Source organism: Cannabis sativa, chromosome X (genome assembly GCF_029168945.1).
Source record: "Cannabis sativa cultivar Pink pepper isolate KNU-18-1 chromosome X, ASM2916894v1, whole genome shotgun sequence".
NCBI lineage: Eukaryota > Viridiplantae > Streptophyta > Magnoliopsida > Rosales > Cannabaceae > Cannabis > Cannabis sativa.
The window spans coordinates 46,026,944-46,087,891 of NC_083610.1; the positions used below are offsets into that span (position 1 = coordinate 46,026,944).

The following is a 60,948-nucleotide window of genomic DNA, read 5'->3' on the forward strand; positions in this document are numbered from 1 at the left end:
ATGTGTATTGATTATCGGGAACTAAACAAGCTGACGATTAAGAACAAGTACCCGTTGCCTAGGATCGATGATCTGTTCGATCAGCTTCAGGGAAAGACAGTGTTTTCGAAGATTGATTTACGGTCTGGTTATCATCAACTCAGAATTCGGGAGGAGGACATACCGAAGACTGCTTTTAGAACCAGATATGGGCACTATGAGTTTCTGGTAATGTCATTCGGATTGACTAATGCTCCTGCGGCCTTTATGGATCTCATGAATAGGGTGTTCAAGGATTTCCTCGATAACTGCGTTATAGTGTTTATCGATGACATTCTTGTATACTCTCAGTCAGAAGAGGAGCACGAGCATCATCTTCGAATGGTGTTACAGCGACTTAGGGATCACAAGCTGTATGCCAAGTTCAAAAAGTGTGAATTCTGGTTGTCTGAAGTGTCCTTTCTGGGACATATTGTTGGGAAGAATGGAATTATGGTCGATCCAAACAAGGTGGAATCAGTGAAGAATTGGCCGAGGCCTAAGTCTGTGACGGAAATTCGAAGTTTTCTCGGGTTAGCAGGGTATTATCGACGTTTCGTCGAAGGATTTTCTAAACTTTCTATGCCCCTAACCGAATTGACTAAGAAAAATCAGAGATTTGTGTGGTCAGATAAGTGTGAAACAAGTTTTCAGGAGCTGAAGCAACGTTTGATAACAGCTCCGGTGTTAGTTTTGCCTTCAGATCAAGAAAAATTTGTGGTTTATTGTGATGCCTCCAGACAGGGTCTGGGATGTGTTCTGATGCAAGCTGACAGAGTCATAGCCTATGCCTCTCGTCAACTGAAGGATTATGAGCAGCGTTACCCAACTCATGATTTAGAGCTCGCTGCTGTGGTTTTTGCTTTAAAGATATGGCGACATTATCTTTACGGTGAAAAGTGTGAAATTTATACTGATCATAAAAGTCTTAAATACTTTTTCACCCAAAAAGATTTGAATATGAGGCAGAGAAGGTGGCTGGAGTTAGTTAAAGATTACGATTGTGAAATACTGTATCACCCCGGGAAGGCCAATGTTGTGGCCGATGCGCTGAGCAGAAAAGGTCCCGGTCAAGTGTGTACTACGGTTATGATAGCTCCTCAACTAGCCTCGGAAATGGTTAGTGGAGGAATTGAGTTCGTGGTCGGGAAATTACATAATGTAACCCTCCAATCTGATCTGTTGGAGAGAATCAGAAAGACACAACTAGAAGATCCCGAGCTGGTTAAAGTTCGAGATGAAGTAGTGGCTGGTCGGCCTAGAGGTTTTTCAGTCTCGAGCAGTGGAATGTTGTTATATAAAGCTCGAGTTTGTGTTCCTAGTGTGGATGAGCTTAAGAAAGAGATACTTGATGAAGCTCACACCACGCCTTATTCGTTGCATCCGGGAACCACCAAGATATATCAGGATTTGAAACCCTACTTCAGGTGGTATGGGATGAAAAGAGATGTGGTGGACTACGTGTCCAAGTGTTTAACCTGCCAGCAGATTAAGGCTGAACATCAGAGGCCGGCAGGGTTATTGCAACCTTTAGTCCTTCCAGAATGGAAGTGGGAGGACATCGCAATGGACTTTATAACTGGTTTGCCTAGAACTACGGGAATGTATGATTCTGTATGGGTCATTGTGGACAGATTCACAAAATCGGCTCACTTTCTACCAGTGAAAGTTACCTATTCAGTGGATCAGTATGCTGAATTGTATGTGAAGGAGATAGTTCGTCTCCATGGAGCCCCTAAATCTATTGTATCAGATAGGGATCCAAAGTTCACATCGAAGTTTTGGGTGAGTCTTCAGAAGGCTATGGGTACCAAGTTAAAGTTTAGTACAGCCTTTCACCCTCAGACTGATGGTCAGTCAAAAAGAACTATCCAGATTTTAGAAGACCTACTGCGAGCCTGTGTCATGGACTTTGAGGGTTCATGGAGTAAGTACTTGCATTTAATTGAATTCTCCTACAACAACAGCTATCAAAGTACAATAGGGATGGCTCCCTATGAGATGTTATATGGTAGAAAATGTCGTTCTCCTATTCATTGGGACGAGACAGGAGAAAGGAAGTACCTGGGTCCAGAGTTAGTGCAGAGGACCAATGAAGCTATTGATAAGATCAAGGCTCGAATGCTTGCTTCTCAAAGCAGGCAGAAAAGTTATGCTGATCCAAAGCGCAGAGATGTTACATTTCAGGCAGGGGAACATGTTTTCCTGCGAGTTTGACCAATGAAGGGTATTAGGCGCTTCGGGAAGAAGGGTAAGTTAAGCCCTAGGTTCATTGGGCCATTTCAGATACTTGAGAAGGTCGGGGAGGTAGCGTATCGGCTAGCCTTACCACCAGCATTATCGGCTGTTCATGACGTATTTCACATTTCTATGTTAAGGAAATACGTGTCAGACCCGACTCATGTCTTGAGTTATGAAGCCCTTGAACTTCAACCAGACTTATCCTATGAAGAGCAACCTGTTCAGATTTTGGATAGAAAAGAAAAAGTTCTTCGGAACAAGACTATTGTACTGGTTAAGGTGCTCTGGAGGAACAGTAAGGTGGAAGAAGCCACCTGGGAGTTGGAGTCGGATATGAGGACTCAGCATCCAGAGCTATTCAGGTTAGATTTCGGGGACGAAATCCTATTAACGGGGGGATAATTGTAATGACCGCTTTAGTATATTGATTAGTAAAGGCAATTAGCACTAATTTGTATTATTTTATTATTATTTGTGAATTAATTTAATTGTGGACCCCAATATTTAGAAATAAATATTAGAGTTATAATTTCTCAATTCCGGAGATTTTATTAAACTCTAGGGGTATTATCTAGCTTATATGTGTAATATGTTATTTTTGTAATTTTTGTTCGGCGACAACGGAAAATGCGATGGATGGCTAGATTGATCACATGGGTAAGTTTAGAACCTTATTTCATAGTGGGAAATATTTTAGAGAAAATTAATTAGCGGGATTGAGCGGGGTTATGGAATTTGACCATTTTACCCCTAGCTTTAAAAATACCTAAGTTGTAATCTTAAGGGCATTTTAGTCATTAGTAGATTGGTTAAATGAAGGTTAGGTGGCAGCCTTGGGTGATGACACCTATTCTTTTTTTTAACATAATTGAATGAAAAGGGGTTTTACTTTGAAAAGAAATTTAAAGTTAGAGAAAATCAATTTCTCCTTTCTCTCTCTTGGGTTCGGCTCTCACAAACCAGAAGGAAAACTCAATTTTCTTCATTATTTTCTGTGTTTTCAATCAAGGAATCAAGGAAAAATAACTAAGGTAACCCTAGCTCCTTTTCTTTTTAAGTTTATGATGTTGTATTTTGGTTTCAAGAAGTAATTTTGGGTTATAGGGGCTGTTAGGGTTTGAGGTTTGCTTAGTTCGAAATTTAGGGTTTGTTTGGCTTAATTTTAGTTCTTGGTAGCTGGTTTAGAGATTGATTGTTAGTTTTATGCAATTTTGAGCTTTGAGTTCAAAGCTTTGAACTTTAATGGAAAGTGGAGATTTGGTGTGTTTTTTTGTGAAATACTGGCTGGGTTTTATTGTTTATGCATTGTTTAGATGCTCTGGAAAGTTTGGTATCATTTGGTGGAAAATTGAGCAATGGAGGAGGTGTTTTGGGGAATACTGGTGCAAACCGGCTAGCCGGTTTGCAATGCCACAAAAACCGGCTAGCCAGTTTTGGCAGGATTCCCGAACACTTCGTTCTCTCAATTTTTGTCCATTTCAGTGCCTCGGTTGGGTGTTTCCCCATTTCCAGAGTTAGAATAACCCCTTTAGAGTATAGCAGAACCTAGGGTTTTGGTTTTGGGTTCCCCGGGATTAGGGTTGTAATCATGTGACTTACCCGGTTTCAATATGTGATTAGGGCATCCATCTAGCACGAGAATTCCGTTCAGGTCGGCCAACACACTTGAATTCGGAAAGCAGGTAAGAACTGTGTATAATGTATGATGTGATTATCTGAATGTATGTATGTGTTAATATGTATACATGCTCATTTGTTGTGATTCTTACACTACCAACACTTGTATGGTTGAGGTACAAAGTGCATTGGTAAGGTGTAGGATGTTTGAAAGTACATCACAGTGTTACCAGCACTTGTACGGGAAGGTACAAGGTGTCTGTGGTACAACACTAGATAGTACTCAAGGTGCGGTCATACCTTACCTACACTAATACGAAGGTATACTGAGTGCATGTGGTACATGGTACACGGTCGTATCCTAGTTAGAACGTTCATACTCATCTGTTAAGCTCTGTAAATAGGTGTATGGGCGCCTATTTACAGGTCGGAAATTATATGATATGTTACATGCATTTCTTACTGAGTCTGTTGACTCACAGTTTCTGCTTCCATGTGTAGGTAAAGGAAAGGCGAAGGCTGAACAGGAGTGAACCTGAGCTCGGGTGAGATTGTACATGTCAAGCAGCGCGACCTGGAGTGTTCGGTCTCGGGACATCTGGAAGTTGTATTTTGAAAGTCGCTGTGCGACCTGTTAATCTGTATATTTTGGAATGTATGCTTGAATAGTAAATTTTATAAAGTTTAAATAAAAACGGGATCCCGGCACTTGTAAATATTTTATTAAATTACAAAGTTTAGTATTAAATGCAAAAGTTTTAATTTGACACGTTTTTCGGGAAATTTCTTTGATTAGCAAAGATTGCACAATAATTGAAAAAGCACTGTAGCGTGCCTTAGCATTAGGGCGTTACACGAATAGTAAGCAAAGGGTGATTTCCTTCGAGCTTAACCAAACGAGATAAATGATTGAGTACTCATTTCACTTAGTTGAAATATCATTTATACAGGGTTAAGTGTTTTAAGGATAAAATACATTGTAGGGTGTTACGGTAATTTAGTCCCTTTACAGTGTAAATCATCCATATAGAGGATCATTGATCACATTAGGATTATAACAATGGATAACTAATAATGTGTCTATATGGTGGAACATATAGAGCATTCTATATACTGAGAGTGCAATTCTGAGTTCTATGTGTGGATTCAACGAAGAATTAATAAGTCAGTGAATTTAAGTGGTAAATTCTAGATCTGCTTATTGGAAGCTCGGATATATAGATCCATGGTCCCCTCACTAGTTGAGCTGATATTACTTGTAAGACTCATTTAATTGATTTTAATTAATCAATTAAAAATTCTCAAGATAGACTTGTCTATTTGAGAATTTATCACTTATTAAGGGCAAAACAGTAAATAGAGATTTTGAAGGGCATATTTATTAATTAGGAAACTTTAATTAGTTTCATTATTAATAAAATAAATGACAATATATTATTTGATAATTAATTTTAATTATTAAATAATTAGATTTGACATTTATGTGGTTGAACAAAGGAATTGGCAGTTTTTGACAAAACAGGAAACTATCAGTGTAGGAAAAAGGAAAGTTGGAAAAGTGGCAAGCCTTGTTTCCACAATGCCTAGGCCGGCCACTTAGCTTCCTTTTCTCTTTGATTTTTTCAATTCCAAATGTCAATCATAGCCCTGGGTGGTCTTCTATAAATAGAAGGCAAAGGCTTCAGAGTTGAACACAACTGTACAACCTTTTCACAACATTATTCTGAAAGAATTTTCTCTCAGAAAATTCTCTCTGAGCCGCCACCCTCTCTCTCTCTCTTCCTTCACTATTTCGAAAAGTATAAGTGCTAGAGTAGTGCTCACACACATCAAGTAATACCTCAATCATAGTGAGGAAGGCTGTGTAGAATTCAGAAATAACAAACAAGGACTATCGGGCTCAGATCTTGATTATACTCTGCTACAGAAAGGAATCACGGGTTAGAGATCTGAGTGGGAGGAGACATATATTCCGCTGCAATCACTGTAAGATTTCTTATACTCTTATGTGTTTAATTTCCTATCGTTTTAGAAGTTCATATTTAGGTTGTTAAATCAACATACTTGTGAGTAGATCTAAGTTCCTGGTAAAATAACTTCCAACAACTGGCACTAGAGCCATGGTAATTGATTTGCTTGCAAGAAATTTGGACTTAAAACAATTTGCTTGTTTTTTGGATGGTATCATGTTGCTTTGAGTGTCATATTGATGTTTGATTGTTGTTTGTGAATTCTGGGAAAAATGGTTACTGTTCTGATTCTGTAATTATTTTTGTTGGATAGTTTGGAAAATTCTAAGCAATTTACTTTTTTTATAGAACTCGATTTCGATTTAATTTGAATTAGTTATGAATTTTTGAAAATTGGAAAAATCGGGGTGACGAGCAACCTCATCACGCGCGCGGAATGGCTGCCTGCAGCCTTCCTGCGCCGTGATTTCTCGGCCATGCACCCCAGAAGCGCGCGCGGATGGACATGCATGGCATGCCATCCATACAGTTCATCTAATTTTTCAATTTTTTCGATTTTTCATGCTATTTCATGGAATTAAATTCTGATTTTTTGTGTAGTTTTGTATGTTGATTTTTGTTTTTCAAATTTCAAATCTAATTATCAGAAATAAATTAATTTTATTTTTTAAAATTAATTTTAGATATTAGTGTAATTTGATTTTGAAAATAGGAAAAATCAAGTTTTGCTTACCTCTTTTCTTATTTCCTTTAAAATTTGATTATTTTATTTTTTTTTAAGGTCAGATATTAATTTTTTTTTTGGTAACTTGACCTTAATTAAAATAAGATCAAAATAATCATGATAATTTTAAAAGAGGAAATAAGGTAATTTTGTTAACTTTTAAATTTTGTTATTTTTTTTAATTAACTTAAATTGTAAAACAAGAAAAGGGTATGTATTTACCATTTTCTATTTTATTATTTAATTTATTAAATAACATGAAATTTAAAAGGAAAGTTAGCAATTTAATTTTGAAATGACATTTAGGTTACCCAAAACCTAATTTTTCAAAATGGTAGGTTTAATTTTAATTTTATTTTCGAAATAAATGTTTAAAATTAAATAAATCCTACATCCAACTATCCAAATCTAACCTTGTTGCAGGAGTATGTGTTTTAGATTGTTTGTAAGTTTTCTAAAACCTATTATTGCTTGATCTAAATTGCCTTGGTTAACTTGATGATAGATCCTATGATCTAATTTTAACCAAAGGTTCAATTGATGATAGATCAAGTAAATAATTTGTAACAGGTAATTTTTACAAACTTCTTTCATCTGTGTATGACCTAGCAACATGATAGGATCCATCCAAATGTGTATGCCTGTGTGAGCCTATATGTTTAATTTCTATTATAGATACATATAGGTTGTTGTTGCTAAATAAAATATCATAACTGATAGATTTTATTTAGGCTCATTTAGTAGTAAGTCTATTCAATTAATAACAGTTATTCATTTTAAGGTTAAATTCCTCTCTTTTGGGCCTTGTGTGAGAGTTGGGAGCCTTAGAAGTGGGTACGGCATACTGGACCCAGCCCCCCTCACATGAACAACCCCAATTGTGAAGGCCCATTTGCCTGATTTGGATAACTGTGCTAGGTTAATTATATTAGTTTGACCTAATAAAAAAAATTGATTAGCAACATAATTAATTTGTAACACCCTAACTAACATAGGCGTATTACGTGATTTTTAAACATACTGTGCAGCTCGTTGCTAATCAACGCGGTTTATGGAAAAAGGTAATTAATTAAAATTTTGCTTTTTAATTAAACTTATAAAACAATATTACAAAAGACTCGGGATCCCGATTATAAAATTATTTACAAAAAGATTTAACTGTTTAACTGATACACAAAATAAAGGTCGTCTAACGACCAGTTACAAAAATCGCCTCGTCCCGATGATCGTACGCTCCAGGCCTAACCGCCCCGACATGTACAATCTTCACAAGCTCGCTCACGGCCCATCAGCTTTAGCCTTGCCTTTACCTACACATAAACGTAAAACTGTGAGTCGACAGACTCAGTAAGAAAAGCATAATAATACTCATACATAATTCTAACTGCCGTGTCCAACACGATATTGAGTCCCGCTACTGCCGTGTCCAACACAGTACTGAGCCACTACTGCCATGTCCAACATGGTACTGAGTTCTGAACGTTCATAGGGACGGTACTATTGACACGTAACAACCTGATCGGTCGAACCGGTCATACTCCGATTCTTGGTCATACTCCAGCCTGTACCGACGTGTTACTATATCCTCCTGATCGGTCGAACCGGTCATACTCCGGCTGCTGGTCATACTCCAGCCTGTAGCGACGGGATACGTCAATAGTACGGAACCACCAACCAAGTGTCAGCCTGATCGGTCAAACCGGTCATACTCCGGCTGCTGGTCATACTCCAGCATGTACCGACGTGACAGGGTTGGATGGTTCGAAGCCAACATACATAACTAATGTAATCTAATAGGCTTCCTACATGCACGCTAAACATGTAATCTACATATGCATACTGTTATACTAATCTTACCTGGATTCCGAATTCAGGTGTGCCGGTCAACCCGACCGGAACTTTAGCCGACGGCGGATTACAGGCTCCTAAACCATAAAAATCACAACACTATAAGTGACACGCTAAATCACTTCCCGGGGACTAAAACTAGGAACTAAAAGTTTCCCTATCGATAAAAAGCATGGCAATACCCCTTAAAACATAAAAACGAGGAAAAACACGGGTTCTGAAAATTCCCCAACCGGCAGATCAGTTGCCCAACCGGAATTCCGGTTCTGGGAATTACTGAACCCTCATCCGGAATTCCGGATGCACAACCGGAATTCCGGTTCCTCGCAGGCAGCAACAATCAAATTTTCATATCTTGCTCAAATCAACCCCAAATTGATTCAAACTTTCCAGACCTGTTCTATACCTTTCCTAGAACATATCCAAGGCATCAAAACAACCCAGAAACCTCAAACACGAAAAATGCCATTGGAGCTCAAGTTTTGAGTTCCAAACTCAAACTTGAGCAAAACCACCTAATCATGCATTCCACTAGCTTAAATCCACATAAACAAGCATATCTAACCCTCAGAAAACAACTAAGAACATCCAGCAACTTCAATAAAGAACAAATTAAACCATTTCTTTCAAAAATCATAACTTTTTGCATAGAAAACTCAAAGCTTCACACAACCTAGCTAAAATGCTTCAAAACGACTCAATTAACTTCAATTAAACATGCTTTAAACCTCGAAATCAACAACAAAACACAAAGAATAACAACGACCACAAAAAGCATGCATTTACTCAACTTTTCACCATTTTAATCAAGGAAATAAAGGAGGAAAATTAAGAAACACCTACCACAATCAAGAGTTCACAAAACTATGATGAATCTAGCCTGAAAATTGAAGAAAATACAGCCCTTGAATTACATGCACCCAGCCGAAAAGAGAGGAGGAAAAGAGAGGGGTTTTGAAAGCTTTTCTCAAATTTTCTAAGTGTTGAATTTTTGTGAAAAAGGAATATAAATCACATAACATATATTAAATCCATTTCAGCCAAATAACAATTAAATAAATATTTATTTTCAAATAAACAAGTCACTAAAAGACAAAACACTAATGGGGCAAAAAGACCATTTTGCCCTTCCACCATAAAACCACATAAATCATAACTAAAGGGGTATTTTTGGGAAATTCTAAATTCCCGGCCATTCCCGACATTCCCAATGTCTAATAAACCGTCCCAAACTAATAACATGCTAAGTTGTGATTTCTACTGAGCCAAACGCCGAGTTCCAAAATACCGGGCACCGGAAATGCAAAATATGAAAACTACTGAATAACATAACCATGCATTTCTGAATTCCATAAATAACAGTATAATAAATTATTTAAATAGCTATAAATAATTTCATAAATAATCATGATTAACTGCTAATTTCCAAATTAACTAAGCGGGCTTTACAACTATCCCCCCTTAAAAGGATTTCGTCCCTGAAATCTAACCTGAGTAACTCTGGATATTGAGCTCTCATATCTGACTCTAGCTCCCAGGTGGCTTCCTCCACCTTGCTGTTTCTCCAGAGAACCTTGACCAATGCTATGGTCTTATTCCGAAGGACTTTATCCTTTCTATCCAGGATTTGCACTGGCTGTTCCTCATAAGTCATCTCTAGCTGTAGCTCAAGACTCTCATAACTGAGTATATGAGAGGGATCTGAAACGTATTTTCTCAACATCGAGACATGGAATACGTTGTGAACTGCTGATAAGGCTGGAGGCAATGCTAACCGATATGCCACTTGACCTATCTTCTCGAGAATCTCGAAAGGTCCAGTAAATCTAGGGCATAACTTGCCTCTTTTCCCGAAATGTTTAATTCCCTTCATCGGAGATACCCGTAAAAACACATGGTCCCCTACTTGGAACTCAACATCTCGGCGTTTCGGATCTGCGTAACTCTTCTATCTGCTCTGTGAGGCAAGCATTCTTGGTCCGCTGTACTGACTCTGGACCTAGATATTTCCTCTCCCCTGTCTCATCCCAGTGGATAGGGGATCTACATTTCCTACCGTATAACAGTTCATAGGGAGCCATCCCTATCGTACTCTGATAACTGTTGTTGTACGAAAATTCTATCAACGGTAGATACTTATTCCATGAGCCTTCAAAATCCATAACACAGGCTCTCAACATGTCCTCCAATATCTGAATTGTCCTTTCGGACTGACCATCTGTCTGAGGATGGAATGCTGTACTAAATTTCAGCCTTGTACCCATTGCCCGTTGCAAACTTTGCCACAATTTGGAGGTGAACTTCGGATCCCTGTCCGAAACTATCGACTTCGGTACCCCGTGAAATCTCACTATCTCTCTGACATACAACTCTGCCAACTGATCCACTGTAAATGTTGTTCTAACCGGCAGAAAATGAGCAGATTTCGTAAATCGATCCACCACTACCCAGATGGAATCAAATAAACCCGTGGTCCTAGGTAACTCGACCACAAAATCCATCGTAATATCTTCCCATTTCCATTCTGGTAGGGTTAGAGGCTGCAACGACCCTGCTGGTCTCTGATGTTCAGCCTTAATCTGCTGACAAGTGAGGCATCTCGATACGAATTATACCAAATTCTTCTTCATACCGTTCCACCAGAAGTACGGTTTCAAATCTTGGTACATCTTAATGGTGTCGGGATGCAGAGAATACGGGGTAGAATGAGCCTCCTCAAAGATCTCATTCCTAAGTTCCACACTATTCGGAACACAAACCCTGGCTTTATACAAAAGCATCCCACTGTCTGACACTGAAAAGTCCTTGGCTTGACCAGCCAACACCTCATCTCGGACCTTTACTAACTCTGGATCTGTCCTCTGAGCGACTTTTATTCTTTCCAACAGATCAGATTGCAGCGTTAAGTTGTGAAGCTGACCTACCACAAACTCAATGCTGGATCTAACCATATCCTCTGCTAGCTGAGGTGAGATCTGAACCATACTAGCTACTTGCCCGGGACCCTTTCTGCTCAGGGCATCGGCCACTACATTGGCTTTTCCGGGATGATAGAGGATTTCACAATCGTAATCCTTCACTAATTCCAACCAACGCCTTTGTCTCATATTCAGATCCTTCTGAGTAAAGAAATACTTGAGACTTTTATGGTCGGTATAGATCTCACACTTTTCCCCGTAGAGATAATGCCGCCAAATCTTCAATGCGAAAACCACCGCGGCCAACTCTAGGTCATGAGTCGGGTATCGCTGTTCATAATCCTTTAACTGACGGGAGGCATAAGCGATGACCCGATCGGCTTGCATCAACACACACCCCAAACCTTGTTTGGATGCATCGCAATAAACTACGAACTTCTCGCTGTCTGAAGGCAAAGCTAGCACCGGAGCGGTAATTAACCTCTGTTTCAGCTCCTGAAAACTCGCTTCGCATTTGTCTGACCAAATAAATCGCTGATTCTTCTTTGTAAGCTCGGTTAGGGGCATTGAAATTTTAGAGAACCCTTCGACGAACCTACGGTAGTACCCAGCTAAACCTAAGAAGCTTCTGATCTCAGTCACTGTCTTCGGTCTCGGCCAATCCCTGACGGATTCAATCTTCCTGGGATCTACCTTGATCCCATCTTTGCTCACAATGTGCCCTAAGAAGGACACCTGAGATAACCAGAACTCACATTTCTTGAACTTGGCATAAAGCTTATGTTCTCGAAGCCGTTGCAGTACCATCTGAAGATGTAACTCATGCTCCTCTTCTAATTGAGAGTACACGAGGATGTCGTCGATAAACACAATCACACAGATATCGAGGAAATCCTTGAATACTCTATTCATCAGGTCCATGAATGCTGCAGGAGCATTGGTTAGTCCGAATGACATAACCAGAAATTCATAATGTCCATACCTAGTGCGGAAAGCCGTCTTTGGAATGTCCTCCTCTCAGATTCTCAACTGATGATAACCCGAACGGAGATCAATCTTAGAAAAGACCGTCTTCCCCTGAAGCTGATCGAACAAATCATCGATCCTAGGTAATGGATATTTATTCTTCACCGTTAGCTTGTTCAGTTCTCTGTAGTCGATGCACATCCTCATAGATCCATCCTTCTTCTGGACGAATAAAACCGGGGCTCCCCAGGGTGACACACTGGGCCGAATGAACCCTATGTCAAGCAACCCTTGGAGCTGAATCTTTAATTCCTTAAGTTCAGCTGGAGCCATTATGTATGGGGCTTTGGAAACCGGTTCCACCCCTGGTGCCAAGTCAATCACGAAATCAATCTCCCACTGAGGTGGTAACCCTGGAAGTTCTTCGGGAAAAACATCCAAAAATTCCCGAACCACCCTGATGTCCTCTGGCCGAATGGTATCTGGCCGAGTGGTGTCCACCACCACGGCCAGAAACCCTAAGCAACCGCCGTGCAACAATTCTCTAGCTGACATAGCCGAGATCACCGGGATTCGAGATCCCTGAACTGAACCAACAAACACAAATGGTTCCTCACTTTCCGGTTGGAAGACCACCATCTTCCTTTTACAATCAATGCTCGCCGAATATTTAGATAGGAAATCCATTCCTAAAATAATATCGAATTCGACTAAACTCATCTCTATCAAATCAGCACTTAACTCTCTACCATCTATCCTGATCGGCATAGACCTAATCCACCTATTGGAGATAACCAATTCTCCGCCAGGTAACAGGGTTCCAAACCCTGATTCGTATCTATCATACGGTCTACCCAATTTACTAAAGACTCTGGCGGCCACATAAGAATGTGTAGCCCCAGAATCAAACAAGATGCGAATATAGCGAGTTGTTAATAGAAAGGCGACTGTGACAAGCGATGGGCTGGCATCTGCATCAGCCCGAGTGATAGCGAACACCCTGGCTGGAGTGGGCATCGCTGGAGCTCTCGGTGCCTCTGATCGGAGCTGGGGACAGTCCCTCTTGAAGTGTCCGGGCATGCCACAATGAAAGCATCCCTGACCTTTGCACTCACCCCGATGGTGCCTCTTGCAGCTAGGGCACTCGGGATAGGAGAATCGGGTCTCAGTACCACCAGGACGACTCCCTCTGTTCTGGTTCCCCCGGAACCTCTTGTTCTGACTCGAGCCACCGGAAGCAGTGGGTGCTCTCTTCCTCTGGTCAATGGCCGAACCACTACTCCCCCTGCTAAAGCCTGATGCAGGAGGGGTAGGAGCCCCGCCACTCACCGGAGTACTGGCTGACTCTGACATGCACCCAACTGCGCCCTCAGCTCGCAGTGCCTTCTCCACCATCTGAGCATAGGTGGTGCTGTCGTCCGTGGTAATCATCAAGTCATGCCTGATCCTGGCATTCAACTCGTCCAGATACTTCTCCTTCTTGCTGAAGTCGGTCGGCACAATTCCCGAGGCTAACATTGCCAACCGATCAAACTGAGTAGTATACTCAGTGACGCTCATGTTCTCACGCTGGGTCAGGTGAGCGAACTCTTTCCTCTTGGCGCTTCTGACCGCCTCGTTGTAGTATTTTGCGTTAAAGAGTTCCTGGAACCTTTCCCAGGTCATGGTGGTGACGTCATGGATTTGAGACACCATGTCCCACCAGACCAGAGCATCCTCCTGAAACTGGAATGTGGCGCACACCACTCTGTCGTTACCGGTAACACCCATGAAATTCAGGATTTTGGTAATCACCGTCAGCCACTGCTCGGCTTTCATCACGTCCGGACCTCCAAGGAAAACCGGAGGTGCTTGCTTCCGAAACCGCTCATACAACGGTTCCAATCTATGGGCCGCCACCACAATCTCGGCCTGGGCAGCAGGGGCAGGTGCCACTGGAACTACGGGCACTAGAACTGCAGGAGCACCCTGCTGTCTCAACCTCTGAATCTCGAGGTCTTGATCTTCGATCCGGGCTTGCATCTCCGCAAACCGTAACTCCCAATTCTGGGCTCCCTGCTCGGCTGGGGGAGCCTGGGCAGCCTGTGGTGGGTTCTCATCACCCCGACCACGAGCCCTGCCTCGGGGACCTCTACCTCGGCCCCTAACAGGTGGGGGAAACTGAGCTCCCTGTCCTTGGTTCGACCCTACGGAGTTGCCCTGACTCCTGGTAGTCCGCCTAGCGTCCATCTGATTAGAACCGCCTGCGAAATAAAGAGTTGGCATATCAGGTCGTATTCAAGCAGAGCTTACTAATGCCGCTTAATTCGGAAATTAAAAACGAAACATGCGCCTATTCTACTATCAGGCTACTAACATGCTTCCTAACAGGATTTTCTTTTTCATAACTGAATAAAATAAACTACTAAAGCAATAAAGGCTTACTGAACCGTGAAACGAGCTAACTGCTGATGATGATTGTACATGTCGTGCCGATCTTCGGAAGACAACCTGGCGGCTCTGATACCAAATTGTAACACCCTAACTAACATAGGCGTATTACGTGATTTTTAAACATACTGTGCAGCTCGTTGCTAATCAACGAGGTTTATGGAAAAACGTGATTAATTAAAATTTTGCTTTTTAATTAAACTTATAAAACAATATTACAAAAGACTCGGGATCCCGATTATAAAATTATTTACAAAAAGATTTAACTGTTTAACTGATACACAAAATAAAGGTCGTCTAACGACCAGTTACAAAAATCAGCCTCGCTGTCCCGATGATCGTACGCTCCAGGCCTAACCGCCCCGACATGTACAATCTTCACAAGCTCGCTCACGGCCCATCAGCTTTAGCCTTGCCTTTACCTACACATAAACGTAAAACTGTGAGTCGACAGACTCAGTAAGAAAAGCATAATAATACTCATACATAATTCTAACTGCCGTGTCCAACACGATATTGAGTCCCGCTACTGCCGTGTCCAACACAGTACTGAGCCACTACTGCCATGTCCAACATGGTACTGAGTTCTGAACGTTCATAGGGACGGTACTATTGACACGTAACAACCTGATCGGTCGAACCGGTCATACTCCGCCGTTGGTCATACTCCACTGTACCGACGTGTTACTATATCCTCCCGATCGGTCGAACCGGTCATACTCGGCCGCCGGTCATACTCCACTGTAGCGACGGGATACGTCAATAGTACGGAACCACCAACCAAGTGTCGGCTGATCGGTCAAACCGGTCATACTCCGGCCGTCGGTCATACTCCGGCTGTACCGACGTGACAGGGTTGGATGGTTCGAAGCCAACATACATATCTAATGTAATCTAATAGGCTTCCTACATGCACGCTAAACATGTAATCTACATATGCATACTGTTATACTAATCTTACCTGGATTCCGAATTCAGGTGTGCCGGTCAACCTGACTGGAACTTTAGCTGAGCGGCGGATTACAGGCTCCTAAACCATAAAAATCACAACACTATAAGTGACACGCTAAATCACTTCCCGGGGACTAAAACTAGGAACTAAAAGTTTCCCTATCGATAAAAAGCATGGCAATACCCCTTAAAACATAAAAACGAGGAAAAACACGGGTTCTGAAAATTCCCCAACCGGCAGACCGGTTGCCCAACCGACTCCGGTTCGGGAATTATCGAACCCTCATCCGAATTCCGGTTGCACAACCGAATTCCGGTTCCTCGCAGCAAAGAACAATCAAATTTTCATATCTTGCTCAAATCAACCCCAAATTGATTCAAACTTTCCAGACCTGTTCTATACCTTTCCTAGAACATATCCAAGGCATCAAAACAACCCAGAAACCTCAAACACGAAAAATGCCATTGGAGCTCAAGTTTTGAGTTCCAAACTCAAACTTGAGCAAAACCACCTAATCATGCATTCCACTAGCTTAAATCCACATAAACAAGCATATCTAACCCTCAGAAAACAACTAAGAACATCCAGCAACTTCACAGCAACAAATTAAACCATTTCTTTCAAAAATCATAACTTTTTGCATAGAAAACTCAAAGCTTCACACAACCTAGCTAAAATGCTTCAAAACAGCTCAATTAACTGATACACAAAATAAAGGTCGTCTAACGACCAGTTACAAAAATCAGCCTCGTTGTCCCGATGATCGTACGCTCCAGGCCTAACCGCCCTAACATGTACAATCTTCACAAGCTCGCTCACGGCCCATCAGCTTTAGCCTTGCCTTTACCTACACATAAACGTAAAACTGTGAGTCGACAGACTCAGTAAGAAAAGCATAATAATACTCATACATAATTCTAACTGCCGTGTCCAACACGATACTGAGTACCGCTACTGCCGTGTCCAACACGGTACTGAGCCACTACTGCCATGTCCAACATGGTACTGAGTTCTGAACGTTCATAGGGATGGTACTATTGACACGTAACAACCTGATCGGTCGAACCGGTTATACTCCGGCTGCTGGTCATACTCCAGCCTGTACCGACGTGTTACTATATCCTCCTGATCGGTCGAACCGGTCATACTCCAGCCTGTACCGACGGGATACGTCAATAGTACGGAACCACCAACCAAGTGTCAGCCTGATCGGTCAAACCGGTCATACTCCGCCGTCGGTCATACTCCACTCGTACCGACGTGACGGGGTTGGATGGTTCGAAGCCAACATACATAACTAATGTAATCTAATAGGCTTCCTACATGCACGCTAAACATGTAATCTACATATGCATACTGTTATACTAATCTTACCTGGATTCCGAATTCAGGTGTGCCGGTCAACCTGACTGGAACTTTAGCTGAGCGGCGGATTACAGGCTCCTAAACCATAAAAATCACAACACTATAAGTGACACGCTAAATCACTTCCCGGGGACTAAAACTAGGAACTAAAATTTTTCCTATCGATAAAAAGCATGGCAATACCCCTTAAAACATAAAAACGAGGAAAAACACGGGTTCTGAAAATTCCCCAACCGGCAGACCGGTTGCCCAACCGGAATTCCGGTTCTGGGAATTACTGAACCCTCATCCGGAATTCCGGTTGCACAACCGGAATTCCGGTTCCTCGCAGGCAGCAACAATCAAATTTTCATATCTTGCTCAAATCAACCCCAAATTGATTCAAACTTTCCAGACCTGTTCTATACCTTCCCTAGAACATATCCAAGGCATCAAAACAACCCAGAAACCTCAAACACGAAAAATGCCATTGGAGCTCAAGCTTTGAGTTCCAAACTCAAACTTGAGCAAAACCACCTAATCATGCATTCCACTAGCTTAAATCCACATAAACAAGCATATCTAACCCTCAGAAAACAACTAAGAACATCCAGCAACTTCACAGCAACAAATTAAACCATTTCTTTCAAAAATCATAACTTTTTGCATAGAAAATTCAAAGCTTCACACAACCTAGCTAACATGCTTCAAAACAGCTCAATTAACTTCAATTAAACATGCTTTAAACCTCAGAAATCAACAACAAAACACAGCAATAACAACAGCCACAAAAAGCATGCATTTACTCAACTTTTCACCATTTTAATCAAGGAAATAAAGGAGGAAAATTAAGAAACACCTACCACAATCAAGAGTTCACAAAACTATGATGAATCTAGCCTGAAAATTGAAGAAAATCCAGCCCTTGAATTACATGCACCCAGCCGAAGAGAGAGGAGGAAAAGAGAGGGGTTTTGAAAGCTTTTCTCAAATTTTCTAAGTGTTGAATTTTTGTGAAAAAGGAATATAAATCACATAACATATATTAAATCCATTTCAGCCAAATAACAATTAAATAAATATTTATTTTCAAATAAACAAGTCACTAAAAGACAAAACACTAATGGGGCAAAAAGACCATTTTGCCCTTCCACCATAAAACCACATAAATCATACTAAAGGGGTATTTTTGGGAAATTCTAAATTCCCGGCCATTCCCGACATTCCCAATGTCTAATAAACCGTCCCAAACTAATAACATGCTAAGTTGTGATTTCTACTGAGCCAAACGCCGAGTTCCAAAATACCGGGCACCAGAAATGCAAAATATGAAAACTACTGAATAACATAACCATGCATTTATGAATTCCATAAATAACAGTATAATAAATTATTTAAATAGCTATAAATAATTTCATAAATAATCATGATTAACTGCTAATTTCCAAATTAACTAAGCGGGCTTTACATAATTTCATTCTTCCTTGAAATTAATTTAAGAAAAACATAGTTTGAATAGTTATATTCTGGAAAGCTATATGTATTTTTCTTGTTTTTAATTAAATATGGAATTATAACCATATAAATTCTTTCTGAATCTTAATTTTATAATTTCATTAAATATTCCTATTTAAGTTGAGATTTAGTTAAATCTATCAAATCAACTTAGATTTGAATATTTTTTGAATTTCCTATTATAAATTAAGTTGAGGAATTTTGGGAATTGGTTATTAAGATTCTTTAGATATTTTTTAAGTTGATATCTTCTAAATTAAGTGGTTACTACTTAATTGGTAATATTTAATTAAGTCATTGGTTGAAGAATATTTTAAGTTGGGTATTTAGATTTTTCTAAACAACTTAAATAAGATATTTTTCAAAATTATTCCATTTTTGAAATTTAATTAAAGTTTTTACTTTAATTTGTAATATTTCATTATTGAGATATGGAATATAAATGATTAAACAAAATACATTGTTAAATAATGAGCTTTAATCAAGAGAAATTCGATCTCCATTGTTGGTTTTACATAGCTATTGTTTTAGGGAGTAATCCTCCCTAATGGAGGAACGTTCATTAGCAAGTTAGCGCCGTTTAATCTCGAAAGATAAGTATTCTTATAAGTTTTTTTTTATATGGTTCATGACCACCCTAATGGTGGCGACTATATAAGACTTACAAGAATGCGAAACAATGGTAGAAGCTCATAAGATAGAATTGCCTTGACTCTCGCCTAAACGGGACAACGCTGAATTCCAATCTTGATCGAATAAAAGGTTGCTAGAATGTTTGACATTTTAGATGAATTGACAACTCTATTCAATGGATGATGCTTTGACTCTCGCCTAAACGGGACACTGTATCAGTTCGTTGGAAACCTTAGAAAATAAACTATGTTAGATTTAGTATTTTTATAACATATGTGATTATTTGTTTTCTGAACCTGTGTATGAATTTATAGAACCAAAAACCTTACTTCTGTTTATTGATATGTTGTAGTGCCAATATGAATAACCCTCATCCCGATCCACTCCTAGTTAGTATTTTTGCAAAAGAACTCAATAATGTGAAAATACATCCTGGTAGTTGCATTAACTCGCACCTATTGTTGATGAATCTGAAATTCCAAAAGGCAAATCTAATAGGAATTGATTTATCAAAGGAACAATGGGTAAGACTCATACTTTATAGTCTTCCTCAGGAGTATAATAGTTTTGTTCTATATTACTTATTGAACAATCCTAACTCCTCCGACATGGACAAACTCGAGACTGAGTTAAGGGCCCATGAGCGGAATCTGATTGCAATGAGACCTCCTGGCATTGCAAGCTTTGATCAGAGGAAGAAGATTAAGCATGAGGGCTCTAACAAAGCTGCTTCTTCAAGTACAATTATCAGACATCACGTTCTATGTGCGAATTGTAATGGAAAGGGACATAAAGAAGAACAATGTCCCAGGCTTCTAGACAATTCAAACGAAGGTGATGCTTTTGTATTTGAATCATGTGTTTTAGAGAACGAAAAATGCTCCTGGATTGTTGATTCTGGATCTACTAACCATGTATGTTCTTCATTGCAGCTACTTGAAACTTGGGAGAATCTTCACCCAGATAAGTTAAAGCTTAAAGTTGGAAATGGCGAGTTGGTATCAGTTAAAGCAAGAGGAACAGCCCGAATCAAGTTTAATTCTAAGAAGTTTTTACTTTTAGAGAATGTTTTATATATTCCCAATTTTAGTAGAAACTTGATTAGCGTTTCATGTTTACAGACACAATTTTATATATTGAATTTTTCGAGTTCAAATTTTTCAATTTCTCGTAATGGATTTCATATATGTGTTGCAAACATGGAACGAGGGCTTTATGTTTTAAGACCTGATACTCAAATCTCACTAAATACTGAACTTTTCAATGTAGCTAAACCTAGAAGCCTTAAGAGAAAAGAGATTGATAATGATGATCAAACTTATCTATGGCATTTACGTTTAGGTCATATAGGTTTTGATAGACTCAATAGGCTAACCAAAGACGGTCCATTGAAAAATGTCGTCTTAGGAGAACTGCCAGTCTGCGAGTCTTGCCTAGAAGGAAAAATGACCAAACGTTCTTTCTCTGCGAAGGGAGAGCGTGCCAAAGAACCCCTAGGGTTAGTACATTCAGATGTTTGCGGACCGCTGAATGTAAAAGCCAGAGGAGGTTATGAGTATTTCGTCACTTTCATTGACGATTTCTCTAGATATAGTTTTCTTTACCTAATGCAAAAGAAATCTGAAACGTTTGAAAAGTTTCAGGAATTTCATGCTTTGGCTCAAAACCAATTAGGTAAAACATTAAAGATCTTGCGAACTGATAGGGGTGGAGAATATATGGATATGCAGTTCAAAGATCATTTAATTGAACTTGGAATTGAATCCCAATATACTGCCCCAAGCACTCCACAGCAGAATGGAGTTGCAGAAAGAAGAAATCGCACTCTCTTAGAAATGGTTAGGTCTATGCTGAGTTATTCAACTCTGTCTATGTCCTTCTGGGGATATGCAATTCAAATGGCAAACGACATTTTAAATGTTGTTCCATCTAAAGCAATCCCTAAGACACCCGTCGAACTATTGAATGGTCATACACCTAGTTTACGCCATTATAGGATTTGGGAGTGCCCTGCTCACATCTTAAGAAAGAAAGAAGGCAAACTGGAATCGCGAACTGAAGTTTGCATGTTTGTCGAAAATTCTAAAGAGACTAGGGGTGGAGTATTCTATAGTCACAAGGATAACAAAGTGTTTGTTTCTACAAATGCTACATTCCTTGAAGATAACTATATGAAAGACAACAAACCGAAAAGTGAAATTGTATTAGAGGAAATGCTCACAGATACTGTTCCTTCAAATGTACCATCTTCTTCTACTCAAGAAGAGGAACATCCCACTCCCTCAGTTGTAGCAACTGAGAAAACTACTACTAAAGCTCCTGTTCAGAAGGTCACCGCTCCTCGTCGTAGTGGGAGGGTTTCTACAAAAGCATCTCGTTATGGCTTGGATGGTGAAATCAATATGGTCGTTGGTAACGGTATTGATGACGACCCATTAACCTATAAACAGGCAATGGCAAGTCCGCAACGGAAGCGATGGTCAGCCGGTATGGATTCAGAAATGGATTCCATGAAAAAGAACAAAGTCTGGGAATATGTAGAACCACCTGATGATTTTCGTCCAATTGGATGTAAATGGGTCTACAAGAAGAAAAGAGGTGCTGGAGGCGAAGTCGAAACTTTCAAAGCTAGATTGTTCGCCAAGGGTTATACCCAAAGAGAAGGTGTGGACTATGAGGAAACTTTTAGTCCGGTTGCCATGCTCAAATCCATCCGAATTCTTCTCTCCATAGCTGCCGCTTTAGATTATGAAATTTGGCAAATGGATGTCAAGACAGCCTTTCTTAATGGGCTTCTTGAAGAAACCATCTATATGGAGCAACCAGAAGGTTATGTTCTTCCTGGGCAGGAGAATAAAGTTTGCAAATTAAATAGGTCCATATATGGACTTAAGCAAGCTTCTCGCTCATGGAATAAAAGGTTTGATGAGATCATCAAAACCTACGGCTTTCATCAGAATGAAGATGAACCTTGTGTTTTCCAACTCAAGGAAAACCAAGTAGTAGTATTCCTGGTCCTTTATGTTGATGACATTTTAATCATTGGAAACAATGTCAAGAAAATGACTCACATCAAGGAATGGCTTGACACTCAATTCGACATGAAAGACTTGGGTGAGGCAGCCTATGTTCTTGGTATTCAGATTGTCAGAAACCGAAAGAACAGATCCCTTGCTCTCTCTCAAACAGCTTACATTGACAAAGTTCTAGAGAGATTTTCCATGACCAATACCAATGGGGAAAACATGCCCTCTAGACATGGTATCCGTCTATCTAAGGAACAGTGTCCTACTGATCCTCAAGAGATAGAAGACATGGCAAAAATTCCTTATGCTTCTGCAGTTGGAAGTCTAATGTATGCTATGCTATGCACTAGACCTGACATCTGCTATGCAGTTGGAATCGTGAGCAGTATCGATCAAATCCAGGACGGGTACATTGGAATGCTGTTAAGTATATTTTGAAATACTTAAAGAGTACAAGAGATTATGTATTAGTCTACAAGGGTGGTGCTTTAAATCCCTTAGGCTATACAGACTCAGATTTCCAGGGATGTCTTGAAGACAGGAAATCTACATCTGGGATGGTGTTTACTCTTGGGGGTGGAGCAGTGGTTTGGAGAAGTGCTAAACAAACTGCGATTTCGGATTCTACCATGGAGGCAGAATACATAGCTGCGGCTGAAGCAGCTAAAGAGGTTGTCTGGCTTAGGAAGTTCTTCACTAGTCTCGGTGTAGTTCCTGGAATGGAAAGGCCTCTAGTCCTGCGTTGTGATAACACTGGAGCTATAGCCAACAGTAAGGAACCTCGGAGCCACAAGAGAAGTAAGCATATAGAAAGAAAGTATCATATTATCAGAGAATATGTGGCAAGAGGGGATGTACTGGTGGAGAAAGTGGATACGCAGGATAACTTGGCTGATCCATTCACCAAAGTCTTGGCAGTAACTTCATTCGAAAAGCACCGTCAGAATTTAGGATTAATTGAAATGTACTGATTTGTTTTATATTAGTGCAAGTGGGAGTTTGTTGGGTTTTATGCCCTAAATAAAACTCTGTTTCAATGTAATCCAGATTATTCAATATCAATAAAGTAACAGAAGTAATTTTTCATTCACTTGTGTATGTTTTGGTTCACTTAATCAATTGCTTGTCTATTTGATTTATAAATTCATCCAAATCCCTTTTCACATACTTTATCATGTTTATTGTGTTGTCAACACAGTGGAAAATAAACATGACTATGTGAATAAAGTATTCCTAGATTTATCAGAACACTGGGTTTTACTGATATGATAATCTACAACAGAGTTTACTTACATTTGGAGAAATGTTATGTTCTTTCCAGAACATAGGTTAAAGTAAAGCTCAGGTTGGATGCATGGAGTATGCATTGGAATGGACCGATATTGAACTTTGAATTAGATTTTGAAACTTACCGTAAACATCTATTCAATTCAATATCATAAGTTGATCCTAGATCACATGATCGAAATCCTGATATGGTTAGGCTTAATTTCAAGAGTATTATTCGTGTTCTTTGATTTGTTAGTTAAGCCTAATCTTTAGTCTGGGCAATACATACATTTTGGGAACACGGTAGTGCGATTGAGTGGGAGCGCTAACATAAATATGGAATCTATAGCTTCTATCTGGCGAATAGTAAGCAAAGGGTGATTTCCTTCGAGCTTAACCAAACGAGATAAATGATTGAGTACTCATTTCACTTAGTTGAAATATCATTTATACAGGGTTAAGTGTTTTAAGGATAACATACATTGTAGGATGTTACAGTAATTTAGTCCCTTTACAGTGTAAATCATCCATATAGAGGATCATTGATCACATTAGGATTATAACAATGGATAACTAATAATGTGTCTATATGGTGGAACATATAGAGCATTCTATATACTGAGAGTGCAATTCTGAGTTCTATGTGTGGATTCAACGAAGAATTAATAAGTCAGTTAATTTAAGTGGTAAATTCTAGATCTGCTTATTGGAAGATCGGATATATAGATCCATGGTCCCCTCACTAGTTGAGATGATATTACTTGTAAGACTCATTTAATTGATTTTAATTAATCAATTAAAAATTCTCAAGATAGACTTGTCTATTTGAGAATTTATCACTTATTAAGGGCAAAACAGTAAATAGAGATTTTGAAGGGCATATTTATTAATTAGGAAACTTTAATTAGTTTCATTATTAATAAAATAAATGACAATATATTATTTGATAATTAATTTTAATTATTAAATAATTAGATTTGACATTTATGTGGTTGAACAAAGGAATTGGCAGTTTTTGACAAAACAGGAAACTATCAGTGTAGGAAAAAGGAAAGTTGGAAAAGTGGCAAGCCTTGTTTCCACAATGCCTAGGCCGGCCACTTAGCTTCATTTTCTCTTTGATTTTTTCAATTCCAAATGTCAATCATAGCCCTGGGTGGTCTTCTATAAATAGAAGGCAAAGGCTTCAGAGTTGAACACAACTGTACAACCTTTTCACAACATTATTCTGAAAGAATTTTCTCTCAGAAAATTCTCTCTGAGCCGCCACCCTCTCTCTCTCTCTCTTCCTTCACTGTTGCGAAAAGTATAAGTGCTAGAGTAGTGCCCACACACATCAAGTAATACCTCAATCATAGTGAGGAAGGCTGTGTAGAATTCAGAAACAACAAAGAAGGACTATCGGGCTCAGATCTTGATTATACTCTGCTACAGAAAGGAATCAAGGGTTAGAGATCTGAGTGGGAGGAGACATATATTCTGCTGCAATCACTGTAAGATTTCTGATACTCTTATGTGTTTAATTTCCTATCGTTTTAGAAGTTCATATTTAGGTTGTTAAATCAACATACTTGTGAGTAAATCTAAGTTCCTGGTAAAATAACTTCCAACAAGGACCTCACTTGCGTGAGTATACTACTTGATTGCGTGCACTTGCGTAGTAATTAATAATTTTCGCAACAAGTTTTTGGCGCCGTTGCCGGGGAATTGTTTAAAGATTAATATTACACAAAATTATACTAACTTCTACTTTGGTTTATTTCTCTTGCTAAATTTCTAACCTGTCTCTTGCAAAGCTACTTTTACCTATTTCATGTATCTTGAGTGCATGCGCCGCCAAGGGCAAGCAGTTGTATTACCCGTCGACCCTAAAATCGAGAAAACTTGTAGGAGGAACAAAAGGCAAGAGAGAGTTTCAGCCCCTGTTGAAACACCAGAAATCATGGCTGACAACGCTAATGTTGTGAATAATGCTGCAAACAACGGTAATAATGGTGGTGTCGTGGAAGATCAAGCTAATGGCCGTAGCTTGAGAGATTACATCCTCCCAACTCTTACGGGGGTGCAGTCATGTATCAGGCCACCGACAATGGATGCGAATAACTTTGAGATCAAACCTGCCATACTTCAAATGGTGCAGTCTTCAGTTCAGTTTGGTGGCCTCCCTTCTGAAGATCCTAATCTGCATCTCTCGAACTTCATGGAACTTTGTGAGACTTTTAAAGTCAATGGAGTTAGTGATGATGTCATTCGTTTGAGACTGTTTCCATTCTCAGAGCCAAGAGCTGGTTATTCTCCTTGCCACCAAATTCCATAGCAACATGGACAGACTTAGCAACTAAATTTCTGTCTAAGTTCTTTCCCCCAGCAAAGTCTGTTAAGCTGCGAGGAGAGATCAACAATTTCTGTCAACAAGAGAATGAGTCTCTCTATGAGTCTTCGGAGAGGTTCAAGGACTTAATCAGAAAGTGTCCTCATCATGGTATTGAGAAGTGGATGTTGGTTCATAATTTCTATAACGGGTTGGTTGGTAACACTAGAACCCTGATAGATGCAGCAGCTGGTGGAGCCTTTATGAGAAAGAGTGCTAATGAGGCTTATGATCTATTGGAGGAGATGGCTATAAACAATCAGCAGTGGCCAACTGAAAGGAGTCAAACTAAGAAGGTAGCTGGTGTGCTAGAGGTGGATGCCATTACAAAGCTGACAGCTTAGGTTGAGGCCCTAACAAAGCTGATTGCAGTGCAAGCCAAACAAGCTCAAGTGGTTTGTGAGATATGTGGAGGTCCCCATCACTTTTCTGAGTGTTAGGCAGATGTGGATGATTTGCCAATGGATCAAGCAAAAGCCATTGGAAACTATTCCCAAAACAATAATTATGGGCACAACCAACAGGGGTTCTACCAGTAGAGAAACCAGCCCCAACAAAGCCAACAACAGCTGCAACAACAAAGTTCTAGTGGAGGCTCCACTATCCAAGCTGATTTATTGCTCCAATTCATGATGGAAACTAGAGCCTCTATTAAAACTCTAGAAACTCAAATGGAACAATTGGCTACTCAAGTGGAAAAACAAGCTCAAGGAAATTCGCCTAGCACTAATGATGCAAAAGGAAAAGAACAATGTAAAGCAATTACCTTAAGGAGTGGAAAGAAATATGATGGGCCTGAGATGATACAACCAGTGGATGAAGAGATTAAAGATCAAACAGCACCAACTCAAGCATCATCAGATAAGAAGATTACTGATAGTCCAGCACCACCACAGCAGTCTCCACCAATCAGTATTGATCATCATGTGAAAATACCCTATCCTCAGAGACTCCGAAAGACCAATCTAGACAAGCAGTTCACAAAATTTCTAGAGGTCTTTAAAAGATTACACATCAACATTCCTTTTGCTGAAGCTTTGGAACAAATGCCCCGTTATGTGAAGTTCATGAAGGAGATTCTGTCAAAGAAGAGAAAAATGGAGGACTATAAAACAGTGGCATTAACTGAGGAGTGTAGCGCCATTTTGCAAAAGAAACTACCGCCCAAGCTTAAAGATCCGGGTAGTTTCAATATTCCATGCTCTATAGGGGGTTCGGTGGAAACTAAAGCTCTTTGTGATCTGGGAGCAAGCATTAATCTAATGCCCTTGTCTGTCTTCAAAAGGCTAGGATTGGGAAAAGCAAAGCCCACAACAGTGACTTTACAACTGGCAGATCGTTCTTTGACTCATCCTCATGGGATAATTGAAGATGTACTGGTGAAGGTTGGTAAGTTTATCTTCCCTGTTGATTTCCTAATTCTTGATATGGAGGAAGATTCAACTATTCCCATTATTTTGGGAAGACCATTCTTAGCCACGGGTCGAGCATTAATAGATGTTCAAAAGGGGGAGTTAAAGTTGCGAGTGCAAGATGAAGAGGTCAATTTTAATATTTTTACCCCAACTGACATTCCTACCTGTTGCAAGATTGAGATGGTGAAGGGTTCTTTTGTTAAAGCTAATAAGAAGAGAGCAAAGCCTAAAGAGAGACTTCGAACGATTCGACGTCGTTGGAAAAGATTGATGTGTGGTAGTTCTGAAGGTGAACATACTCTTGTGCAAAACTCTGAAATTCGCAACATTGGAGGTCAATTTTCTTCATTTGGTACAAGGACCCTATTGGATGCAAGAGGTGGACTTGATCCAATTTGAAGCAGTATTGAGGCCAAACCCCTTCTGATGGGGGTTCAGGTAAGTCCTTCTCACCTTGAGTATAATAGCATATTGGGGACAATGTCATATTTAGTTTGGGGGGAGAGACTTAAAATTATTAAAATTTTTAAATTCTGCACTTTAATTTCTGCATTTTAATTTTCTGTTTTAGTTTTTCAAGGAATGGCAATAAGCTTGACGATAGTTGTATACTGCTGATTAGTGTGATGTGTTCTGAAATTGTAAAATAACTGTGTGCTTGATTCTGTTAACTCTTTGGATTAGTTTGGATGCTTAGAAACCTGTGTTTATCTGGAAATATTCAATCTGTAAAAATTGTTATAATTGTTTTACTATGGTTTGTGGTAAGATTGACAGGATAGCTTAGAACTTGCATGTTTATTCTTTTGAGACGAAATCCTTGATAGTGTTCAATTGGAATATGATTTAGGCATTTGTTGGATAGTTTGAGCATTTCAAGCCTACCGTAATAATGTGTATCCCTAGTTAACCTTTTGAGCCTAAACCTGTTATGTTTTTCATCCATTGATTTAAAAAAACTGTAACCACACTATTAATTTTTCTTCACCATGTTATCCATGATATCATAAGCTACATGATTAGTTTGGGGAGGAGAAACATTGAGTGTGAGGAAATAGTGAGAGGGAGAAAAACTTGTGAGAATGAGAAGAGAAAAAAATTGTGTAATTCAATGTCACTAAAAAAATGAAATATATATATAAAAAAAAACAATAAAAAGTAAAAATATGTGTTGAAAAAAATAAATAAATAAATAAATATGATTTCAGTGATGTTGGAAAATAATAGAGATGTCTTCTATCAATCTTGGTAAATTTGGGAACATTATGGGGTTTTAGAAAAAGAAAAGTAAAAAGCTTGTGGGTTCTGTTTGTGTGCTTATGATATCTTGAGCAAAAATTGTCTTTAGCCTATCCCTGAATATCTGAGCCATATTACCTAAGCCTTGAAAAGACCTAATGATTCCAAAGAATACTGTCAACATTAGTGGAGAAAGGTAAGCATGCAAGCTTATGAGTTATCGGGCTGTGGAACTGTTGGAAAGAGTAAAACTTTCATAACAATGTTTCACATTTGAATAAATTTTTGCAGTTGTTCATAGTGTTATTAATTGAGCATTCGAGTTAATTGTTAGAGTTAGTAGGATCGAAATTCTAGTTTATACAAGGAAGTAAGCAGAGCATGAGTCAGCAGCGTAGTGATTATCTGATAGTGTAGTTAGTTTTTTTACCTTACTCGGGGGCGAGTAAGAATCTAGTTTGGGGGAATTTGTTAGGCTAAAATTAGTCTAAATTTCGAGTTGTATTTTCGGTTAGTTTTCACTCTTTGTTTCTAGTTTTAGGACTATTTTATGCTTGATTCTTTTGTTTCAGGTCCTTGGGTGTTTAAAGAAAGTATGTACAAGAATTGAGGACAAGTGGTGAAAGAATCGAGAAGAAAAACCAAGATTGGTGTCTCTGCCTGTTCCAGTCGCGACGGGGGCTTTGCCAATCGCAACGGGGAACCAGAGACGGGATTTTTGGGCAGTTTTGTAATTTCACGAATTTTAAGGATGAGACTTGGTTTAAATAGATGGAGTTCGTGGAAATTAGGGTTTATTCAGAATTGGAGCCCTAGAAACAAAGGAGGAGGCTAGAAGAGCAGCTTGTGGCGACCCGGATCAATTGCTTCAACTAGTTCTTTCTCTTCTCTTTAATTTTTCTATGCTATTTTCTGTTTCAATGTTAATTATGGATTTGATTATGGATGTCTTGAACTAAACTCCTATTTAGGGAGAATGATGAATGTTGTTTACGTTTTTCCTAGTTAATGAATAATTTCCATTCCTCCATCTTGATTGTGAACACTATTCATATTTGTGTTTAATTTCCATGTGCAAGATTGATCACCTTTTACATGTTTTATGATCTCAATTCGAAATCTGAAAAGTGAGAATTGAGAATGCTAAAATTGGATAGTCTAGGTTTTGATGTGAAACGAAAGTATTTACATAGCCTTTGTGACATTTAGATTATTGCTTAATGCTGATTTCATGTTAGTTTAATTAAGAGATTAATTAGAGAGCATGAGATTTAGAACCTAGAAGATCTGAAAAGAGCTAGGTTAATTTATAATCTGTCATTCACTTCAAGAGAAGGATAGCAATTAGACATTAACATTGGTAACTTAACAACAGGATTCGTCTCCCTATTCTCTCATCTTGATTAATATTCACTTGTTTCTTTAAGTTTCTTGAATTTCTTTCTTCCTTTTTCAATCATAAATACTTTTGATTTACCAAATAGAATTATAAGTATAGTTTAGTAGTAATTAATCCAATTCCCTGTGGTTGGACCTCACTTGCGTGAGTATACTACTTGATTGCGTGCACTTACGTAGTAATTAATAATTTTCGCAACATACGCAACTTAGTTAGTTACAATATGTATGTAATAAAAAAATGATATTTATAGATATAATATTAGTTTTAATGTAATGGTTAAACTAGATTACATATAGGATAGAGATCAATAATTCAATTAAAGAACATTTTTTTTAAGTTTATTTTTGCCATTGCCTTACCAAAAAACATTAGGTCTCCCTTACTTTAAATTCTGGGTCTGCAACTGATGGTAGGCACATGAATTTTATCTCTACGATAGAGATATTTTTACAGCCATAAATTAAAACTATAAAGGTGATAAATGAATGAGTATACAATAATAATGAATATTTAGGGTGTATTAAATTATTCTTAATTTTTATTTTTTTAATAATATTTTGGAATTGATGGTGTAAATTAATGTGCTCTTGCTTTTTTTATTTATTTTTCTCTTCTCACGAATTAATTCCTCTTCTTTTTCACCACCTTCTTCTATACTATCTCAATATTTTTTTTATTTTTCTAATTTTACATCTCATTCGTGAGTAATAAATTTTTTTTAATTATTGTTTTGTAAAAATGGAGTTTAAGATATACTTAAATTATATTATTTTTTATTTTTGAGAGTATAATTTATATTGTTGAATTGTGTTCATAAACACAGAAAAAAAATCACAATAAGAAATAAAATATATAGTCTAAGCAATTTTTAATTGGTAGAAAAATTATTGGGTATCAAAATCATAAGCTAAGCAACTTTAATTCATAGATCTTAAGGAGAAGGCTAAAACAAATGGATTTGAAAAATTCATAAAAACTCATACCTTTTTTGTTGATTTAAACATAACATCACTATTTGAATTTCAGAACACTAATTTTTTTACTCAAACAACTCTTCAACTGACAACTCAAATTATATATATATATATAGATTTATATAATATATTTAAATTTAAAAATTGTTTGATAACAAAGTGATATAATTTCTTCTAATGATTGTTCTATATGGCAAATTAAATCTTTGTTTGGTTTCTATCTAGGTTTATAAGTTTTTGTAGAAATTTTAGCTCGGATACATAGAAATTAACTTCTGTAATTTAACTTTAAGATCACACATAAACAAATAAAAATTAAATCGAAATAAACAAATCAAGAACAAAAAATCAGCAAATACATTAAACTAGAAAAATAAAAACAGATGAATCTAGATGCTTGTCAGACACAATCAACACACGAGAATTATACTTGTTCTGATCCTAAGTTCAATGTGAACTTGGTCATACTCAAGTTTAAAAGCAATGCTACCAATCTTAATTGATAATGAGAATAAGAGATATCAATCTCAGGAGCTACAAGAAAATAATCACACTAAATCACCCATGGTGTAATGCCTCAACATTCATTAACTCACTAACCCGAGCCAACATAATCAATCCAAGCCCTCTCCCTCTCAAATATCTCTCTCTCTCTCTATTTGTCACTCTTAATTTCTCTCCCTATTGTGTTGTGTCTTTTTGTTGTTGACTTTATACTTATGTTTCATATCTTGTGAATGAGATGAGTAGTTCTCTTTATATAGGGTAAAGGAGCCAATAATACTTACGGTCTTTTTTGACAATTAAATTAGTTAAAGACTAACTAACTAACCGAATCTTACTTGGGAACTTAAAGAATAATACCACAATTTCAAAACCCAAGATAATTTTCTCATTTTTTTCCATTATTAATGTTTTATATGAGGTGTGGTTCCATGAATATAAATAAAGATTGCAACAATTAAACCGATTGACATCTGAATAGTAAGAGCATGAAGAGAGAGAAAGACATAATCAAAAAAGAGGAAGAGAGAAAGACATAATGATGACTATTTCAACACCAAATCTTTTCTCAATTCTAACCCTAACACTAAAAATTACACCAAATATTATATTCTTTATTATTCTATTATTTTATTAAAATAATAAAAATATTTTAATATTTAAATCCAATAAATTATATTAGTAAATATTACATTTTTTAATTTACAATTATTGAAATTTATTTTTTTTATATATATATATATATTTTTAAGTCTTATGGTATTTTTGACAAGTGTTGCTCAAGTTTTGCTGTATTTGTGATAGCTTAATTATTAGTAATAATTCAAATCGCAAAAACTGTATCGCATCACACCATTTTTTGCGGTGCGGTTTTCGCGATTTTTTAGTTTCGCGGTGCGGGTGCAGTTTGAGAAATTGGAAAAACCGCATGTATGGATTGGTTTAAAAAAATGGTCAAAAATCGCACTACTCGCACTACAAACACCCTAATATATTTTTAGCACACTTAAAAATATAAAAATACAAACAAATACATTTATAAAAGTTTTGATTAATATTTATTTATAATTATTTAGCTTTTTTTTTTAAATATTATATAATTATTAAAAAGTAAAAAAAGTAAAAAAAAAAGATTTAGTGTTGTCTACAGTGCCCACTTAAAGGGAAATTTGATTTTCTATACTAAAATAAACTTAATATTTTATTCTTAAACCAATACATTTCAAACTAAAAAAAACATGACACTTTTATCTAAAACCTAAAAATACCCCTCTGATAACTCAACCCCATCTCTCTCTCTCTCTCTCTCTCTCTCTCTCTCTCTCTCTCTCTCTCTCTCTCTCTCTCTCTCTCTCTCTCTCTCTCTCTCTCTCTCTCTCTCTCTCTCTCTCTCTCTCTCTCTCTCTCTCTCTCTCTTTGCTCTTCTAAAACCTAAACCGAACCACAACCCAAACCCCCCCTCACCACCGTCCACAACCAAAAGCCCCCCTCACCACCGTCCACAACGCCGGCCCCTCACCACCGTCCACAACGCCGGCCCCGTCCCAAACCAAAACCGATCTCCCACCGCCGGTCCCCTTATTTTTGTCATTTTTTTGTGTGATATATGTTTTGGAGTATTAATAGGTATTGATTTTAGGGTTATAATGTATAATGTATGTATTTATGTGTGCACCGTCAGTTTTGTTAGATTTAGGTTCGATTTTAGGTTCAGATTTGAGATTTGGGAAAATTGCAGTTTGGGGAAGACGATGGCCCGATGGGGTCCGATGGGCACCCCGATGGAGGGTCCGATGCTTGCGAGTTGGGGAAAAAAATTGGGTTGGGGTCCGATGGAGGGGTCCGACGGGGCCGATGGGGGTCCGATGCTTGCAAGCTGGGGGGGTCCGATGGGGTCCGACGGGTCCGATGGGGGGTCTGATGCATATGCGGGTTGAAAAAAAATGGGGCTGAGTTATGAGAGGAGTATTTTTGGGTTTTAGATAAAAGTGTCATATATTTTTAGTTTGAAATGTATTGGTTTAAGAATAAAATATGAAGGTTTTTTAAGTATAAAAAATCAAATTTCCCCACTTAAATAGGACACTGTAGATAAACTCAAAATTAATGTTGTAAATGCCGTGGGGTTGGACTTACTTTTAGTGTAATATCACCCTATTATTGAGTTTTTATAGGCCCATTGGAGATGGCCTAAATAAATAAGCTTAATTATAAAAGCTTTGTTTAATGACACTTTCTAAAGGAAATGTGGTAATTGGTGACATGTTGCTCAGTTTTTTTAATTTTTAAAAAAGGAGGTGTCAGAATTTTAGAGACTTAAATTTAACAGATATACAAAACACCGTATTAAATAATATATACCCTTAAAAGTCATATAAATCAACAGTTTAAAAAATATTTATATAACATAGGAACAAAACTAATATTACTACTATATATGTGTTTAAATAAATCAGGACCCCACAAATAAACAATAGGTAAATATATTTGAGATTTTTTCTATTATAGACTAAAAATAGATGAAATTTACATTTATGACCCCAAAAAAGGAAATAAACAAAAATGGAAATTAAAAAATTGTTAATTACAAAAATGCCGGCTGAGAAAACGGAAAGGGAAACTCCATCTTCTTCGTGACCAGCCGATCCTTCTTCGTGACCCAGCCGTCCAAGCCCAACAACCCAATCTCAACCATTTTTCTTCCAAAAACCAGCAAAATCAAATTCAATTCAAAATGTAGAACTCCTAGGAAACCAGCTGAATCCCGAAAATCCAAAATCAAAAACGAAAAGGAAAAAAAAAAACCAGGAAACCTCCATTGATGTACAAAAAAAAACTCAAAAACAACAATCATTGAACAAAGAAATCGCGATCAGAGGAGAAGAACCGAGTAGAAGGAGAGCTGGAAATCAAAGAAACTCACCCATGATTGAATCAGAAGGAGAATTGAAGGTAAACAAATTTTTTAATGAACGTGAAAAAAAATTTTAGTGTAGATGAATAGAAATTTGATATTAATTGATGAAAACCGGATTAAATTGAAATAATAATGAAATATTGATGAATCTGAGAAAAAAACAACAACGGTTTGCATGAAAATAAACATTAAGGCATATAAATAGTTGCTACAGTGTTTTATTCTGAAACTGTTGTTTACAAGTTGTTTTACAGTGGAATAATAGTTGTTTGGGATCTACAAACTGGAAAATATGAATCTACTGTTATTAATTAGTGATCAGTTTTGAAATAGTTGTTTGATAGTTGATTTAACCTATATAAATAGTCGGTCAGATGAAAGTGTTAGATGCATAAGTTATTGTTGGAAAGAGTTGTATGTTTATTGGTTGTTTTGACAGATTAAAATAGTTGTTTGCAACTACAAAAACTGAACCAAGTAAATAATTTACATTATTTCAGGAAACGGAACCATTACAAATATTAGTGCAGAGCAATGGGCATTGGGATGACAACAGAAACTATGTTGATTATGAATCAAGTGGAGAATTAATTTCGACCAAGTGCACTTTTGAGGAACTAATGAGAATAATGATGGAAGAACTCCAATGCAACCATGAATCAACACAACTACAACTGAAATATCAACTGAAGGAAGGAGGCCAACCACTACAAATCAAGGATGACAAAAGTCTGTTGTTCTACATAAAGCTATTAACGAAGGAGGTTGATTTCACAAGGTACCCATTGTGTGTGAACAAAACCAGTATGTAACAACCAAAATATTTAGATTATTTTCTATTACAATAGTCTAGATATCTCGATGTGGAAATAGTAAATTCTTAGATTATGTTATTGTTATATAGTAAATGTCAAAAACTATTACTAAATCAATTATAGTTTCATAGTTATGTCAGCTTGGTATTTTTGCAAAAACTTCTAATAATTTTGTTACAGCCCAATAATCTCGTATGGTTAAGGTTTTACAAAGAGTAGTAGTCAGGTTATCTTACACAAATATATGTTTTTATCTAAGAGGATTGAGGAGTGGTTAAATTATCTTTAGACTTATAAGTGGATATTATACATTTAGGTATTAAATAATATTGATCAAGTGGCACTCAAAAGATAGTTGATGATTTATTTGGATATGTGGCATTATTAGATGATAGATGACAACTAAAACTAGAAATAAGTGGAGCACGTGGAGAGGAGTTGATTGAATATTTTGATGTAGTCTTCAAATGTGGCACTTGAATGTTTACTTCATGCATGAGGTTCAAATTTTCAAATAATAAACCTAGTCCAATTGGAATACTTACGTGGAAGCCTTTGAGAGTTAATCTCTCTAAAATTCAAAATTTGAAGACTAAGTTATAGTCATATTACGGCTCACTCAAGTGAATTAGTTCATTGTTAATGGTTTTGACCGAGTAGTATGGAGGGGTTGAGAGATTGTAGTTAATAGATGAATTATTTTATTAGTTAATATAAATTAACCACAGTTAGATTAAAGCCACGATATATGGTTAAGGGAATTGTTAATGTTGAACTTAAGGCCTATAAATAGAAGCCATCCCTCACATTTCTTCTCACACTTTAAAAAAGCCAAACTCTCTCATTATCACACTAATTCTCTGGTCCCTTGTGCCTTGTATACATAGTCACATATTACTCTACATCCCACATCTTATTCCATATAAGCACTATATATAGGCCATCCATACACCATCGTTATTTCCCATATCTTCCATAAACCATAATAGTGCCTACAAATTCTAAAATCATTATCATTTTGTTTCTAAATTTCAAGATCATCTCAAACTACTCGTGAGCTTACACAAGGCTTGGGCTCGGGTAGCTAGATCTTCTTTAAGAGCTAAGGTATATTGTCTTGTCATTTAAATTCTTGATTTAAGGTTAAGTTTAAATATTTATGTCACCATAATATATTCTAAAATAAAAATACATGAAAACTAGGTTTTCATAAGAAGATTATTGGTTCTCAAATATCTCTCTCATTGCAATCAAGGTTAAGACTCCACATTCGAGGTAAGGAAATTAAGTAGAAAAACATAAGTTTTCTGTATGTAATAACATTCATAAGAAGAGTGGGAATAGTAAAAGGGAAGTTAACTAAGGTCTTCTGCCTGACTCTTTATTGTTTGTTATTTATTGTACTGTATAATATATATTTAAATAATGTGTTTATAAGATTCATGTTATTTATGTATGTTTACAGTATTAGAGCATGGCCATTGCTAAAGGTATATATTTAAATAATATGTTTATAAGATTCATGTTATTTAAGTATGTATGTAAATAGTGTGTTTATAAGATTCACATTATTTAGTTATGATTATTATGTTATTTAAATAATGTATAGTAGTTTTGCATTATTTAAATTAGGCAGATTATAATTTATGTGACATGATTTGACCGAAAAGATAATGGTTAAATACTTGACTGTTGGGTCTATATGGTAGATAGGGGGCCATTTAGTAGTGGGTACGATTTTACTGAACCCAGCCCTCCGCCATTTAGTCCAATAGCTCGAGTTTATTTGCCAAAATTGGACTCGGGCGTAATCATTATTATGTGATTTAGCTTAGAACCTAATTATTAGTGACTAGTGATATGATTAAGTTTATGTTTTGCTATCTGCCTAAATGTGTACATGTGCATTTTAATTAAGTTTTGTTTTTATTTATGTGACTACCTGACACACATTTCCTTACTGAGTTTAGTAACTCACCCTTATTAAATTACCATGTGCAGACCAAAGTAACTAAAAGTCTAGAATGCCGGTGGCGAGTGGAACTTTGGACGCTTGTGTGTGTGAGCTCGCTGAGGGCCATATAACTGCGGGCGGTCTAGGGCGCTCTGTTTATTTATTTATGTTATTAAACTTATGTCGCAATTATTTTAGTTATTAATAATTATGTTTTTTTTTTTACGAAAACTGGCCAGTTGTGAACGTTTTCAAGTATTAAATAAAAATGCGACATTTTAATTTTCCGCATTTAACGCTTGTAAATAAAATTAGTATTTTTAGAAAAGTACGGGCGTTACAGTTTGGTATCAGAGCCACAGTTATATCGGTCCCGAACGTTCTCACGAGTTACACACATCAGCCAAAAAGTTTCCGCTTGCCACCAAGTAAGTCCATTATATATACTTGCATTTTATGTGTATTTTTTTTTCTTTTGTAATTTCTAAATTGGCATTTTACTAAAGAAAAAAAAAAACCTTAGTACCAATATCCAAGTTTAGGTACTACCCATATGAAATAATTTTTTTTAATACATATAAATATATTTCAAGTTAGTTTAAAATAAAATTTTGGGTAAAATTTTAGAACTTGATGTTAGATAGCACCATATGACTCTTGAAAAAAAAAAAAAATGTGTGTCTTATTATTTTATGTGATTATTTATTTTATCTTTGAATAAATAGAAATTATTTGTGAACTAGTTATGTAAGTATGGACATTTTTTTGAAAATAGTGATATCTTATTTAAGTTTATCGTCTTTTAGAAATACTTAGAAACAAACAAGGAACATTAGGAAATAATGTCTCCAAGAAGATCAGTTCGAATCAACGGCAATAGAAACATCCACGTGGATGCAGCTCCAGCACCCGCAAGGGGCGGAGGCCGAGGTGATGGTCGACGCGGAGGCCGACGTGGAGGCCAAAGCGGTAGGGGAGGTAGACAAGGAGCATCGGTAGCACCGGTAGATGAAGTAGCGCTTGAACAACAACAACCTCCCAATGCTCAAGCTGAGATACTCCGAGAAAACGCTCGTATACGTGAGGAGCTAACTCAAGAAATTTCAAGGCTACGAGCTCAGAATGAGGAGTTACGCCGGAATCAAAATCCACCCGTTAGAAACCTAGCTCTTCAACCAGCTGCAATGAATCCAGAACCAATACAACGTTTTGAACCTGTGTACGAGCGATTCAGGAAACAACAACCACCAATATTCAATGGGAGCTCGGACTCACTTGAAGCTGAGGAATGGTTGCGCTCAGTGGAGTCCATATTGGAATATATGGACCTCAATGATAGGGAAAGAGTATCCCGTGTCTTTGCCTTGACCTACTTAAAAAGGATGCACGGATCTGGTGGGAAGTAGTAAGACAGAGTCGCAACATAACAACTATGACCTGGTTGGACTTTGTTGATGTGTTCAACAGAAAGTACTACAGTGCCGCCATACTGGCTGCAAAAGAAGATGACTTTATGAATCTGAGGCAGAACAATCTCACTGTCACGGAGTATGCTAGGCAATTTGACCGTCTGGCAAAGTTTGCACAAGAGATCGTACCAACCGAGGCCCTTCGGGTCAAAAGGTTTTTGAAGGGGATGAACCCCATGATAAAAAAAGATGTGAAAATCATGGTGGGGACCAACACAGTTTATGCTGAGGTGTTAGAGAAAGCTCTCGAAGCTGAGTTGCTCGAAAATGATATAAAGAAGGAGAATGCTGCTAAGTGGGAAGCCCGAAGAAACAATGGAGGAAATCAAGAGAATAAGAGAAAACGCGAGGGAAATCACGGTAATGATCGTGATAAAAAGGGGAAAGCAGTGGTCCAAAATAACAACAATGGGGTGAAAAGGTCCTATGTAGAATTCCCAATTTGCCCCACATGCAATAGGAAACATCTTGGGGAGTGTAAGATGAAGTCAGGGGTGTGCTACAATTGCGGGCAGCCAGGCCATCTGAAGAAAAATTGCCCAAAGGGACAAAAGAAGGAGAACCAAGCCGCTCCCGCTCGAGTGTTTGCTCTCACCAGAGGAGAAGCGGCCACAAGCAACACTGTTGTCTCAGGTCAGGTTTCTATTTACGGATTGCCTTGTAATGTTCTCTTTGATTCTGGAGCTACTCATTCTTATATAGCTACTAGGTTGATTGATAGTATAGATAAGCCATGTGACCTACTTAGATGTGGTATTGTGACGGAATTACCCTCGGGAGAAACCATGCTATCAACAAGAAGAATGCGAGATGTACCTATCATAATCGAAAGCAAAGAACTCATGGGCGACCTAATAGAGCTGGGAATAAAGGAATATGATGTTATACTTGGGATGGATTGGCTATCTAGTCACGGTGCGACAATCAATTGCCGAAAGAAACTGATCGTTTTTGAAACAAAGGCTGGGGATCGGTTTATATTCAAGGGCGACAAGCTAGCCCTTAGGACTCCATTGATCTCTTCCCTGAAAGCTAGTCAGCTAATGAAGGCGGGATGCATGGCATTCTTGGCCAGCGTAGTGGATCGAGCAATAGAGACGCAACTAAATGTGGAGAACGTGCACATAGTCTGTGAATTTCCAGAGGTCTTTCCAGAAGATCTACCGGGACTACCTCCAGACAGAGAGGTGGAGTTCATCATCGAATTAGCCCCTGGGACTAATCCAATTTCAAAGGCTCCATACAGAATGGCACCTAATGAGTTAAAAGAGCTTAAAATACAACTACAGGAGCTCTTAGACAAAGGGTTCATTAGACCGAGTTACTCACCTTGGGGTGCGCCTGTACTCTTTGTCAAAAAGAAAGACGGAAGTATGAGGATGTGCGTAGACTACCGTGAGCTCAACAAGGTGACCATCAAGAATAAGTATCCTTTGCCAAGGATTGACGATCTCTTTGATCAATTGCAAGGCTCGGCTGTGTTCTCAAAGATAGATCTAAGATCTGGGTATCACCAGCTGAAGGTCCGGAAGGAAGACATACCCAAGACAGCATTCAGAACACGGTATGGACACTATGAGTTTTTGGTAATGTCTTTCGGACTAACTAACGCCCCAGCAGCCTTCATGGATATGATGAATAGGGTGTTCAAGGAGTACCTAGATAAGTTTGTTGTTGTATTCATTGATGACATTCTTATCTACTCCAAAACTGTGGAGGAACATGAGGAACACCTGAGGATGACTCTAAACCGACTTAAGGAGAACCAACTATACGCCAAATTCAAGAAATGTGAATTTTGGTTAGAGAAGGTGGCATTCCTAGGCCATATAGTTTCCAAAGATGGAGTCGAGGTGGATCCTACAAAGATTGAAGCGGTCAAGAGTTGGCCAACACCTAAGACTGCAAGTGAAGTAAGAAGCTTCTTGGGTCTAGCTGGTTACTATAGACGCTTTGTTGAAGGATTTTCCAAGATCGCAACTCCTCTAACCAACTTGACTCGAAAGACGCAGAAGTTTGTCTGGTCAGAAAAGTGTGAGGGTAGCTTCCAAACACTTAAGGACAAACTAATAACAGCCCCTGTATTATGTGTTCCCAATAACAAGGATAAGTTTGTGGTGTACTGCGATGCATCAAAACAAGGGCTGGGATGCGTGCTGATGCAGAATGACAAAGTAGTAGCATATGCCTCAAGACAACTTAAGGAGTATGAACAAAGGTACCCAACACACGATCTGGAGTTGGCAGCAGTAGTTTTTGCGCTAAAAATATGGAGACACTATCTCTACGGGGAGAAATGTGAAATTTATACCGACCACAAGAGTCTGAAGTACTTCTTTACGCAAAAGGAACTCAACATGAGGCAGAGGCGATGGCTAGAGCTTGTTAAGGACTATGATTGTGAAATCCACTACCATCCGGGGAAGGCCAACGTAGTAGCAGACGCGCTAAGTAGACGCAGTTATGCCAGCTTGGCAATACTGGAACAAATGGAAATGCCACTACAACAAGAACTCCAAAGAAGTGGTATAGAGATCATTACACAAAAGCTAGCTAACCTAACCATTGTCTCGACGCTGCTACAAGAACTTAAAGATGCACAGATTGTTGATGAGTTCTTACAGAAGAAAAGAGCAGGCATGCCGCAGAAGGAGGCAGAGGATTTCTCCGAAGGTACAGACGGCATGCTAAGGTATAAGGGAAGAGTGTGTGTAGCCAACGACATAGAGCTTAAAAGAAAGATCATGATGGAAGCACACACTACACCCTACTCAATGCATCCAGGGTCAACCAAAATGTACAATGACTTAAAAACCTTGTATTGGTGGCCAGGGATGAAGAAGGATGTAGCTGAATTCGTAGCTAGATGCCTCACTTGTCAACAAGTTAAGGCTGAACATCAGAGACCAGCAGGGATGCTGCAACCCTTGGAAATCCCAGAATGGAAGTGGGAAGATATAGCCATGGATTTTGTGACAGGACTACCCCGAACAACCAAGCAACACGACTCAGTTTGGGTAATTATAGACAGACTCACCAAGTCAGCACACTTTGTTCCAGTAAAGTCTACTTACAACGCAGAGCAGTATGCTGACCTGTACGTGCAAGAGATATTGAGGCTGCATGGAGTTCCAAAGACGATAGTCTCTGATAGAGGTTCAGTATTCACCTCCAAGTTCTGGGAGAGTCTACATAAGGCAATGGGGACGCGATTGAAATTAAGTACAGCATTTCATCCCCAAACAGATGGACAATCTGAACGCACCATCCAAATACTCGAGGATATGCTTCGAGCGTGTATATTAGACTTCACTGGCTCATGGAGCAAGTATTTACCCCTAATGGAGTTCTCCTACAATAATAGTTATCAAGCCACAATCGGAATGGCACCATACGAGATGTTGTATGGACGAAAATGTAGGTCACCGCTTCATTGGGATGAAGTTGGAGAAAGACGCTATTTAGGCCCAGAAGCAGTAAGAGAAGCTTCAGAAGCAGTTGAAAAGATACGACAAAGGATGCTCACCGCCCAAAGTAGACAGAAAAGTTATGCAGATCTGAAAAGACGGGAGGTTGAGTTTTCTGTAGGGGACTTAGTGTTCTTGAAGGTATCACCTATGAAGGGGATTATGCGTTTCGGAAAAAGGGGAAAGTTAAGCCCAAGATTTATAGGTCCTTTTGAGATACTGGACAGAGTTGGTCAGGTAGCTTACCGTTTGGCCCTACCGCCAACATTAGCAGAAACGCATAATGTTTTCCACATTTCCATGTTACGTAAGTATGTACCTGATCCGACACATGTGCTTAAATACGAGAACTTGAACTTGCAGCAGGACATGAGTTATATGACACGCCCTGTGCGCGTGATAGAAAAAGGAACAAAAGTCTTACGGAATAAGACTATACCCTTAGTTAAAATCATGTGGAGTGATAGTTCTGATAGAGAAGCGACATGGGAGTTGGAGAAGGACATGCGGAATCAGTACCCCGAGTTATTCTCAAGTAAGTAAATTTCGAGGACGAAATTCCTTTAAGGAGGGTAGATTGTAACAACCAAAATATTTAGATTATTTTCTATTACAATAGTCTAGATATCTCGATGTGGAAATAGTAAATTCTTAGATTATGTTATTGTTATATAGTAAATGTCAAAAACTATTACTAAATCAATTATAGTTTCATAGTTATGTCAGCTTGGTATTTTTGCAAAAACTTCTAATAATTTTGTTACAGCCCAATAATCTCGTATGGTTAAGGTTTTACAAAGAGTAGTAGTCAGGTTATCTTACACAAATATATGTTTTTATCTAAGAGGATTGAGGAGTGGTTAAATTATCTTTAGACTTATAAGTGGATATTATACATTTAGGTATTAAATAATATTGATCAAGTGGCACTCAAAAGATAGTTGATGATTTATTTGGATATGTGGCATTATTAGATGATAGATGACAACTAAAACTAGAAATAAGTGGAGCACGTGGAGAGGAGTTGATTGAATATTTTGATGTAGTCTTCAAATGTGGCACTTGAATGTTTACTTCATGCATGAGGTTCAAATTTTCAAATAATAAACCTAGTCCAATTGGAATACTTACGTGGAAGCCTTTGAGAGTTAATCTCTCTAAAATTCAAAATTTGAAGACTAAGTTATAGTCATATTACGGCTCACTCAAGTGAATTAGTTCATTGTTAATGGTTTTGACCGAGTAGTATGGAGGGGTTGAGAGATTGTAGTTAATAGATGAATTATTTTATTAGTTAATATAAATTAACCACAGTTAGATTAAAGCCACGATATATGGTTAAGGGAATTGTTAATGTTGAACTTAAGGCCTATAAATAGAAGCCATCCCTCACATTTCTTCTCACACTTTAAAAAAAGCCAAACTCTCTCATTATCACACTAATTCTCTGGTCCCTTGTGCCTTGTATACATAGTCACATATTACTCTACATCCCACATCTTATTCCATATAAGCACTATATATAGGCCATCCATACACCATCGTTATTTCCCATATCTTCCATAAACCATAATAGTGCCTACAAATTCTAAAATCATTATCATTTTGTTTCTAAATTTCAAGATCATCTCAAACTACTCGTGAGCTTACACAAGGCTTGGGCTCGGGTAGCTAGATCTTCTTTAAGAGCTAAGGTATATTGTCTTGTCATTTAAATTCTTGATTTAAGGTTAAGTTTAAATATTTATGTCACCATAATATATTCTAAAATAAAAATACATGAAAACTAGGTTTTCATAAGAAGATTATTGGTTCTCAAATATCTCTCTCATTGCAATCAAGGTTAAGACTCCACATTCGAGGTAAGGAAATTAAGTAGAAAAACATAAGTTTTCTGTATGTAATAACATTCATAAGAAGAGTGGGAATAGTAAAAGGGAAGTTAACTAAGGTCTTCTGCCTGACTCTTTATTGTTTGTTATTTATTGTACTGTATAATATATATTTAAATAATGTGTTTATAAGATTCATGTTATTTATGTATGTTTACAGTATTAGAGCATGGCCATTGCTAAAGGTATATATTTAAATAATATGTTTATAAGATTCATGTTATTTAAGTATGTATGTAAATAGTGTGTTTATAAGATTCACATTATTTAGTTATGATTATTATGTTATTTAAATAATGTATAGTAGTTTTGCATTATTTAAATTAGGCAGATTATAATTTATGTGACATGATTTGACCGAAAAGATAATGGTTAAATACTTGACTGTTGGGTCTATATGGTAGATAGGGGGCCATTTAGTAGTGGGTACGATTTTACTGAACCCAAATTTCTCCGCCATTTAGTCCAATAGCTCGAGTTTATTTGCCAAAATTGGACTCGGGCGTAATCATTATTATGTGATTTAGCTTAGAACCTAATTATTAGTGACTAGTGATATGATTAAGTTTATGTTTTGCTATCTGCCTAAATGTGTACATGTGCATTTTAATTAAGTTTTGTTTTTATTTATGTGACTACCTGACACACATTTCCTTACTGAGTTTAGTAACTCACCCTTATTAAATTACCATGTGCAGACCAAAGTAACTAAAAGTCTAGAATGCCGGTGGCGAGTGGAACTTTGGACGCTTGTGTGTGTGAGCTCGCTGAGGGCCATATAACTGCGGGCGGTCTAGGGCGCTCTGTTTATTTATTTATGTTATTAAACTTATGTCGCAATTATTTTAGTTATTAATAATTATGTTTTTTTTTTTATTTTTACGAAAACTGGCCAGTTGTGAACGTTTTCAAGTATTAAATAAAAATGCGACATTTTAATTTTCCGCATTTAACGCTTGTAAATAAAATTAGTATTTTTAGAAAAGTACGGGCGTTACACAGTAACACGGCACCACCTAACCAAACAATGGTGTGGAACAATATGATCATGGAATCGTATGAGAACAACGCAGCACAGGAAGACTTGCAGCAACCTGGAAACAACACGGCAACAACTTCCAAGCAACAACTATCTGCGCAGACGATGGGATCTGGTGAAGTTGATGCATTTTTCCTAGAAACAAGAATAAAGTCATCAGAATCAACCATACAACAACCAGACAACAACAGAGAAAAAACTACAGCAGTAGATGAAGATTTCGACTTCACCGACTATGAAAAGCTTGTGGCTGCAGAAATGGTACAGCAACTAGAAAACAACCAGGAAGAAGAAGAGGAAGTGGACAACACAGAAATGATGATCATCAATGACAAACGACATGAAACAATAGAGAAGGGGCAAATTTACAAGGACAAAGAAACATTGATAAGTACACTATGCTACTTTGCAATCAAGAAGACATTTCAATACAAAGTAGTGAAATCTTGCACAAAAGAATACAACATAGTGTGTTTGGACACAAACTGCAAATGGAGTTTAAAGGCTACAAAAAATGGAAACACAGAAACATTCATAATAAGGAGCTACGAAGAAGAACACACATGTGCAGTTACAATAAGATTTGGAGATCAACGACAAGCTACATCAAAGTTGATAGCAGACTTTGTAAAACCAAAATTCTTGAACCTGAAAACAAAGTGCAGCCCTGCAGACATAAAGACAGAAATGAAAGACAAATACGGAATAAAGATGAATTACATGAAAGCATGGCGTAGTAAAGAGCGAGCACAAACCCAGCTACATGGAAATGCTAAAGAGTCGTACAATCTCTTGCCAAGATACCTGTACATGCTACAGAAAACAAATCCAGGTAAAAAAAAAAATTAAAAATTTTACTTTGAAAATATTTGTGAAAAAACAGTTGTTTTTGAGTTGTTATTTCGTTGAGTACATGTTGTTTGAAAAAATCCTGTTTGATTAAAATTCAGGAACATTAATAGACATAGAGAAAGATGATGATGACAGTTTCAAATATGCATTTGTTGCATTGAATGCTGCTATAAAAGGTTGGCCAAACTGCAAACCAATCATCGTGGTAGACGGTACATTCCTAAAGGCCGCGTATGGAGGCACGTTGCTCACTGCCAACACACAAGATGCAGAATCTAAAATTTTTCCACTAGCATACTGCATAGTTGATTCTGAGAACGATAAATCGTGGGAGTGGTTCTTAAAAAAAATAAGAGAAGCATTCGGGGTTCGAGAATGTCAATGCCTAATATCAGACAGACATGAAAGCATCATCAAAGCAACTAGGAAAGTGTTCCCTGAAATAACACATGGCTACTGCATCTTCCACCTCTTGTCGAACCTCAAAACAAAATTCAAGAAAAATGCAAAGCATTTCAGAGTGCCATTCTTTGCAGCTGCAAAAGCTTACACAGAAATGGAGTTTGAATTCCATATGAGGGAGCTAGACAACTTGGATAAGCGCATAAGACCGTACCTGGAGAAAATTGGCCATGAAAAATGGTCAAGGTATCATTCAGAAAACAACAGGTGAAAACTAATAAGAAGGATAAAATTAATGATATGTTCACCTATTTATAGCGTTGTATTTGCGTTGTTTTTGCGTTGCGTTTGAGTTTTTTTTCCAAAAGTAGAACTATGACAGAAACTGTCCAAATTGTAGGTACTCTACCATGACATCAAACATAGCTGAGGCACTGAACTCAGCAAATTTAGCAGCAAGGGAAACACCAGTGACAACATTAATGGAGTGCTTGAGGGCACAAATGCAAGAGTGGACATACAATAATAGAAAGGAGGCACAAAAATGCACAACAAGGCTGACACCATCATCTGAGAAAAAACTCATAGGGAACTATGTACAGTCATTGCGACTAACAGTAAGTTCAGATTATCGCTCGCATAAAGTAAAATAAAAACAGTTGTTTTTGAATAGTTTTTTGGTTGTTTTAAAGTTGGTTTAAAACATGCAGGTGAAACCAAAACAAACCGAACCTGTTTGAGGTGATAGATGAAGACAGAACAAGAATAGTAAACTTGAAGGAGAAGACGTGCACATGCAATAGATTTCAAAAAGATGAAATGCCATGTAACCATGCAGTCGCCGTCATGAAGGACTTGAACATAAACACATACAACTACTGTGCACAATACTACACATCAAAAGCATGGCTGCAAACATATGAAGAAACAGTATACCCAGTTGGAAACGTAAGAGAATGGGAACTTCCAGAATTTTTTGAAGAAATCATAGTGTTGCCTCCAAAGGAGAGAATCAAGTCTGGAAGGCCGAGGAAAAGAAGAATGGCAACAGCTTGGGAAACAAAGAAACAAAACAAGTGTGGCAAGTGTGGACAAAAGGGACATAACAAAAAGACCTGCAGAAGAATTACAGCATAGAAGTGGAAACAACTACACATCAACCAAAAAACAACTATATTAAAACATTTAGAAAACACATACTGCATATTACGATTGGTTGTTACATACATTTTTTTATTGTGATTTTTTATGTGGAGAGATATTGATAATAGGGAATTGGTATTATTATCATTAATATACAAAAGAACATCAAATATTATAGTTAAATAATTAAATGAGTGGAAGAAGGTTGAAATTAATAAGAAGGAAAAATAAACTACATAAAGTGATTACAAATGCAATTTAGTTGTTTGTCAGATGGTTGTAATAAGGTTGTTAATAGTATGCTGTCATGACTAAGAGTAAATATAAAGATTAAAAATCCAAAAATATGAACAAATTAAAAACCAATTCCAATTAAGAAAAAAACATGATAGAAACAACAACTTGTCTATGATTATGAACATAATCTGGTAATAGAAAAAACAAAAGCTACATAAAAAAAAAGTAGTATTTCCAACAACAACCAATAGATAACTAAGACAAATTCTTCTTTGGACCCTTTGGAGGAGCCTCATCTTCACTATCAATAAATTCCACTTCTTTCATGCGAGCATACTTATAGAACAACACAGCAAGCCTATCACGGTGTTTCTCAACATCAAATATGGGAGGAATCGGTTTCATATCAATAAAGTATTCGGCGAACGATGCAACGAAACAACCACAGTCACTGCAAAACAACCAAAAAACAACAGCAGAAAAACTTAAAAAAGGAAAATAACATTACAAATTTTAAAAACATTTGAAAATAAAAAATAAAAACAACTTACTTCGAGGTTTGTTGAGGCAAACCATCAACCTTAACAACTTCGAAAGGGTCTAAACAAACCGGTTTGTTTTCCTTTTTGAACTCATCAAACAAAGCAAAAAAGTGGGGCAACAACACCGCAAATGGCTGACAAGCTTTGATAGCAGCACTATCTTTCATAGCAGTCGACAAGGAGTTGTACATGTACACACGCCTTTCCTCAATATTCAATCGACCAAGAATCCAATGTGATTCAGTCTCCATATGGATGATAAAGAAAACATGATCGCACAAATGCCAAGGGGAACCACATAACATTTTTCTACCTCTTATATAATCAGCAATGGCATGTCAAGTGCGATTATCAAAGAAAGATTTTTTTTCTGTGCAATAAATTTTTCATACAAAGCATGAATGGTTTTGAAGAATAAGCAATCGGTGGTTGTGAACTTAACCTTTGGCTCCTTTGCATACTTTCCTTTTTTACGTAGATAGTAAAAAATGATGTCCAGATGCTGAACAATAAAAAATGAGAAATGTTTGAAAATCAGAAAATGAATTATATTTCAACAACTAAAAAACAACCAACAAACAACATGAAGAAAACTATAGACTGAAATTTTTGAAAAAAATCAAAAGAAAAAATAAATTAACTTACAGAATTAGTCAAACATTGGCCAGGATATGCAAGCTTGTGGAACCACATCTTGGTTGCAACATCTTCCACGCCAAAACGAAAAGGGGGAACAATCTTATCCTTACCCTTCAAGTAAACCTTCTCCTTATCATGCCTAACATTTTAAAAAAAAAAAATGAAACATAAATAGTAAAGTAAAAAACAAAAAATACAAAAACACAACAAAAATGCTGAAAATAAACACTTACGGATCTTTCTTCGATCGGCGTCCTTCACCAAGCCACAAGTCAAAATCAATCTCGTCTTTATGTTCTACATCTTCACCAATCTTATCATCGAGAGGACACAACCCAACCACATACTTAACAACTCCATAACCAGAACCATCTTTAGAACTAGAAATGGAAGAGTCATACTCCATAAATGGAGACGTCAGCGCTATGGGTTTCTTAGATTTCCTCTTGTCAACAAGAGGAGTTTCTTCAACGGGAATTGGGTCATCTTCAAGTTCAATGTTAGAATCAACATTGAGACCTGTTGCACCCATCTAATATATTTTTTCCACAAAAATGAAAGAAAATAGACAGTGTTAAACACAAAAAGTATGAAGAAACTAAAAAACAACCAAAAAAAAATATACCTCAAAACAAACAAGACGACGATCCGTAACCTCAACATTTTCAGAAACTGAAATCTGTTTACAAGGATCACCACCAATTCCATCTGAAGACATCTGTTTATATATGGTATTAAAAAGGAATTAGATCATGGTTAAAAAATAACAACCTTTACACAACCAAAAAACAACACAAAAGCAACATTACCATAAGCTCAACTGCTTTTACCCCGGACTGAACAGTAGCCTCAACATCTATTTGAGTAGGGCCGTCATTGAAATCAACGAAATTCTTGATACAGAAAATAAAGGAAAAAGAAAATGGAAAAAAGTGAAGTTATTTTTTGTGAAAGACTTCAACAACTAAAAAAAAACTACATAACAAAATAAAAACAACAAGTAAAATAAGAAGACCAACAATAAATTGCGAACAACATAATCTACAAACACAGCCATATAAATAACATAATAAATACAAATAAATAGTCTGAAAATAGTTGCAAATTTCTGAAAAATAAAACATAACAAGAGACATAACAATAACATAGAATTACAAGAGCACTACCTAAAACGGACTTACAACAAAATAAACCACACAAAGTAACTAAAACCTAGTTACATTGTCTACTTATCTACCTTCTCCTCACTATCAGTGGCATCATCATCACTGCCATTATCATTTTTTTCTTTTGAGTCAGAATCTTCATCGGCTTGACCATCCTTCTCTTCACCTTCACTACCCTCCCCTTCCTCATCACCCATAACATTCTCTTCTTCATTTTCATCAGTTTCTTCAGATTCATTTAAATCAAAATCTGCTTCATCACCACCTCCATCATCATCATTGGAAGAGTCACTGCCTTTTTCCTATATTGAAATTACAAATTAAATTAGTATAAAACAACTTAAAAAAAACCGAAAAACAACTATTGAAAAACTAAAATACCTTGGCATAGGAATCGGCAAAAACAGTAGAAAACTGTGTCTGCATTGAAGCCATCTGAGCACCAAAAGAAACAAACTGTGCAGACACAAACTCTTTCAACTCAACCAAATCAGATGAAATCTTCTGTTGGGAAGTATGCAACGAATCGATCTTGACCTCCAACCCATGAAATTTCTCAGAAAAGGCATCAAGCTTGACAGAAATGTCACTCTGAGCAACAGTTGGCTCTTCGGGAACAGGAAGACTCTTGTAAGAGTTGTAGTCGGTGTCGAACTTGAAACTGCTCAGTTTCAAAGCTTTGAACTCACCAGCCGTGGGCCTCATATTTGAAAGTTGCAGCTGATCAAAAAACACCAAAATTAAAATTTCAATTATGAAGATTAATAATAATGAAAAACAACACAAAAACAACTACTGAAAAACCAAATTACAACAAACAGATATACCTTATCTTTGGAAACATCAAAGATAGTAGTCTTCAAAACTTTGAAAGTAGGTTGACTATTGCATGTCCACTGAGTGATCCTTGGAATACGAGAGCTTTCCTTTTGGCAGTACTTACCTTTCATGTACTTACAACACTCGTAGAACCAAACTTGAAGAACATGAGGACAACCAATCAAAGTGTAAAAATACTCGGCCTCTTTCCCGAACTCCTTGCCTTCCTAACCCCCTCAACCCAACTATCAAGCTTACCCTTCAATGAGGAAATAGTCAATTCAAAAGAACTCCGGCCCCAAGCAAATTCATTGTACCTCCCACTATCTACAACATCTAAAATAGACTTGGGTACATTTTTATGCTTAGTGCCACTAAGCAAGAACCACTCCACGAAATACAAAACTGCCAACTTCACAGCATCCTCATCAGAATCACCCCACCTCTTGGTGGTAAAACATTCCCTAACAGATTCCTTAGTGATAGAGGACGAAGTTGGCCAATATCTTTCACAAAGACTATTAACCTCTTGCTTAAAATCTAAGACACTACAGTCACCTTCACAGTCTAACCCAGTAATCAATGCAAATTCCTCAATGCTAAACCTAAGCCTAACACCGCGTATCATTACCCACAACTCAGCATCATTAGGTTGCTGAACCTCCCGGAGCAACAACCCATGAAACACTTGGGGTTGAACTTTAAAATCGGGAAGGTTAAGGAAATGACCAAAACAGGTTTTTGAAAACATTTCAAGCTGTACATCTGAAAGACAAGACTTAATGTTCTCTATCACCTGGAAAGTAGCAGTGGAAAAGGCTTTAGCAATGAATAGATTCTTCTGGTCATAAATATAATCCCATTCCTGTATCAATATAAACAAAATAAATCAGGACAAAAACAAAAAAAACTAAAAAAAAAAATAGAAAACAAATAATAAAAATAATATTTTTTTTTAAAAAAAAAAGACACCTTAGGGGGATTTTTCTTTGGTAGGTCAAATCCTTCAACCTTCACTGAGGTCCTAGCATGGACCTGCAACAAAAAAGAAAAACAAAAGCAACAAATCTTAGATACAATAACAATGAATATATAAAAATGTAGTAACCAAATTACAGCCAATAAAAAACCTAAAAACAACGTTTATGAAACCCTTACAGTATGATAAATGTAAGAGATAAACAACTTTCAAAAAAATACAGTAACAACACTGTCACAACTTAAAAAAAAACAACTAAAATATTAACAACACTGTACAAACTCGTTGTTATGAAATTTCGAAAATGGTAGTCGATAATAGTAGTGTGACAAACAACCGAGAAAAAACTGACAATAAACATATACAAAACTAAAGAATAAACAACACTGAAAGATCTTGTTGCAATTGAAATTAGTAAAATGCTTCTCAATACCAATAGTGTGTAAAACAACCGAAAACAAATTCACAATAAACATATAACCAACCAATGGGGAAAAGCAATTCAAAACTGTGACAAAATACGAATTGAACTGGGTTTTTTTTCAACAACCAAACAACAACTGAATAAAAACAACAAAACAACATCAACCACAATACATGACAGAAATACATAAAGAACACCAAAAAAACATAAAAACATCCTAATAAACACCTAAACCAGTGACCTAAAAAGCTCATGTAAAAATTAACACAATAAAATGAAACCAAGCAAATTTAAATTACCTTTGATTCAACTTTGGGCTTTTGGTCCTCACCATGCACTTCATCCTCAAAATCAGAATCTGAGGAAACCTAGAACAAAAAATGGGGAAAACTTTAAATCATCAAATGTAACACCAGAAATAAAACAACCAGAAAAAAACTAAAGAAAAATTTAAAAACAACAAAGAGAAACTTACATCGCGTGCAGACTTGGAAATTTTTGCTCTCTTAGTCTTAGGAGCATCTACTTTAACAGGAGGGGCTCTTTTCTTAGTGCCCGATGTCTCTGGAACATCAGCCACTAAATTTTTAGCAATTTTTTTTAACCCCATCTTAGGTTCGACTTTGGAAGTAACAGTTGGAGCCTTCTTCGATTTTTTAGAAACTTTCTTCGCCGGAGATGGTGATTTCGAACCACTTCTAGTGGTTGCCATTTATATAGAGAAAATATAGAGGAGGATGACAATGTAGGTTGAGGAAAACGTGGGTGAGGGCTTGGAGAAGGTGATCGTGGGAAGAAGAAATTGGTTAGGGCTTGATAATGGTGATCGTGGGAAGCTCGGTTTGAAGAGTGGAAGAATCAGGTAAATGAAAAATTCAAAAAAAAAAAAGAAAAAGAAAGGATTTATGAGGTGGCGTGCGTGTACGTGTGTAAGGAAGAAGGGAAAAGGTAAAATTGTAATTATTAAACTTTTTGAAAAGTAAAATTGAAAAATGTAAAAGTTAAAAAAGTTTAAAAAACCGTGTAAGGATAAAAATGTAAAAAAGGTGTCAATTTTGACATGAGGTGTAAAAATCTCAATATATTTTGGGTAAATACTAATTTGCCGCAAAACCTCATAAAGTGGACAGGTTTTTGCAACTAACCCCCTAATCTAAAATTTTAGTGGTAAAACTACTTAAATCACTAGTCCGTTAGCAGTTAGCTCTTTCCATCCATTTTTGGCTGTTAAGTGCCAGGTTGGAATGTCCACGTGTACACAGTGTACACGTGGCACAATTTTATTAGTCCACGTAAATAAATATATAAAAAAATAAAAAAATTAATTATTTTAAAAATAAAAAATAAAAAAAAACATTATTTTTCTTAAAAAATTAAAAAAAAAAACAAATTTTAATTTTACATTTTTTTTTCTTTTTTTTTTTTTTCCCTTTCTTTCTTTTTTCTCTTTTTCTTTCTTTTGCAAATACCCTCTTTCTCGCAGGTAGGCAACCCTCTTTCTTTCTTTTTCTTTCTCGCAGGTAGGCAGCCCAAGAAGACCACCATCATCTGCCATCTCTGATCTCTCTTGATCCCCCTCTCTCTCTCTCAACCATCTTTGTCGATACCTCTCTCTCTCAGTCATCTTCTCTTTCTCAATCCCCCCCCCCCTCTCTCTCTCTCTCTCCCGATAAGACCCAACCTCAGGACCATGTCGTCGTCGTCACCGTCGTCGAGGACCACCACGCCAGGTGCCGTCGCCGTCGTCAAGGACCACCATGCCAGGTAAAACCCGATCCCCTATCTCTCTCTATTTGCTCGATCTCCTCTCTCTCTCTCTCTCTCTCTCTCTCTCTCTCTCTCTCTCTCTCTCTCTCTCTCTCTCTCTCTCTCTCTCTCTCTCTCTCTCTCTCTTTAGATCTAGGGATTTCTATAAATTTTTTTTTGCAATCATCAAGATCTGTGTATAGATATCCCTATTTGAGTATTATTGTGTTTATTATTTTTAGATATGAGAAAAGATAATTGTTGTAGGGGAAAATAAATTTAGGGTTTTCAGATTTGAGTTTTGGGACTGAAATTTTGTGTATATATTTGTGTGTGTTTATTTGTTTGTTAGATTTGAATTTGTTTAAATTTAGTTTTAGTATTTAATTTTTTTGTGTGATATGGATTTGAAAAATAGGTTGTGGTGGTAGTTTCGGTAGTGGTGGGTGGTGGTGTTTACGATGGTTATGGATGGTGGTGGTTTACGATGGCTACGGTGGCTACGGATGATGGTGGTTTCGGTTGTGTTGGTGGTGGTGTTTACAGTGGCTTTGGAGGGAATGGTGGACAGATAGAGAGATAGAGCTGAGATGAACAGATAGAAAAAGGAAGAAAAGAAAAAAAGGAAAGATAAGAAGAAGAGGGTATTTGCAAAAGAAAGAAAAATAAAAAATAAAAAAAAAAAAAAAAGAAAGGGAAAAAAAAATTAAATTGTTTTTTTTTTAATTTTTAAAGAAAAATAATTATTTTTTATTTTTAAAATAATTAATTTTTTTATTTTTTTTAAATATTTATTTACGTGGACTAATAAAATTATGCCACGTGTACACTGTGACTGTGTACACGTGGACATTCCAACCTGGCACTTAACAGCCAAAAATGGATGAAAATGGCTAATTGCTAACGGACTAGTGGTTTAGGTAGTTTTACCACTAAAATTTTAAATTAGGGGGTTAGTTGCAAAAACCTGTCCGCTTTAGGAGGTTTTGCCGCAAATTACCCTTTTAAATTTCGTATTTTATAAAAAAGTTATCAATTAGACTATTTATTTTGTTAAATGACAAAATAGACCTTGTATTTTCTAAAATTTTACAAATAGGACCCTGAATTGATTTTTTGTCAAAAAAAAAACTTAATAATAATCTGATCTAAAATGTTATGACAAAACCGGTTATATTTTTTATATTTGTTCATGTTAGAAATTATCTTAAAGTTGGTTATATTAAAAAATAAAATTATTAAAAATTGAGCTAAAAGTCATATTTTTATCATATTGAAAAATACAAGATTCATTTTTCTGTTTAACAAAACAGATAGTTCAATTAGTAACTTTTACAAAACAAGGGTCTAAATTAGTATTTACCCATATATATTTCACATGCTAAAAATACATTAGTTAATAAAATATTCACAAAGAACAGGTCTTCAAGGGAACATCTTCAATAGGCAACTTATCTTGAGGATATGAACAATCAATAATATTGTTGGAGTTATGAGGCAACAAATCCCAAGTCTCAACTTTGAAGGAAGTTTTCAAATCAGGGAACAATGTCATGGTAGTGTTGGAGATGCAAATACCCGTGAAGGTGTTTCCGGGTAGCACTTCGTACTCGGCCGCGACGGTGACATTTTCGGCCACCATATCACGGCAGTTGATGTTGGAAACATCGGACAAGAGAGTTGGGTCATAACCCTCTGCATGTGTCTTGTAAAACTCATTGACTCGAAACACAAATTGCATGGTTTTAAGGATAAATCTTCGTGTGAAGATGTCTTTGATGTAACCACCACGACCCGGTGCAGTTTTGATCCTCAGTGCAGCTTGAGTGTCGATGGCCGTAACATCTTCAGCTCTAATGTCTTTGATTCCACCTGACATTTCACTTCCCAGAGCTATGGTTGCACTATCTGGAGAAATGCATGTAAGTCGTCGAATTATGATGTGTTCGCTTGGCATTCCCATCTTAATTCCGTATTGATCGAAACCACTCTTTATTGCTATGCAATCATCACCCGACACAATAAAGCAATCCTCTATTCGAGTGTTGCTACATGAGTCTTCATCAAATCAAATATATTTGTTATTCTTTTTTTAATAAAATATATTTGTCTTAATATTATTATTAATTAACTATATATCTCTCACCTGGGTTGATTCCATCTGTGTTAGGAATATCGATTGGAGCAAGAATTGTTAGTCCTTGGACTATTATGTTGCTGCAATGCAAACACACAGTCACTCGTAAATGTCAATAATTACTTTTAGGGGTATTTTTATTTTATACTTTAAAATAGTATTTTTTTTTTTTGTATTTTTACGGAATTCTACATAAAAACCCCTATAACAACTCATATAGAAACTATCCGACAACCCAAATCGTAAATTTTTTTTAAAAAAATTAAAAATAGTATATAGACTAATTTTCCTTATTTTTATTATTATTAATTAATTAGAAAATTACAAAAAAAAAAGACTAATTTGAATTTTGATCCTGAACTTTAATATCTACCAAATTATGCTCTCTTAATTTTTCAGCTTGTTAAAAATTACCCTCAAACTATTGATATTGTTAAATTTAAAGACTTCCGTTTAATATTACTAAAGAAAGTCTAACGTGAAAGAAAATTTAAGAGCACAATTCGATACATGTTAAAATTCAGGGCGCATAATTTTATAAATATCAAAATTTGGAAGCACGATTTAGTATATAGATAATTGTCACATTAGCAAAATTGAATAAAATTAGACAAAAGTATTTAAATCCAACTATCTCAATAACTCAGGATAAATTTTTAACGACTTGTAAAGTTTAAAAAACATAATTTGATACATGTCAAAATTTAGAGACAAAAATCTTAATTAACCATAAAAAAAAAAAAAAAAGATAATATATTCAAACCTTGAGTATACAGGATGGACGAACCAAAAAGGAGAATTAAGCAAAGTTAGGTTGAAGATTTGAATATCACGAGAGAACAAAATCTCAATTATCAATGGCCTAACTGCATTTAATTCACGAGCCTTGAACTTGGTCCACCAAGGTTTACCTTGACCATCTATTGTGCCATTGTTTCCTAATAATTATTTTTCGATTAAATAAACTATTATTAATTAGAAACAAAATCTAGATTTTATTTCATATAAAATTGTTAATTCAATAATTTGATTACCTGTAATTACAACATCAGTGAGATTTGTTCCCATAATTAGACTACTGAACCTTCCTGTGGAATTTTTCTCTAATCCATAAGAAGGTAGTGGCTCTAAAATTGGATATTCTGATTCTTCCTATCCAAGTACATTAACAAACAAAGAATAATTAAATGCACATTATTTTATTTTATGAACAAAATTTATTGGATGTTGCATTGAAACATATTTTTTTTTTAGAATAAATAGCACATGAGTACTTAAAGTTTTAAGTTTGTAAGTGGTATAAATTATATCATTAGTACAACTCCGTTTTGAATTTATTAAAAGAACATTTAGAAGTAACTAATATTACATATTTAAGTCTAGACCCAATAATCTAGAATTTGAGCCTTATATAGTTATATGTGCCCCTGTTTAAGACAATAACCGAGCATATACGTACGAAATTAAAAAAAAATTATAGTTTTACAAATATTGGGTACTTATACTGCTAATAATAAACATTAGGTTTATGCTACTTACAAATTTAAAATTTTAAGTACTTATGCCGTTATTTACCTTTTTTTTTTAATTAAATGTGACTTTTAGTCACAATAAAAATTACTTGTGATTAAAACATAGTATTTAAAAACAAGTTGTCACTAATTTAGTTTTAATCACAAACAAGTATTGTGACTAAAAATTCATTTAGCCACAACAACTTTTAATTTTTGTGATTAATATATTTAGTCACGAATCTTTTAGTCACAATATAGGAATGATGATTTATAATTAGTCACAATTTTTTTACTTTTTATCACAAATTTTTGTAGTGTAAACTTGTGTTGTTTGTTATAGTTAACTACATATTTATTTATTTATTTATTTTGAGGAAAATGCATCTATTTGATATATTTTAATTATTTTAAAAAATACTCATAATATTAGGCTTTTAACTAATTTTTACAAAAGTATAAAAAACAAGTCTACTTAAGTATTTTTGTTATCATTTTTTTTCATAAGTAGTTATTTGCAACAAATTTTCTTTTACATAAATTGTTAAGTGCAACAAATATAATTACATAAAAATATTTGTTGTAATTAAATACCATTTTCATTGAATTCAATTGAAACAAAATATATATATATATATATTTGTTGTAAAATATTTATATATATAATTAAACCAAATTAATTATACACAACTAAATTAAACCTATAACGAACATAATCATATATATCTACACATATATATTTATTCTATATAAAATGTGACTATATAACAGAATTTTTAGTTTATGAAAAATTATTGGGTGACTTTTTTTTAAAAAAATAATAAAAAAATAACAAATTAAGATGTTGACACGTAAAGGGTCATCATCTCTGTAGTTAGTTAAATCTAAATATAATTAATCTACCGTTTTGCAATTAATAATAAATTTACTCATATGGTTTATTTTTTTATTAAAAATTATTTTCAAATTTTGATATTTAAAATTAGTTAAATTTTAAATATTATTTTAAATTAAATTTGAATATTTTGATAGTTTAACTAGATGAGCATTTTCATTAATTCCGAAGATAAATTTAGAACGAATAACAATTTTTTTTAATTACTATTACAAAGTATAATAGTAATTTTTATTTTTATTTAAATCACTATTATGTTTTCAAATTTTAATAATTATCACTACATTGAATATTATTAATTTTAAAATTATGATATTAAAAAAAACTAAAAACTAAAATAAAATTGACTTATCTAATATATAGATATGCAACAATTTCAAAAACATTAGTTATTTTTCTCTTACAACTTTTGATTTTTTTTTTAATGAACTTTCTATTACAAAATTTAAATAACCTATAAAAACTGTTTGTTGAATAGATTTTATTTATGCTATATAAACATACATATTTACATACCTGGGAGGCAAGAATAACAGCATCTTTATGAAGGAAGAGAGTGAAATTGCTAGTGAGATTAAAGCTTCCAGTTAACCATTTCCCGGGAGGAACGATGAGTTGTGCTCCACCGTCCGATGCTAGGGGCCTGAGATGATCAATGGCGGCCTTGAAGGCCTTAGTATTGGAAGTGACTCCATCGCCAACGCCACCAAACTCAGTCAAAACCGCGCTGTGCTTTCGAGAACATTTCACTGTGGTTGTTGCTGTTTTCAAACCTTGGGCTATACATGTTCTACTTTCATTCAAAATCAACACTGAAAGAATAAGTTGTATTCCCACTAACAAACGAAATGATTCCATTGTAATATTATTGGTGATTTTTAAAGCAATTAACAAATCAATTTATAAATAAGTTTCTTGATTTTTTTAGTAACCAAGTCTATATATTTGGGACTTATTTAGAAATTAGCTAAATTAAGTACAAACTATAAGGGTTGGCAAACATAATTCAAATTTGATTTATTTTCTCTACCACAAAAATAATTCGTAATTTTAGGAGAATTGACTACATGATAAGTTCTTTTAAACTATAATAAGGCTTGACAAATATAATTCAAATATATAATTTATTTTTTCACAAAAATTATTTCTAATTATAAAATTTATGCTTCCTGTTATCTTTGTTTCCAAACATGGGACACGTAGTATTTCCAGTCCAAGATCGAGTGGTCAAGGCTCACATAAAAACCCTCCAAGATGATGGGCCAGGACTACATAAAGGGATGGGCTTCAAGCCCATCTGAAGTGTGCGATATTTATCTCTAGAGTTGGATGTCTCTAGATTTGGAACCAAACCTTATTCAGACGTGAAGAGGTAACTAAGACCTCCCGAATGGGTATTTGGGATATTAGAGTTGGTTTTAGTTACCGAGTCTAACCTAGTTATGCTTGAACGCATAATTCTTATCATTTATCCACACATCTTATTTAATACATGCTCATATATAGAACCTTTAGTTCCTTGTTCTTGTTCATGGGCTCTGGATGGGCCTTCGTCCAACCTTCCAGCCAGCACTGGTCCTTCCTTATGGCCTGCTTTGCCACCCTGGCCATAATTGCAGCAACGACCTCTTTGACAACAGCATAGTCGAAGCGTATTCAACGGTTGTCAAGATCATCTATGCTTTGATGAGGAGCAATTAGGTCTACCTGCCTAAGCTTTTCGGTCGTAACCAAACCTTCAACTTGTAAGGTTTCTGGATCAATCCTATAGTAAAGCTTCACCCTCTCATGCAAGAAAGGAGTCAGCACCAGATGGGGAGGATCATCGATAAGATAAAAGGGACAATCATATTAGATTTAGCTAAATTTGACAGAACATGTACAAAAAACCAAATGGGAAAAGTTTTATCACTTACCCACGATGCAAACCAAGAGAAGCCCAGAAGTAAAGAACTAATACTTCCTTGTGAGTATGCTTGCACGAACTGACCGGACATGTCACATCTAAACACTTCTTCAGCGTATAGAAGCAAACCTTTGACTTATTCTTCCACATGGGATTTAATTCCACCTTGTAGTACATAATTTCTTCTAGAGATGGAAACTCCACATCCTGATCTCTACAGAAGATGTACCATCCCACTAGTAATTTGTACACCTAGGGATGAGTGGAAATGGAGCCAGTCCTACTTTCATGCAAAAGCGTGAAAAATAGCTCTAGATAGGAAGGCGTGCTCTAGATTCAATGTGAACCCAACTCCAGGCTCCAAATTCGTCCGTGCAATAGCAAGGCGATTCATTCTTAAGTGCTAGCCTATTCTAGAACAGCCAGGAATGCTCTTGAGCCTAGTATTGTCCTCATAAGACCGCAATATTAGGAAATTGCGGAACTTATTTGTGTATTGATCCATCTCTTAATGAGATAGATTGGTCGTTGTAGTTGGTTCTACACCTCTAATTTCCCAAGTTGGCTCCTCTTGGTAATCCAATATCATTTCTTCTATGAATCTATTTGCGTTAGCCATAG

At 36.5% G+C, this 60,948-nt stretch overlaps 7 protein-coding genes and 1 non-coding gene across 8 annotated transcripts; 2 read left to right on the plus strand and 6 right to left on the minus strand.

Moving 5' to 3' along the window:
* Window positions 1-25,850: 25,850 nt before the first annotated feature.
* Window positions 25,851-25,957, minus strand: LOC115703332 (small nucleolar RNA R71). The gene has a single exon (XR_009685443.1). It is a non-coding gene; the product is annotated as a small nucleolar RNA R71 (small nucleolar RNA).
* Window positions 25,958-44,895: 18,938 nt separating this feature from the next.
* Window positions 44,896-46,864, plus strand: LOC133031864 (uncharacterized). The gene is made up of 3 exons (XM_061105611.1): window positions 44,896-45,761; window positions 45,880-46,450; window positions 46,584-46,864. Exons 1-3 carry the CDS (start codon window positions 44,918-44,920, stop codon window positions 46,834-46,836), a joined length of 1,668 nt encoding a protein of 555 aa, XP_060961594.1. The 5' UTR covers window positions 44,896-44,917; the 3' UTR covers window positions 46,837-46,864.
* A 138-nt stretch (window positions 46,865-47,002) lies between these two features.
* LOC133032233 (uncharacterized) lies at window positions 47,003-47,320 on the plus strand. The gene has a single exon (XM_061106106.1). The coding sequence runs from the start codon at window positions 47,003-47,005 to the stop codon at window positions 47,318-47,320; it is 318 nt and encodes a 105-aa protein (XP_060962089.1).
* Window positions 47,321-47,673: 353 nt separating this feature from the next.
* Window positions 47,674-48,437, minus strand: LOC115702458 (uncharacterized). The gene is made up of 2 exons (XM_030629908.2): window positions 48,115-48,437; window positions 47,674-48,014 (listed from the first exon to the last, which is right to left on the minus strand). The coding sequence occupies exons 1-2, from the start codon at window positions 48,408-48,410 to the stop codon at window positions 47,819-47,821; spliced, it is 492 nt and encodes a 163-aa protein (XP_030485768.1). The 5' UTR covers window positions 48,411-48,437; the 3' UTR covers window positions 47,674-47,818.
* On the minus strand, window positions 48,422-49,692 carry LOC115702882 (uncharacterized). The gene is made up of 4 exons (XM_061106107.1): window positions 49,370-49,692; window positions 48,978-49,276; window positions 48,751-48,883; window positions 48,422-48,607 (listed from the first exon to the last, which is right to left on the minus strand). The coding sequence occupies exons 1-4, from the start codon at window positions 49,460-49,462 to the stop codon at window positions 48,422-48,424; spliced, it is 711 nt and encodes a 236-aa protein (XP_060962090.1). The 5' UTR covers window positions 49,463-49,692.
* Window positions 49,693-49,786: 94 nt separating this feature from the next.
* Window positions 49,787-50,868, minus strand: LOC115719322 (spore wall protein 2-like). The gene is made up of 3 exons (XM_030648312.2): window positions 50,738-50,868; window positions 50,292-50,630; window positions 49,787-50,212 (listed from the first exon to the last, which is right to left on the minus strand). The coding sequence occupies exons 1-3, from the start codon at window positions 50,858-50,860 to the stop codon at window positions 49,970-49,972; spliced, it is 705 nt and encodes a 234-aa protein (XP_030504172.2). The 5' UTR covers window positions 50,861-50,868; the 3' UTR covers window positions 49,787-49,969.
* A 42-nt stretch (window positions 50,869-50,910) lies between these two features.
* On the minus strand, window positions 50,911-53,022 carry LOC133032722 (uncharacterized). Its single transcript, XM_061106947.1, has 4 exons — window positions 52,608-53,022; window positions 52,432-52,500; window positions 51,702-51,764; window positions 50,911-51,594 (listed from the first exon to the last, which is right to left on the minus strand). Exons 1-4 carry the CDS (start codon window positions 52,842-52,844, stop codon window positions 50,911-50,913), a joined length of 1,053 nt encoding a protein of 350 aa, XP_060962930.1. The 5' UTR covers window positions 52,845-53,022.
* A 2,101-nt stretch (window positions 53,023-55,123) lies between these two features.
* LOC115719332 (probable polygalacturonase) lies at window positions 55,124-59,292 on the minus strand. The gene is made up of 5 exons (XM_061106946.1): window positions 58,938-59,292; window positions 57,050-57,167; window positions 56,779-56,953; window positions 56,025-56,095; window positions 55,124-55,936 (listed from the first exon to the last, which is right to left on the minus strand). The coding sequence occupies exons 1-5, from the start codon at window positions 59,277-59,279 to the stop codon at window positions 55,287-55,289; spliced, it is 1,356 nt and encodes a 451-aa protein (XP_060962929.1). The 5' UTR covers window positions 59,280-59,292; the 3' UTR covers window positions 55,124-55,286.
* Window positions 59,293-60,948: the final 1,656 nt, after the last annotated feature.

What these genes read in the sequence shown, in the direction of transcription:
- LOC133032722 (XM_061106947.1), bottom strand. Translation starts at nt 52,844, where the DNA reads ATGGCAACCACTAGAAGTGGTTCGAAATCACCATCTCCGGCGAAGAAA. An exon ending in TTTCCAAGTCTGCACGCGAT is followed by an intron (nt 52,501 to 52,607) that starts GTAAGTTTCTCT and finishes TTTTTGTTCTAG; the next exon opens with GTTTCCTCAGATTCTGATTT. An exon ending in CAAAGAAAAATCCCCCTAAG is followed by an intron (nt 51,595 to 51,701) that starts GTGTCTTTTTTT and finishes ATATTGATACAG; the next exon opens with GAATGGGATTATATTTATGA.
- LOC115719322 (XM_030648312.2), bottom strand. Translation starts at nt 50,860, where the DNA reads ATGAAAGGTAAGTACTGCCAAAAGGAAAGCTCTCGTATTCCAAGGATC. An exon ending in TTGATGTTTCCAAAGATAAG is followed by an intron (nt 50,631 to 50,737) that starts GTATATCTGTTT and finishes TTTTTTGATCAG; the next exon opens with CTGCAACTTTCAAATATGAG. An exon ending in TTGCCGATTCCTATGCCAAG is followed by an intron (nt 50,213 to 50,291) that starts GTATTTTAGTTT and finishes ATTTCAATATAG; the next exon opens with GAAAAAGGCAGTGACTCTTC.
- LOC133032233 (XM_061106106.1), top strand. Translation starts at nt 47,003, where the DNA reads ATGCCATGTAACCATGCAGTCGCCGTCATGAAGGACTTGAACATAAAC.
- LOC115702458 (XM_030629908.2), bottom strand. Translation starts at nt 48,410, where the DNA reads ATGTTATGTGGTTCCCCTTGGCATTTGTGCGATCATGTTTTCTTTATC. An exon ending in TTGCCTCAACAAACCTCGAA is followed by an intron (nt 48,015 to 48,114) that starts GTAAGTTGTTTT and finishes GTTGTTTTGCAG; the next exon opens with TGACTGTGGTTGTTTCGTTG.
- LOC133031864 (XM_061105611.1), top strand. Translation starts at nt 44,918, where the DNA reads ATGGTGTGGAACAATATGATCATGGAATCGTATGAGAACAACGCAGCA. An exon ending in GCTACAGAAAACAAATCCAG is followed by an intron (nt 45,762 to 45,879) that starts GTAAAAAAAAAA and finishes ATTAAAATTCAG; the next exon opens with GAACATTAATAGACATAGAG. An exon ending in TATCATTCAGAAAACAACAG is followed by an intron (nt 46,451 to 46,583) that starts GTGAAAACTAAT and finishes TCCAAATTGTAG; the next exon opens with GTACTCTACCATGACATCAA.
- LOC115719332 (XM_061106946.1), bottom strand. Translation starts at nt 59,279, where the DNA reads ATGGAATCATTTCGTTTGTTAGTGGGAATACAACTTATTCTTTCAGTG. An exon ending in GTCCATCCTGTATACTCAAG is followed by an intron (nt 56,096 to 56,778) that starts GTTTGAATATAT and finishes TTTGCATTGCAG; the next exon opens with CAACATAATAGTCCAAGGAC. An exon ending in CACAGATGGAATCAACCCAG is followed by an intron (nt 55,937 to 56,024) that starts GTGAGAGATATA and finishes GATTTGATGAAG; the next exon opens with ACTCATGTAGCAACACTCGA.
- LOC115702882 (XM_061106107.1), bottom strand. Translation starts at nt 49,462, where the DNA reads ATGTCTTCAGATGGAATTGGTGGTGATCCTTGTAAACAGATTTCAGTT. An exon ending in GTCGTCTTGTTTGTTTTGAG is followed by an intron (nt 49,277 to 49,369) that starts GTATATTTTTTT and finishes AAAATATATTAG; the next exon opens with ATGGGTGCAACAGGTCTCAA. An exon ending in GCCAATGTTTGACTAATTCT is followed by an intron (nt 48,608 to 48,750) that starts GTAAGTTAATTT and finishes TTTATTGTTCAG; the next exon opens with CATCTGGACATCATTTTTTA.